General features: G+C 38.7%; 2 protein-coding genes across 2 annotated transcripts; both read left to right on the forward strand.

Moving 5' to 3' along the window:
• The first annotated feature begins 8,057 nt into the window (after positions 1 to 8,057).
• Positions 8,058 to 19,280, forward strand: CA3 (carbonic anhydrase 3). The gene is made up of 7 exons (XM_043601301.1): positions 8,058 to 8,997; positions 9,778 to 9,975; positions 12,282 to 12,400; positions 14,261 to 14,353; positions 15,385 to 15,447; positions 16,765 to 16,920; positions 18,302 to 19,280. Exons 1-7 carry the CDS (start codon positions 8,964 to 8,966, stop codon positions 18,419 to 18,421), a joined length of 783 nt encoding a protein of 260 aa, XP_043457236.1. The 5' UTR covers positions 8,058 to 8,963; the 3' UTR covers positions 18,422 to 19,280.
• A 12,633-nt stretch (positions 19,281 to 31,913) lies between these two features.
• On the forward strand, positions 31,914 to 49,709 carry LOC122495556 (carbonic anhydrase 2). Its single transcript, XM_043601302.1, has 7 exons — positions 31,914 to 32,058; positions 33,188 to 33,385; positions 42,798 to 42,916; positions 43,477 to 43,569; positions 44,891 to 44,953; positions 47,176 to 47,331; positions 48,904 to 49,709. Exons 1-7 carry the CDS (start codon positions 32,025 to 32,027, stop codon positions 49,018 to 49,020), a joined length of 780 nt encoding a protein of 259 aa, XP_043457237.1. The 5' UTR covers positions 31,914 to 32,024; the 3' UTR covers positions 49,021 to 49,709.
• The last annotated feature ends 22,380 nt before the right edge of the window (positions 49,710 to 72,089 follow it).

A 72,089-nucleotide genomic window follows, 5' to 3' on the forward strand; every position in this document is an offset into this window, starting at 1 on the left:
GTTGTTCCTGAATCAGAATTGACGAACTCAGTTTTTTTTAAGTTCACTTTGGAGCTCATGCCATTTTTTAATTATGGCAAGGGGAGAGTTTGTACAATATCAGACATGCTAAGCTGCCATGTGTTTCTCTCATCACCCTGTCCCCAACTAGGCAGTGCTGCTGGTTGCAATCTGAGTACGGAGACCCAGGCAACAATGCCCATTACTCACCCTCTCAATCAAACATCAATGTGGGAAGTTTGTGACTTAGGCCAAAGATGAAAAAATCTGACCAGCTGTTCCTCTCAGGCTCAGTTCTGATCCCTGTGTGAAAAAAGAATACCTTAGAAAAGTAATTGTGAGTCTGAATACAATGGTTGCCAAACAAAGAATCTAGTTCTGTTTATTTTGGAAGAGCCATGTGCATCAATCTGGCTGTGAGCAAGGTATTCATATGTGTGCTTCTGTCCAAGAGGGACAGCGAGGTTCATCCATCTCATTTGAATGGAGCTTTCTCGGCGTGAATTATTTGTCTTCTCTAACCCTTCCTTGGTATTTTCTGAAAAGAAGAATGTCTTTATGGTCAATAATAAGTGATTACTAACTGTGAAACTGAAAACCAAAAATCTGGTCAGAATGGCCACCCTTGAGGATTCAAACTCTGATAGTACAGAGGGATAAACTGTCCTAAGAGTTAATGTCAGTAGAACATCGGAGTTTAATGAGGGATTAACTGCAGAGGTGGCAAGATAGATCTTCTCCAAGCAGGAGCAGGACACTCCTGGTCCCCGATCATGTTATTCCCCAACCAACCCATTGTTTTCCCACTGGTTTTTGTCTGCGCTTATGTATCAAGCCTTGATTGAAACTTTCTTGGCCCTAAGTGTGGATATATGTTCCAATTTTTCCATGTTGTTGGCATTCATAAATATTAAGCAGCAATAATTAGGTTCTCTTTTCTAAAGAGTGAGACATGAAAAGCCTTCATTGCCCTGAGAAAGCAGCTTTGGCTCTTCTATACATTGCAATTCATTTTTACATGGCATACAAGTACTTTTCATTCAGTTATATTCCATTTTCAATAGGATATTGTGAACAATTAAAATTATAAAAACTAGTTCTGGTTTCTATTAGTAATATTTTGTTTCAAGGTTAAAATATATTGGATCTTACAAGGGAGTTTATTTTAGCGATGTAAATAAAGAATATAAATTCCTTAAAGCCTTTTGAATTCACATGATTCTTCTGATGCATGAAGAAAAGTGCATTTTACTACAGCTAATTCTGATAGGAAACTATAATTCCAGAAGTTTCAATTCTAGTTACACACTGAATTGGTCTAGAGTAAATAAAAATATTTGTTCTAGTATGGAAAAAACCACATTTGTTTTAGACATCAATATTTATATGGATCCTTTTCATCACTTTTTGGTTTATAGAATTTCACATGATTAGCTATTCATCTTGCATTCTGGTTTTCAAGGTCACAGAGAGACCACTTGGTGAGATGTTGAGCTAGCATTTCAGAGAGGATATGTTAAAGATTTTGTCATAAACATACCTCTACTAAAACAAGGTAGATAGCTTATGTACCAGAGCACGCAAAAACAATAGCTCAGTGCAGCAGTTTGCTCTCCATTTGGAATTTCCTCCTTCCTAATTTCTGTTTTACACAAATGTATTATAATCACCTTGAGGAGTGTGTGGCTGACCATTATGTTCCACAGGTGTGCTCTTCTCTACAGCAATAATAGATAACTAAGAATGTTTCTGTTTTGAGAAAATTTATGTCAAAATTTCATATTAGTTTTAAGTTATTTAAATACCAAAGGCCAAACTATATGCAGGGATTTCAGGTGATTGCAATTTATGAAATACATTAATATTATATCATAGCAAACAATCATTCCCCCCCCAAACATCACAAATCAAGAGGATGCATTAGAATGTAAAACCAAGTAAAAAACAACATTATAAAGCTGTATCTAAACAGAAATTACATCTCTTTTACAATGACAAGATAGTCCTTATCATTTAGAGGCAAAATCAGAAGCATCCAAAGAACTTTTTCTAGACAACAGATAACAATTAATCGCACCTTAGTCTTAGGGTATGAGGTGTGTCGAAACACTATTGACAGGACTTTTTGAAAAGCTGTGTGTGATGGCTTACTTGACAGCACTTTTTTTCTTAGTGGAACATAAAATAACAGTTCATCCTAGGGTCAATAGTATCTACATTGGAGGAAATGAAGATATTAAGTAGCCCTTTCCTATAGAAGGAAGTTTACTTTTAAAATACAAAAAAAAATAATAATAAGTGGAAATATAGAGAGATCGGTAGAAGGATACAAACTTTAAGCTGTAAGATGACTAAGTCCGAGGATCTAATGTGTAACATGGTACAACAGGAGATAAAACTATATTGTATAATTGAATTCGCTAGGAAAGTAGACTTAAATGTTCTCTCACACACACAAAAGATAAATAGGCGAGGTGATAGATGTGTTAATCAACTAGATGGGAGGAATCCTGTGTCACAATGTATACGTGCATCAAGTCATTATGATGGACACTTTAAACAGCGTACAATTTTATTTGCCAATTATCCAGCAATTAGAGCTGAAAACTACTGAAAATTGTGCACTTATGTCAACACAAAATATTTTAAGAGTAGGTTATTTAAATTTCATTATTTATTTGGAAGAAATATAATAAAATAGCTGTGTGGTATATGTTATTAATGCAAAAATTCCTATTAGTCTTGATTATTTATTTTTGGAAAAATAAATAACTAATGATATTAAATATTCAAACAATTGATGCAGATATTTTTTGGCTCTGTTATTCAGAAATTTCATGAAAAGCAGTCCCTAATGTCTTTAAGATGCCATGATTTTAGTTTTATCAAGTTTGTGCCTTATATTTTTTAAAATAATACTTTGCATTTCTTCCTGCATGAAAACCCCACAGCTCTTAAGCATTCATTCCATTAAATTTGTGAAGTGAGAATAATGATAAATGCAAAATGTTAGTTTCAAGTGTGTGTATGTCTATTACTTTGTTTGTTGCTAATAACCAAGTAAAGTGTCCAAGGCAGTTATTATTTTGAAAAGTTATCTGACCAGCCTAGGAGAGCAATGCTTTAAAGCCAGAAGTGGCTAACTAAACAGTATTAAACAGTACCCCGAAATCCACCCCCCTAAAATAAATAAAAATAATACCAAAAAAAATCAATACAAATCTAACAGCAGCATGGCCTTGAATTGCAGGGTGGATGAATTTGGAAGGAAAGGCTAGGCTAGAGCTAAAAAGTAGAGAGGGTAGACTTTTGAAGTCCCCTGAATATCATTTAAAGGAGTTTGAATTTTATTTTTAAAAACTTGTTTATCAAATAGTATACCAGAGAATTGTTAAGCCTTGTAGGAATTATATTTAGTTCTTATTACAGTATTTAGAATTTCAGTTAAATTTGTTATATTAGATTAATACTTTTTGCAAATAATTGGTCACAGGTGGTTAAAAAGATTTACTTCGACTCCCACCCTGGGAAGGGTGGCCATTAGACTGAGAGGCTCAGAGTAGTTCAAGGAGAAGGTGAATGCTGTGGGTATCAACTGTATCTTCCACCAGTTCATCCTAGTGATGTCTGCGGGTTAGCACCTGTGCTCTGCAATATGCACTGAAAGCACTGTTCATGACCAACAAGGAACAAGGGTTATTTAGAGCAGGTGTCTGCTCAAAGAGAAATTGGATAAAAAGAACAAGGCCAGAGAAGGGTACTAATTTTTCTGAGTCCTAAATACATTGGCCTACACTGTAATAAGTACTTTACTGTATTATCTCATTTAAGCCTCATCAGACTCCTGTAAGGCAGGCATTATTCTCTGTTTCACAGATAAGGTATCTGAGACCAAAAAAATTTGGGCAAACAGCCACCTAAGTGCTATGAAATGGCAAAGCAAAACACAATTCCACTTAAGTTTGCAAGCAAATACTAGATTAAGTTATTGAAAACTAAATTTGACCATCAAAACTTGATCCTAAGAAAGATATCATAAAGTGTAATGAATTTTCTTCTATTTAAGATACTATTATTGCATTTTATTTTTTTTTTATTTAAAAAATTTTTTTTATTGTTTATTTATTTTTGAGAGAGAGACAGAGAGACAGAACATGAGCAGGGCAGAGAGAGAGACACACACACAGAATCCGAAGCAGGCTCCAGGTTCTGAGCTATCAGCAATAGCCCCATGCCCGGCTTGAACTCACTAGCTGCGAGATCATGACCTGAGCCAAAGTCGGATGCTTAACCAACTCAGCTGCCCAGGAGCCCCGCTATTACTGCATTTTAAAAGAAAAAATTGTATTTAAAAGAAAATAAGTTTATAAACCCTGATCAAACCTCATTACATAGGTGTTGGGGGTCCTCGCCTTTGGATTCATGCTCCTCCCTTGCAGATAAAGTAACTATCTCAGATAGATACATTGTTAGTAAGGGACATCAGATGCGACAAGTCTTCCTACAAAGTTGCCATTAACAGCAACCAAAATTTAAGATCCAATCCAAGAGAGTTATTACTGGTGACAAACTCAGGAACTAAGTCTATCATGGTCCTATATAATGTGATGAGCCAAGTTTTCCAATTCTGTTTTTGGGGGAAAAACAAAACAAAAACAAAACCAAAACATTGTCAGGGAGGAAGGTAAAAGTTATATGTGAAAATTAAATACATTAATTTAAAATTTTGGTTTTTATTAGTCATTTTGGCTTAGTTGAAACTTCCACAATTCAGACACTCCACCCACCAAAAACTTTTGTTTACCCAAATGATCTTTCTTGGCGGCTCTATTGTCTATCTGCCTGTCACTCTGTTTCTCTTTCACTTTCTATCTCTGACCTTGCTCTTCCTTTCCTTGTATAAGCACATTTTTTGGGGGGGAAAAATCCTACAAGTTGCCCAATACATCAATAATAATGCTGGGAGAAATGCTGTCACTATGCTAGGAAAGAATTTGTAGTTAATCATTGCTGGCTTTTTTTCTGGCATTATTTATCTTTGTGTATTCCTAACAGTTTTCTTTTTAAAGCCATCTCCAGAAATCTCAAAGTCTTTGACACAATTTAAAATGGTTGCACTTGGGGTGTCTGGGTGGCTCAGTTGGTTAGGTGTCCAACTTTGGCTCAGGTCATGATCTTGCGGTTGGTGAGTTCGGTTGGTGAGCTTCAGTCCCGCGTCCCGCCTCAGGCTGCGTGCTGACAGCTTGGAGCCTGGAGCCTGCTTGGGATTGTGTCTCCCTCCCTCTCTGCCCTCCCCTCATTTGTGATGATCTCTTTTCTTCGAAAAATAAACATTAAAAAAAGTTAACAGAAATTTTTAAAAAAATGATCTCTTTGCACTGTTGACAGGGAATTTTGAAATTTACAGGCAAACGTGCTGAAGCAAATCATTTAAGATGAGAATGATTAGTTTGTGGTTTCTAGAAAAATACATTATTTTGACATGATTTGGTGTTAATTGCTTTAAAATTCCAATTTTTATTAACTTTCTTATAGGAAAATACAATGAAAACGCCAACCATCATTTTTTGAGACGATGACACCTAAACTATTAAATACTTCATTTTGCAAATTCTGCCTAGTGTTTATTTGAATTTATATGGCATTGTGTACAGTCTTTAATTTGTTATTTATTCATTGTGGAGAGTCTTTTATTTTTTTGATTAATGACAACCTATTTTTTTATTTTTAAAAATCTTTATTTTTCTTTCTTTTTTTATTTTAATTTTTTAATTTACACCCTAATTAGTTAGCATTAATGCAACGATGATTTCAGGAGTAGATTCCTTAGCGCCCCTTACCCATTTAGCCCATCCCCCCTCCCACAACCCCTCCAGTAACCCTCAGTTTGTTCTCCATATTTATGAGTCTCTTCTGTTTTGTCCCCCTCCCTGTTTTTATATTATTTTTGCTTCCCTTCCCTTACGTTCATCTGTTCTGTGTCTTAAAGTCCTCATACGAGTGAAGTCATATGATATTTGACTGACAACCCATTTTTAAAATTCTGTCTATACATAAACAATAACAATATGATGAATTCCTGGATTATTGGCCTTGCTTGGTATAAAGATTTTATTAAACATTTTATCTGGACCTGAGTAGATATTTATCCAACGAAGATGTTCAAATGGCCAACACACGCATGAAAAGATGCTCAACATCACTATTCCTCAGGGAAATGTAAATCAAAAATGAGCTATTGCTTCACACCAGTCAGAATGGTTAGTATCAAAGAGACAAGAAATAACAAGTGTTGGCGAGGATGTGGAGGAAAGGGAGCTCTTGTGCACTGTTGGTGGAAATGTGAATAGTGCTGACAATATGGAAAACAGTATGAAGGTTCCTCCAAAAATTTATGATCCAGCAATTCCACTCCTGGGTATTTACCAGAAGAAAAAGAAAACACTAGTTTGAAAAGATATATACCTCTATGTTTACTGAAGCATTATTTACAATGGCCAGGACATGGAAACAATCTAAGAGTCCATTGACAGATGAATGGATAAAGAAAATGTGGGGTATATACACAATGGAATATTACACAGCCATGAAAGAGAATGAAATCTTGCCATTTGTGACAGCATGATAGACGTAGAGGGTATTATACTAAGTGAAATAAGTCAGACAAAGAAAGACAAATACATACGATTTTACTTATGGTGGAATTTAAAAAACAAAACAAATGAACAGACAAAACCAAACAGAAATAGAAAATAAAGCAAATGAACAGACAAAACCAAACAGAAACAGACTCATTAATAGAGAGAACACACCAGTAATTGCTGGTGTGGAGGAAGAGGGGAATGGATGGCTGAAATAGGCTAAGGGGATTAAGAGGTATGCACTTCCAGTTATAAAATAAATAAATCACAGAATGTAAAGTATAGCATAGGGAATATAGTCACTAATATTGTAATAACTTTATATGGGGACAGTTGGTAACTAGACTCAGCAGGGTGATCATTTCATAGTGTATATAAATATCCAATCACTATGTTGTACACCTGAAACTAATATTATATCGTATGTCAACTATACTTCCATAAAAAAATCCACTTTATCTGTATTACCACTGTATCAAATAACATGAAATGTAGTTACCAACCTTTAACTACACATACCAGAAAAAGAGAGATTATGATTTAATGAATTGAAGCAAGATCATAGTTTACTGATACAAATAGTTATGTACTCAATAAGAAATATAAAACACCTCCATTAACTACAAACTATAGCACCACACTGTCACAGTAAAGCAGAAGGTTGACCCCAGACAACCCAAATCTGCAGGTTTTCTAATCTAACACTGACATATTTGAGTTCAGAGTCTAAGGGCATTTACTTTGCTGTTCGCTTAGATTTTCCGAACTATCTCAGTTCTTGATTCCACACTGCTATTGTGTGGATCAAATGATCCCTGGTCACAAAAATACGCCGGGGAGTGACTCCCCTGGCGTCCAGGTTATGAGTGTGGTCAGTCATTCCACATGCCTTGGGGATGAGCTATCTTTACCATGATGAGAGATTTCCTTTTCAAGGTTAGTAATCCCCAAATACAAAATGCTAGCATCAATAAAAGTCAAAGCAATTAAGGAAATGTATATTGCAACCTTGTTTGAGATAGCACTGAAATTAGTCTTACGTCTCTTTGCTGTCTTTTTTGTAAGTAGTATTATTACTGACCTAGAACAAAGAAGAAATTTGACCATATACTCTCAGACTTACAAATATGTAGTACATTGACTTCTTCAATGTAAACCATAACCAGACATTTAAAAATATATCTCTGTGCACATTGGACCTACCAGTTCCATCCTCCTTTCGCCTGGGTCATCATATTCTAAAACAACTTGGGAGGGACAGAGAAAAACACAAAGCAATTCTGGAAGCCTCTCCTCTTCCTTTTCTTCTAATCTTTCATTCTTTCTTGGAGAAGGAGGCTCTACATTTTAAACAATATGACTCACTTTATGTTTGTGGCCTTCCAACACTCCAGAATATTCTCGACTTTTCGTGAGCAGAGGTACGGCTCACGGAGTAGGGGTAAATCAGTCCCAGGCTCCTGCTCTGCGTGAACCTAGGATGCAGACCTCTCCCGGATTCCCGGAGCTCTCCGAGATCCAGCCCTCACCGTCCTGCAGACCAAAGGGACTCGCTAGGTTGGGAAATGCTGCCTGGGGCGGTTCCAAAGACAGGGCATTGTAAATATCTTTAAGGATAGCGGAGTTATAGAACCTTCCCTCCGGCCTCTTTCTTCCCATCCTCTGCTCCTAACATTTTACAAGTTGTCTGCAAGGGAGTCAAACACGGGTCAGGCAAACAAACGTGTTCTTTCCAGCCACCGTAACCGGATCGCTGGAACGAAACAAACTCCCAGAAGCGTCCACAGACCGCAGCCAGACAACCAGCCTGGGCTAAAAGCAACTTCGAAGTGAGGCTGCAAGCGCTGCTGGGGTGCACATTTTATTGGGTGGCTAAGCACAGTTAGGATACCCCACCTCCCGAAACAACAACAACAAAAAGCCTGCAGGAGGGAGGCAGGGAGGAGGAAACAAAAGTTGCCCGCATTTTTGCACCGCGGCAACACTAGTTAGAAAGCCCTGCAGCTTTGGGAGACGGAGGGAGAGTTAGCAGAGCCAGGAGCCGCGGTTTCAGGGAGAGGGTAGGGAGGGGGAGGGGGTGGGGGCCTTCGCCCATCTCCCCTCGGAGCCCAACAGCTGTCTAGCTCTTGGAATTCATTGGCTTCCCCCCACCGCGCCTCCCAAATACCACCCCAATCCAGTTTAGCCCCCCGCCCCACCCTCCCTGACCTAATAAGGCCATGCAGTGTGTGGGGGACCTATATAAAAGGCGCGCGCTCGCGGGGACTCTGCACGACGCCGGGGAGAGAAGTCAGCTGCGGTCCAGTGCCCACAAAGACGACCATGGCGAAGGAGTGGGGCTACGCCAGCCACAACGGTGAGTCCGAGCAGCCACCCACCCCCTCCCCCCTGTCCCGGGATAGTGCCAAAAGAGCCCCTGGCATTGCATAGAAAGTGGGCAAATCTAGGGAGTGCGTGGGAAACTATGGGAGGGGGGGTTGATGGAAACTAACATTTACTGAGCACTTACCAAGTGCCAAAAGCTGCTGACCCTTTTACCTTTATCTCATTTAGTTCTCCCTGGTATGGAGCCGTTATTACTTCCGTTGGAGGAAACTGAAGTGCAGAGAGAGGCTCCGTAACTTGCTCAAGATCACACTGCCTCTGACTGAGAAGTCAGCCCACGAGAGGTCCAGTTCTGATTGTCCCTTACTCCATGATACTGGGCAAGCACTTTAACCTCTCTTAGCCTGGTGTTGGTTTAAGATCCTTGCTCTGCCTGCTGGCTTCTGCCTAACCCATGGTAAAAGAAATATGGGTGTGCTTTGAAAACCACATGTGGTCAGTGTTATTTTATTCCAGCTACATGATAGAAGATGGCATTGGTAAGACGTGATGAAGTGCATCTCAAAAATAAGCCTTTGAGGCTGTATTCTTGAGCAAGCAGAGGGACTCCTCTGAGTTAAATAGTTTCTAGGTTCACTATTAACAAAACTATGAAAAGGTCTTAAATGCTAAGCCTTGTCTTGCCCAAACTGAAATCCAAGGCCTTTTCATAATCATTGACTAGTGTCCGTGTATTTTGCTGGTTTAGTCTATTAGAAAGGGCTCAGAATGTGCCACCAAATAAATCCGTGCCCTCAACTTGACTTCCTAGGTCCTGACCACTGGCATGAACTTTATCCAATTGCCAAGGGAGACAACCAGTCGCCCATCGAACTGCATACTAAAGACATCAGGCATGACCCTTCTCTGCTGCCATGGTCAGCATCTTATGATCCTGGCTCTTGCAAGACCATCTTGAACAACGGCAAGACCTGCAGGGTTGTGTTTGATGATACTTACGATAGGTCAAGTAAGTATGGCACTTAGGTAGAGGCACATGGGCATTTTCAATGTCCATATTGGCACAATGAGATTTATGACACAGTAACAGAGTTAGTGGGAAAAGGAATCACTTCATCTCTGAAAATGGAGATGATACTCTGTTTTTCTCTAGTCATGAAGAATTATATTTATGCATTGACTAGGAATGTCACACTCTCTAACCTTGGTCAACTTTGCTGCTGCAAAATGGCCCTTTGCCCAAGCTAAAAGTTGGCAATGCATTCTTGAAATGCAGCTTGATAGGGAGGTGATGGCAATGAGTCCAAATGAGTGTCCTTCAGGCTCTGATGGCCTACACCTAAGGGTTCTTGTGGTTTTTGACCACAGTCTAGAGAGCAAGGCACTCCTCCCCAAGTGTTGCCGAGATACCATCCTACAAAGCAAGGAACATAGCATTTTCTGCCTCTGGGGTGTGTGTGGGGTGGGGGGGGGCAATCCAGGGGAGAGAATAAGGTCATTAGATGAGTCTGGAACATTGCCTTCAATGCTTCAGTGGGGTTCATATAATTAATCCTTTTGGTGAGTGTCGGAGAAATAAGTCGGAGAAATAAAAGAAGGCTAATTAGAAATGCTTTATTTCACTGTAAATAAGGTAAGAAAGAATCTAATATTTTGATGATTGATGCACATAATACATTTTCCTACAACCACATTTGTAAAAAAAGTTAAAATTATCCTCACTGATTTACATAAATGAGTATTCTCAAAGATGTTATAAAAAGAGCATAGTGTCATAATTCCTACCTACCAGAAGGCTCCAAATAAGAAATATCATGGAAATTTGTATTTTCTTAAACAATAATTTCATGTTGCTGTTATTTCTTTCTCCCTTCTCCATTTAAATCAAGTTCCATTCTGAAGGAGAAACGACAAAACTAAACAGTATCTATTATGTTGAACCACATGAAAATACCAGTTTTGTAAGCAAAAATGGTGAAATACAGTTCCATATGAGTTATCCTAATAATTGGATTCATGTGCCCAAAAAATAACTGTTGTAGTGCTTGGGCAGGAAAAATGCTATGAATCAAACCACTTATTTCTACATGACCAAGCTCACACAAGTCTAGCTCTATTGTTTCAGATTTATATTATGTGGCTTTCAGTGTGCCATTTCATCACCAATAGTTGGTCAATCCTTTCTAGAATAGCTACTCTCTGAATTCTATTTTGATGTAGCTTATGTTGCTAAATCTTGATTTTAGGATTTTTGCATAGTTTCCAATGACCTGCAGAAAATATTTGAACCTGTAAATCACTCCCCAGGTGAATGAAGTGAGATCAAAGTTAAGAGAAGGGTTGAGGTATTTGGACAACAAACTCAAAAACTAATGTTACCCAGAACTGTCTAGTTTAGCCATCCACCATTGACTAATTCCCGAGAAATTTCTGAATTTTCCATTTTACCTCATTTGAGTAGACACAGTGTGAGTATGGATGAAAGCTCTTGCTTGTAGTCTTAAAGAAGAGTGGAGTTGGAGGCAAGACATGGAGAAGGAATTCACATTTGCTCAGTTATTGGTATACTTATGGGCACTGTGATGAGCACTTTAAAGTCCTTAATCTCATTTAATCCTCACGGCAGCTCTGAAAGGTTGATATTATTATCACCTTCATAGAGATGCGAAAACAGGTTCAGAGAAGTTTAGCCACTTGCCTGACATCACACAATTAGCTAGGATTTGAACCTACATCTGCCTGCCTCTCAACTGTCATGTTCTTCCCACTGCAATGCAGGACCAACTCATTTGTCTATAGTCTGCATCCTTATCTCCCATTGTTTGTTTTAATTTTACTGTCATAAATGTTAAATTGATGTTTTAAACATAATAAAACAAGCAAAAAAAATAAGACAGAAAAGAGAAATCATTTATTTTGATATATCCCAAGACTTTATTTTGCAAGAACAGACCAGGGTGCTTGAGAACAGTAGCAGACTGACTTTTGCCCAGTAAACTTTGTCTATAAGAACACTTGTTTAAAGTAAAACTCTGTAGGGGCGCCTGGGTGGCTCAGTCGTTTGGGCGTCCGACTTCGGCTCACTCAGGTCATGATCTCACGGTTTGTGAGTTCCAGCCCTGCGTCGGGCTCTGTGCTGACAGCTCAGAGCCTGGAGCCTGTTTCGGGTTCTGTCTCCCCCTCTCTGTGCCCCTCCCCTGCTCCTGCTCTGTCTCCGTCTCTCTCAAAAAATAAATAAACATTAAAAAAAATTTAAAGTAAAACTCTGTAAAAGAAGCATGAGTTCGCTGTTGACATAGCTTCTCTGAATCACAGTGCTGAGGGGTGGTCCTCTCACTGGACCCTACCGGCTTCGTCAATTTCATCTTCACTGGGGCACCTCGGATGACCATGGCTCCGAGCACTCTGTGGATGGAGTCAAGTATGCTGCGGAGGTAGGAGGAACTGCTATGGTCCACTCTGGTCACAAAGTGAAACCTGCTAAGTGAAAATTAACAACAAAATAGTATCCGCTACTCTTCCTTCAAGCCCGTAGTTGTGAAAAAGAGCTGTAGTAGTTTTAGCATAAGCTGAAGTCGCTACATATTCTAGGCTAGATGGTTAAGAGAAGATGGGTTATGTCATGCATGAAAATTTTCAAGGTTATATTAAGAAATTGGATAGCAGTTTAAAAAAAAAGCCAAGGTACTGAATGGAACAGAAAAGATAAGGATAGCTAGCATTTATTAAGTGCTTACAAGTATTTACTTATGTGATCCCCTCAGCAACTCTATGGGATAGGTTACAGATGAGGAAACTGAGGCACAGAAAAGCTACATAACAAAGTTACATGGCTGGTGAGTGTTAAACCTGGCACTCTACCTTATGTAGATTGGCAACAGAGTTTATCATCTTGTCCAGAGCCCTAAGCTGCCTCTTCTGTAAGAATGTAGTGCTCTAAAAATAGCATTTAGTAATTCTGGCTAATGTTAATGTTCTAGTCTCTTAATGAAGGGTGTGCATATATGTGTGTGTATATATATATACATATATATGTATATATATGTATATATATATGTATATATATGTATGTATATATATGTATATATGTATATATATGTATATATGTATATGTATATATGTATATATATGTATATATGTATATATATGTATATATATGTATATACACATATAGATAGATGAATAGATAGAAACACATACACATACAATTTAATATGAGCAAATACTACTTCTTGGTTAATCCATTAAGGAAAAGCCTGATTTGTAGTTCAGATCAAGGCATCAAATTACAAAGAAGAAGACAAAACTCCTGCATTTTGTTTTTATAAAGCTAAGCCTGGAAGGGGTAGTGACACATGCACTGGAGGTGAGGAGCATTCGGTTTTACTGCCGCACTCTTTTTTAGTGGTAGGTTCTGGTCAACACGGGAGCTGGGGCAGCAACCTTGGAGGCGCTTGTGGACACGGTCTTAGGCAGCATCATTAGTGCTTAATTGCTGGCTAAACTAAACTCTAGGAGACCCAAAGCACACTTCACTATGATCGTTACACTGCTCTACGGTCCGTCTAGAAAGCCATGACAAGATAAATAATTAAGGCTGCCTTCTAGACACCTTCCCCCTGAAAATGGGAAAGTTTAGTAAATTTCTTACAACCTTGGGCAAGGCTTGCAGTTTGGCCTTTATACATGGGTTTATCTCAACGCTTTTGATCTTGAATATAGTATCTTTAACTGCTGTGAACTGCTGTATTCTCTTTCCATTCTGTGTAACTCAATATGGGAAATTTGACTAATTTAATTGGTACCTATGTTCTAAATTAAGATAAGGTTACCACCAGGTTGTTGAGCACTGGATGCTAAAAGGAGGTAGATATAAAAATCCCCAAGAATTTTCCTACTGTTTGTCCCCTGCTACTTCCCTATTAATTCTAACTCTAGAATGTTAGCAGCTTCTTGCTTATAGTTGTATGTTTCACTGTTTCATTTGGTTAGAAAAAGGAGCAATTAAATGTTGTACAAAACTAAAATAAATATTTTGAATTAGTTTAACAAAAGTTCAACTTTCACTGATAGCTTATTACAAAGTTCTTGATCTACTTATAATAATTTTATACAGTTCTTCTTTAAACCATTAAAAATTTCACCAAAATGTTGCATGTCAATATTTAGAATTCTATCAACTTCTATAAGAGTGTTCAACAACTTTAGACTACAATTGGGTTTATTGTGAATAATTTTATACATATTTCTTTACTCTAGAAAAGTTCCTCCTAACCTATATTGTATCATTGCAGCTTCATTTGGTTCACTGGAATCCAAAGTATAACACTTTTGGAGAAGCTCTCAAGCAGCCTGATGGGATAGCTGTGGTTGGCATTTTTCTGAAGGTAAGGTAAAAATTGGCCACCTTTTTCTTCCAAAATTTAGTTCCTTACCAGTGGTTAAGGTAGCATGAGATCCACGCCTTCCTTTTATTTAGAGAGAGAGGAATGAATGTCATTATTCATTCAACTAATCAAGATATTTCTGCTAAGATCAGCTCAAATTATTTAGCTCTCCTTTAAACATGTTTCTTTTGCCATTCTTTAGTAACCCTAACACTTCTAAATTCTTTCAAGAATGAATGTGTGTGTGTGTGTGTGTGTGTGTGTGTGTAAGGGTAATGGAGACAGAGCCTTGGAAGGAGCTTATTATGGTGGTGGGGAGAGAAAAACAGTATTGTTCATTATCCTTTCCCGTTACTCTATTTCAATCACACTGGAAACCAGAAAAGCCAATGTTGGGAACCACTGTGATGCCAAGTCCCTGGCTGGACATCCCCTCGGCCCAGGGAAGCCACCACTCACATGATCCCAGGCTAAGATAGCACACGGAATGTGTGTGTTGTTGGGCCAACTTTGGTTTAAAGTGGACTTAGTGTCATTAACACTATGAATTTAGTAGTAACATAATCTAGATTTTAAGCCAGAGGTGAAAATCTAGCTTCTTTCTTTTTGAATGACCTAATTTGTTTTATGTCCTGAACTCATTGGGTCATTTTCAGTGATTGAATGCAACACAACAGGAAGTGGAGTAAGTCTGAATCAAAAGACAGTAAGTTTAGTTTTACATAGGTCAAGTCCATCCCAGCTCTAATTCTATATATATAAAAAAGAGAAGAATGACTTCAGAGAAGGTCAAGGACATCATGTGATTTTGTGGTTTTGTACTTCAGAGGCCTGGTGTCTAAGTTTAGTTCAAAAAATATATACCCTAACATCTTGGGGGAGAAATAAACTTATGTTTTTGCTTAGTACAAGATATTCTGGCAGATCTATAAACACTAGTTGCAGATGGATGGATCACAGTCAGTGTTCAAGACAATCATAGATTATGGAGAAGGGAAAAATATAATTATTGGTTTCCTATTTTCTTACAGATAGGACGTGAGAAAGGCGAATTCCAGCTGTTCCTTGACGCACTGGACAAAGTTAAGACAAAGGTGAAAATAAATCATATTCCCTCCTAGAACATAAAGCAGGGAATGTCAATTTTTATTTTTACATTTTCTTTATTTTTAAAAAATTAAAAAAAAGTTTTTTAACGTTTATTTATTTTTGAGACAGAGAGAGACAGAGCATGAACGGGGGTGGGTCAGAGAGAGGGAGACACAGAATCTGAAACCGTCTCCAGGCTCTGAGCTGTCAGCACAGACCCGATGCGGGGCTCAAACTCACAGACCGCGAGATCATGACCTGAGCCGAAGTTGGCTGCTTAACCGACTGAGCCACCCAGGCGCCCCTTAAAAATTTTTTTAATGTTTATTTATTTTTGAGAGAGAGATACACAGAGTGTGAGCAGGGGAGGGTCAGAGAGAGAGAGACACACAAAATCTAAAGCAGGCTCCAGTGTCTGAGTTGTCAGCACAGAGCCCGACGTAGGGCTTGAACTCACAAACAGTGAGATCAGACCTGAGCTGAAGTCAGACGCTTAACTGCTTAACTGACTGAGCCACCCAGGCGCCCCTATTTTTACATTTTCAAGTGTATTTGTTTCACTTAAAATCTGTTACTAAGTTTGATGAATATGCTAAGTATATGTATACAAACAAAAGCTATTGTATTCGTATGGTTTATAATTTTTAGAGCAATTTCACATATATCAGACTATTTAATTTTCATAGTCTGTCAGATGACATTTTTTAATGAAGTAAATGTAAGAGAAGTTGAATGGTCAACCCCTGCCCTCAACACACACACACACACACACACACACACACACACATAAATGCACACACTTAGAGAAGTACTAAATATTTGGGTTTTGGTTTTGCCCTTTCTCTCTTGGGCGACACCTATACATTTTAAATCTTAACAGTGGACTCTTCTAATTAACAGATTCATTTTAATTGCCTTTGGAATTGTTCTAAAAAAATGCTTTTAAGTTTTATCACCGCAGAAAGTATTCTGAGTGTATTCAAGGGAGCCTGGTTTTTATTTAGCATTGTGAACCTAAACATTAACTTATATGAAATATTTTTACTGCGGTTACATGTGAGTTTTCTTCCTTTTCTTGAGAAATGATAGAATTATGGTTCTACTGACAGTTAATAGGGAATAAAATGTTACAATGACTATGTCAAAGTCATAACATAAACCAGCTTCCCCCTCTTACCTTTATTTCTGAAAGTCATGAACTTTGCTTAACAGTACCATTTTTTCCATTGCATTTGAAATCCATTCTCACAAAATGGTGAAACCCTTGGGGTGGGCGGTGTGGGTGCACCTGCTCACTGAGCCTTCACCCTCCTCTCTCCCAGGGCAAGGAGGCTCCCTTCACAAATTTCGACCCGTCCTGCCTGTTCCCCGCCTGCCGGGACTACTGGACCTACCATGGCTCCTTCACCACGCCGCCCTGTGAGGAGTGCATTGTGTGGCTCCTGCTGAAGGAGCCTATGACCGTGAGCTCTGACCAGGTAAGCTGCCGCCACGAGTGGAGCCTTGAGGACACACGGACTTACAGAGCCACTTACATTAGCTGTATAAGATATAGATGCTAAATGGAAAATGTACAGCTGCTAAACGGATGCTTACAAACAGCTATACGACTAGAGACTTCATAGTTTGCCCTGGTTAATTACAGTCAGCTTCTTCAGCTTTCTAAAACTTGGCTTCCAAAAGTACCAGGATAAATGCCGATGATGTAAAGGTGGCTGTGATAATGAGCAATGACTGGATTCATGCTCTAGAAACTCTTTAGGGTTTAGATTATCAATATGAGTTAGCCTTTGTTAATTTGGAGGCCCCTCAAATACTAAGCACTGGTTAGGAGATTGTAAATACAGGCTTGGGGAAAAGGATACTAATGGAAGGGATTTAACATCCTTGTGACATGTATATGGTTTTTCCAGTTCTACAGACAAGTAAGTTGTGGCTCAGAAAGGTTAAATTGTTAGCCCAGGATCACACAGCCAAGTGCAAGAGCTGAGAGTCAGCTCTGGTCTGTCTGCTTCCAATACCCCTTGACCCCTTTCCACGGCCTTTCTTCTTAGTGTCCGTCTAATCAATGTCCTTGCCACATTTATCAGAGAGACTTTCAAGGAAAGATTGTTTAGGAAGAAATATGTAACCAGGGTTATGGAGAACAGATTAAAGCAAATGGGCAACACAGAAACTCACACCCTAGATCATGAATGTCTAATAGTAAAGTATTTACCAGTATGTCTCCCTTACTTAAGACAGTTTTTATAATTCTGCCAGTTACAGACTCAAGTATATATGATAATTTTTTAATGAAAAGATTAGATTTAATGGTCAGGTTCACTCATGTACATATTTTGAAAGAGGAATGAAATTTTCTTAAGGAGAAAGCTAAAAACATTTTTGGGTAGAAATGTAGCATACAGAAGATAATTTCCTAAATTTTTCTTCCTCTTATAAGAAAAAAATTAGTTTTAATTATAGTGTGACTAATTTTTTTCTGTTTTTAAAAAATATACTCCATAAACTTCTACCATGAAGGCCCATTAACTTCTTATTTGCACTGATATTGTCGTCCCCTCCTACATAAAGCATATGCTTCATACTGACCCCTTATATTTAAATAATTGTTTCTGAATTCGAAGGAAAACACTTTGACCAGAGGGCATGGTGATCTATACAAAATGAAGAAAAGTATTATTACAAATAGAGAAAGACCTTATATTACTCAGGAACTGGTAACCAAATAACTCTGGACCAACAGGTTTCGTGGTTTCCTTGTCTTGTTTGAAAAGCCAGACTTTGCCGCCTGTCACATGTGGAATGTGTGCACCTGGCCAGAATGTCGTGCTGACAGTCTCCCCTTGCCCCTTGCAGATGGCAAAGCTGAGGAGCCTCTTCTCCAGCGCTGAGAATGAGCCCCCAGTGCCCCTGGTGGGGAATTGGCGCCCTCCACAGCCTATCAAGGGCAGGGTGGTGAGAGCCTCCTTCAAATGAGGCTGCTGGAGCTTGCCCTCTTCAGGAAAGGAAACCTGCCATTGGAGAGCTTGGTTCCTTGTCTCCTTTTGGTGCTCCTTACTCCAAGTATATTTCAGTTTTCCACACTCATAGAGCAATGAATACAAGAGTGTAATACCAAGAAACCAGCTCCTTTGACAAGATGTAACATGAACGCATTTGGCCTTTGTAATAGTCATCTTTCCTATGAAAGTAGCATTTCTAATAAGGTTTCAAAGAAGAAGAAACAGGTGGAGGAGTAAAGATCTGGAAAAATGGGTATTTGACACTATTTTTCTGTCATCTTAAATTTCACAGAACTTCAGTTTTACTATTGTCATATTGTGAGTTGTCCATCTTAAAGAAGTAAGGAGTAATTCTATATGTAGGAGTAGATGTATATGAGGATCATATAGCAACTAAGCATAAGCCAGAAATTAAACTACTATGGACGCAAACAATTGAAATGATGCCTTTTAAACCTTAAATAAAACAAACAAGAGGTCCATCATTTATTACAGTTTTAGCTGCTGTAAAGATTATCTGGTTTTGAATATCAATGAAAGGAAAACACATTCAACTGGGCGTTTTAAAAAGTTTGATCTAGTATTTGAATTTCTTCTTCACAAAGGTGGCTGACTTTATCCTAATATTTTTCTTTACCTGAAGGAGGGCCATTTATTTTTAATTTTACTACTTTCTCTTTGCATGCTTATTAAAATAAAAATTGCCTCTGGTATCTTTCTAATTTGAGGGTGGAACAAGAATTCCTAGAACACAAAGGAGTGAATGACCGCACTTGAGGTAAAAGCAGTTGTACTGATCATCAAAACTAATAAAGATGTGAATGAAAAAGAAAGTGTGCTGTGTTTTTTAATGAAGAACGGGGTCATAAATGACAGAAACGGACTAAAACTAAGAATGGCAAACTTTGTAACTCTGTTTTTTATAATGGAAGGGTGATGACAGCAGAGTTAGGTTCTGATTTGAGTCGGATGTTACATCCCTCACAGAGTGGCTAAGAATCAGTGAGGGCCTTTGGAGAAAACTGCAGACCAGAAGAGGAATGTGTGACCATATATTTGAGAATGTGGAATAGTTTCCAGAAGCCTCAAAGTTGGTTTAGGATTCTGGGGTCCAGGCCAGTACCATGGTTGCTGCTAAGAGGAATGGAATCAAATGAGACAGTAGCTTTTATGTCCCTTTTTTTTTTAAATGCTTATTTCTTTTTGAGAGTGAGATAGAGTGCAAGGAGGGGAGGGGTAGAGAGGGGGGAGACACAGAATCTGAAGCAGGCTCCAGGCTCCAAGCTGTCAGCGCAGAGCCCAACGCGGGGCTTGAACCCACGAACTGTGAGATCATGACTTGAGCCAAAGTTGGATGCTTAACCGACTGAGCCACTCAAGTGCCCCTATGTCCTTATTTTTTTTTAATGGACACTGGGATGGCACTAATCTAATGCTACAAAAGTCCATACATTGAGATCTTCAAAGCATTTAATATATTTAGGCATAAAGTCTAGTCTTGCAGTTAGTGGCTTTGATATATCTTTCATCACATCACTGGCTAATATGTTGACTTACACTAGAAAATTATAGCAATAATTTAATAACCATAAGGAATGAAAATAGTATTGGATCAGGAGAGTCCTGTGATGTTGGAAGTCAAAGTCCCAGGAGACTAAAGTTATTTAATAGATTACCACTTGGGTGAAGCAAAACCAGGTTGGTCAGTGCAAACTGGATGTGTTAATTAAATCCCTTGAAATTAGGAGGTGTGGAGTTTTTATCAATTAGTGGTAATATGCAAGCTGATTCTCTCAGGATACTTAGTAATGTTTAAAGCACTGTAAAAATGTACCCAGAATACACTCTATGTAGGGGAGGAATATATAACTTCATACCAGCTACGGGGGTCCTTATTTAAGAACACAGGCTAAATAAGGCTGGAACTGTTCTAAGGGAAAATGTCCAATCAAGAGAGGCTATCTCCCTAGATGGTGAGTTCCATGGGGGCGCAGATGTGAGTCTTACAAACTGATGTTCCCCTTATTGCCTGGCAGTGTGCCTGGCACTTCACAAGCATTCAATAAATATTTGGTGAATAAATGATGTCATGAACCTAGATGACCCCAGGACAAACACTCATCTTCTTGAACAACCCATTACTGTACATGATTAAGACTAATGCAGGCTTTTGCTCATCTTTGTTGAGAGCTCCTTGGAAAATGATCTCTTTAGCTTCAGGTGACAACTTCCCAGTTGGAACATATTCCGCTCCCCTGTCCCCAATCTGAGTCGTTGCCAATGCTCACAATTATCATCCAACTTAAACCTTCAGCTTTCTCTCTGCACTCAAAATGCTAAGTTATACATGTTCATTAGAATATTGAAACCACACTTACGTCCTTATACAGCGTATGGATCATTTTCATGGTCACGCATAGGCTTCCAAACAATTGCATTTTAGGCACACACAACCTACAGAGGGGATGTGGCAGGAGCTGTAGTGAATATATCTCAGCATCTGCCAACTTTTGTTCTTCAGTGTGTAATCATAGATATTTTTAAACTTCAACAGAAACTAATTTGAATTAAGTGTGTCATAATATTCAGATAGTTATATCCTTAGAAGTCTGTGAATGGTGCATAATCAACAAGAAGTTAGTAAGTATAGGGACTGTTGAGAGTGAAAATATATTATATAATATATAATATAACATATGTTATATAAATTATAATCCTACCCCTTTAATTGGGAGACAATATACTTATGAAGAGGTAAATAACTACTCATGACCATTGATCCAAATCTATGTGCAATCAGTGAATATTTATGTAGATGAATGGGAAGTATTCTACATAGAACATATAAAACTTCAGGTTTCAGTGTCTAACTATCCTCATTTATGCAATTAAATAAATATGAGTGAAATTGATCAACTATAAACCGACTTGGTCACATGTGAAAAATTAGTGCCATTCATAAGAATTGGCATAAATAAAATTATTCCTTTAATGTTTACTTATTTATTTTTGAGAGCGAGAAGAGAGGAGACGGTAGAAAGAGAGAGAATCCCAACGAGGCACCACACTGTCAGCGCAGAGCCCCATATGGGGCTCAAACCCAGGAACCATGAGATTGTGACCTGAGCTGAAATCAAGAGTCAGATGTTTAACCAACTGAGCTACCCAGGAAGCCCACAAATAAAATTATTCTAGAAGAATACATATAGTCCCAAATCAAATCATAGACAGCACATAAACAAAATTAGATTTTAGTTTCTCTTCTCACTTCCTCTTATTTGATATTAAAGAGGAACTCTGGACATGAGCCAAAATATTATTTCAGTAGAGGAAGAAGAAGTGAGAAGAGGTAAGGAAGAAAATGAAAACTGTAATATTTTTGCCATTTAATACATAATAATTTAATGATTTTTATTTTTTTTAAGTTTATTTATTTTTGAGAGAGAGAGAGAGAGAAGGTGCTGACAGAGAGGGGGAGAGAATCCAAAGCAGGAGGCTTGGTGATGTCAGGGCAGAGACCAACAAGGGGTTCGATTTCACAAACTGTGAGATCATGACCTGAACCAAAATCAAGAGTCGGAGGCTTAACCGACTGAGCCACCCAGGCGTCCTTGAAAATTTAATGATTTTTAAAAAAACTACCCCTAAGGTAGCACTTACAGATTTAAAATGCAAATGAGAAGGCAAAATCGTGTTTGTATTTAATTCTCATTTGGGTCACTAGATGGCAGCAAAACAATGAACAAACACGACTATGAAATGAGAAGCCTTGCTGTTGGTTGCTGAGCAATGAGGGGTTTTGTTTGTTTGCTTGTTTTTGCTTTGTTTTGTTTTGTTTTAAATCCTGAACACTCCTTTTCCTTTTCTCAAATGTTTAATATGAACCATTCGTATCTATCTACAAAAGATGGTGAGGGATTCTTATTTTTGAGAATTTTAATAGTCACAAGTGAGGCCTAAGAGATTAAAGGCTGTAGCTGTTGAATCAAAACTTAAACACAAACATTTTACAGCCCTGTTCAGTCTTCTGGAGGCCTCGGTGCACGTCATATAACACTTGCTGGATATGTGTTCTCAGGCAAGTTCATTTCTCTGGCCTCAGTCTCCTCATCTATAAGTAGGAATGATAATGGTACTTATTCAGAGAGTTTTTTAAGGAATTAAGTGAGTTAGTACCTATAACTTGTTAGAATAATAATTGTAGCATGTAATAAAAACCCTCAGTAGGGGCTAATTATTCTCTTCTATAAATTAATTTTGTTTCAACCAGGAAAAAGAAATATGGCTTATTCAATACCTAAAATAATGTTTTTCTTTATGTATCTATTAATAACATCATGAATCCACATCTTAATTCAGATAGTGGTAAAGGAGTTATTATAAAGGGATCCCCTAATGGATTCCCCTCTGTGCTTGGCATTGACAATGATAATGACTCTTGCACGATACCAAGTAGCAGAAGAACAAGATGTGGCCACGTTAAAAACCAGTACGATGCTATAAGGGGTGATTTGGAGGAGGACCGGAGAATTTTTCCTGAGGAAGGTTCTGTCCCAGAAACTCTGTATCTTACCTGAGGAAGGGTATGATTGGCAAGACATCAGGAAAATAAGCCAAAGAGGAGAGGTGGGAAAACTATAGCATTTGTTTTGTTTTACTGACTTTCAAAAGGATAGAGTCCCTTGGAGCGCTGCATGAAGTGGAAAATCTATCCTAATTACAAATACAGAAAGTCTCCTGCCATGAAATTAATTTGGGTCTTGTTGGGGCATGTCATAAACTCAAAGTCCTGAACGAGATGCATTAAGTCATCCTGGGAGAAGAGTTTATCCATTTGGGGGTGACTCGACTCCAATTACACAAAAGGAAATACAACAGTGTAGGCATAAAATCTAGGATCAAGAGAATGAATGACTAGAGAGCTAATGAACTACTTTAGATTTGAAGGTGTTTAATAGCAGCCACCTGATAACTTGACCAGGTAGATAATATCACAGGTAATCAGCAGGAGTAAGCGCGAGTCTAACTGTACAGTCACAGGGGACCAACTGCACTGCAGAGGCGTAAAACCCAGTGATTTAAAAGCTAATTTTAGCCAGGTGAGAATCAACTCTGTGCAGTAAACAGAAAATCAAATTCTCCCTTGTATTTAAATCTTTCCAGGTAGAGAAGCCTGGAAACTCAGGGAAAACATTTTGGCCATTAAATGCACATATTCTTTGTTTCAACATGTCCATACATTTCTATCATACTCATTCAACTCATTTGAAATTTGAATGGTTCCAACTACATTTGTTCAAGGGAAATCATCCCCCAAGGGCACTTGACTCCCATGAAAGTATATTACAAATGGAAGTATTTGAAAATACTATGCAACTTTGGCTTTTAGAATTCACACTTTTGCTCCTGTGTATGATTGGTTTAATGGAGGACCTAAGGCAGTCACTGGAGACCCCAAAGAGAGGGACTGGCAAGGGTAGGAAGATTATACAAGCCAAGCAGAGCAGGCGCAAGGCAGGGTACAGTCCCGGGAAGAATTGAGAACTAAGCGGGAAAGGGGCAGGCAGAAAGTTAGCAATAAGGAAGCTCCTACTCAGTGATGATTTAGGGGTCAGGTTCTTACATCAGGAACCAATCGTAGGAATAACAATACTTTTATATTCTGTCTGTAATGTATTTTGATGTATAGCATCACATGTGCATGTGGGGGACAGGGAGAGACAGAGAAAAAGTAAGAGAGAGAGAGAGAGAGAGGAACAGAGATAAGCAATTGGGGTTGGGAGATTTTAAGAGGATAAGGACTTTATCTGTCTTGTTATACTACTAAAGCCACAGTGTTAACATTGTACCTGGAACCCAGTCAGTACTCAAAAAGTATTTGTGGACAAAGGGAGAAACAGACAGATGGATGGAAAGAAGGATGAAAGGATGGATGGATGGGACAATAAGAATCTTAAAATACTGAATGTCAGTTTAAGACCTTGAGTTGATGGGACCTACATTCTCATCCCGGGAATGTCAGAGACTGGCATCTTAAAGAGTTCTTGGAGGAATGCAGGAGTTTCTTTAGTGTAACCCAGACTTCTCGATAAAGAGAATATTCATGGGAGAGGAGAAGCAGTTGCATATCACATATATTCAAAACTTACCATTTGAAAATTTAAATTTTAAAAACGAGCTTAACTTCTTGTAGAAGAAACGTGTTTTAAGAGATATAAAAGGAGAACCTCCACCCGGATATTTATCTTGTTTAGCACTCGTGCTTCTAATGTGCAAATTGAAGAGGTGAAGGTTGGCAATGAGCCTGTGGCATTGGTCTCTGGTGATACTGATTGGCATTATTCATACTTTTATGAGTTCATGCTTGAACTTTTATGTGTTTGCCTTAATTTTCTCATCAGTGACTTTAGCCCTCCATTTCATTCAGCTTTGTGTGAAGATGCTCATAGTAATGGTACATACATAAAGATAACTCTTCCTAACTCAAATCCTTGTGGCATGGCCAGAGATAAGCAACGTGTGATACTTTTGAAAATTCAATAAACATTTTTAATCAACACATTCTGCCCCACCCCAACCAATAATAGATGGTCAATGCAAGTAAATTTCCTGCCCTATTCAAACAACACAGACATCCACACCACATACGTACTCATGTACTTGTAATTACTTCCTAGAACTTACGTTATAACATAGATGAGAGTTCTTTGAGGAAATCTTTTATGCAGATGGCTTATTTACCAGAAATCAGACTCAGGGTCTATTTTGTTTGTTGGTGGTGGTTGGGGGGGGGGGGGCAGAGAGGGGTATTTTGTGGCTCAATTCATAACTTGATATGTAAATCCCTGAGACTGCCTATTATAAATTTTTTTTTATTTAAAGGATTTTTAAAATAATATTTCACCAGAGAAGGTCTCATTTCTTCCTTTTCATTTGGTTTTTCTTCAAAGGGGCCCGTTGTCAAGATTGTGAGGTATACTAAGCCTCTTGTTCTTAGCAGCTTCATTGGTATGAAAGATTGATTAGGCCCTCAGAGGAGCAGGGAATTTCAGAGGAATCATGAAATTACCACAAGGAGTGAAGAACAAAGTCTGCAACTTGTTAAGAGGATGGTGCTTTTAGCTGGGCAAAAATACTCAGTATCTGATATATAATTTTAAAAGTATATACAAGTGTCTAAAGAAACCCTCCTTTTGAAAGGATTTCATGCTTTACAAAGGTGTGTCCAGTAAGAAAGAAAGAAAAGTAAGTCAAAGAACTACCTAGAAGCATCAAGGAGAAGAAAAAAATAGAATAGAAAAGGGCAATGTCTAGGAGTGCCTGGGTGGCTCAGTCAGTTAAGTACCAGACTTTAGCTCAGTCACCATCTCACAGTTCATGAGTTCGAGCCCCGCGTCAGGCTCTGTGCTGACAGCTCAGAGGCTGGAGCCTGCTTCAGATTCTGTGACCTTCTCTCTCTGACCCTCCCCAACTCTCTCTCTCTCTCTCAAAAAAAATAAATAAATAAAATAAAATAAAATAAAATAAACATTAAAAAATTAAAAAAAAAAGAAAAAGGCAATGTCTAAACATTATTGAAAATAAATTGTACTAAACATGGCTGTGACCACGGAAGGGAAGGGCTTATCAGGCATGACCACGGTACCCAGTACCCTGGGCACGAAATACATGTTCAATAATGATATCCGTGCCATTTGAAAGAAGGAACAGATAACAGAGCCAAGAGTACAGTCCACCCACAAAATGAGGCTATGGGTCACCTGGGCCTTTAGGCCAACAATGGACTTCACACTCCTTTTGAGTGATTCAGGTCACTAGGGTACAGTTTTAGAGCATGAACCACCAACATAGGATTTTTTTAAAGTGAATTATATACACATATTGTGCTATTATACATATTATAAAATATAACAAAGTAGACATTTTTAGAAGGTGAAAAAATAACTGCAGATATTAGTGCCCACATTGTCTTCCTGCCATGGAGTCGCCTATCATGTGCACCCCAGGGTGTATGCATTGCAGTATATAGATAGCTGGTTTGAAACCTTCTGCTAACAAGATCGGGCTATACTGTCTCTGCACAGCTGGTCAACTTTGTTCTGTTCTATGGTTCCACACTGACCTGGGTCCGTGTTTCATCCACTGTTTCACCAAGTGGGGATTAGCTGAAGGTGGAGGTAGGATAATTTGGGGAGGGGAAGTATGCTTTGCCTCCAATTATGACACTGGGGAATCCCGACTCTTGCCCTTGATCAGGAGGAAAAACTTGCTTGTGATGCCTACAATTCCCCTTGCATGGAAAATGTTCAGTTGTTCTTGTTTCTAAAAGGAAGTAAAAATTTTCCCATACAAGATGGTGATTTATAAGCAAAAGAGAAGTTCAACCATGTGACAAAGCTACTATGAACAAAATCAAGCTATCATGATTTTGGTAGGAAAGCCATCATTGGAAATATGCTGAAGCTAAGAGAATAAACAATACTCTTAAGGTGCAATAGTCTAACCGACACAAAATCAGTGAGGGCACATTATGGGCAAAGCACTGCTAGGGCTCACGTGTTGCTAAACACACGTATAACCCTTTTTCAGACCTTCCACAAAAGCATAACCGTAAAGATACTCTTAAGACAGAGTTTCATGATCTTGGTACTATTAACATTTTACATTGAATAATTCTTTGTTATAAGGGGCTGTATTGTGCATTGTGAGATGTTTAGCAGGATTCCTGGATGTCAGGAGCACATACCCCCTTGTTATGACAATCAAATGTTTCCAGACATTGTCCGTATCCTCTGTGGGGCAAAATTGCCCTCAGCTGAGAACTAATGCTTTGCGATGAGATAGACTTTTATTCTTATTAAATTGAATATTTCTTGGTGCTGCATGTGGTAGTTATCACAGAACATAAAATATTTAAAATGTTTAATTTGTGTTTTTTAGTGTAATTGTCCCACTTAATATTTCCCTTCTATTTCTGGTTGAAATGGAAGCTTGGTAGCAATGTTTGAAATCCCCAACTACTCTTAAAAATTTTAATTACTTAGAGAAAAGTTCAAATGCTACTATTTATCAAAGACACATTAAGGAGCTAACGTTTTAAATCTGAGAAGCAATTTACTTAGGGAAGTGAACGTATCTGTTTATTAGATGTAGAGTTAGTGCCATTTCCTGTGACTTTATTGGTGAGAGGGGGTTTGGTAGAAAACCCTAGAAATGACCAGTATGTTGATGTAACTTTGCTTTACAGAGCAGTATTGCAGACATTATCTTAATGCGTTTTTACTACAACACCTCGAGGAAGGAGCCTTTTATACACTCGGAAAAGGAGCTTAGCAGGTCCTCAGTGAGGCCTCGTAGCAGATGGCTAAGAGCTCAGACTCTGCAGTAAGACTTCTTGGTTTCACACCTGGATCCATCACTTCCTGGTGGATACCTGGGGCAAAATGACTTACATCTATGCCTCAGTGTCCTTGCTGTAAAGTAGGACTATGTGAGACATTTAGAACCATGCTTGAAGTGTAATCAGTTTTCGGTGTTATTTTTATGAGTAGGAACTCCAAAAATGTTCACTAAATGAATGTGATTTTTTTCTTCATGTAAGCTAGAGAAACAGAAAAGCCAATCTATTACTTTACAAAGGGAAGTACTATCATGATAATTATATTACTTATTCAATTTTTTAAAAGTGCCAGAGCCATAAGTAGTACCTTCCAGACATCAGTTCTCGTCATAAAGCTCCAGAGCTAGAATTCCCCCACAAATTTACAAAAAAGTAAGTGAAACTCAGAGGAATTACTTAGCTTGCTAACAGTGATACAAGAAGTGAGTGTTGCAGCCCGAATCTGAACTCAGGTCTGTCTTCTTACAAAGCCGATTCCCATAGCACAATTCTATGTCTCTGCTGCAAGAACAAGAATCCTAATGCAGCAGCTAATGGCTAACCAGGCATCATGCTAATTTGCATGACTAAATCGCACGAGTTAGTCCATTTACCATTTCAACAGCCCAGGGTACTCTTTTTACATTTCAGATGTGGAAACTGAGGCTTGGGGAGGTGACATAAATCATCCAAGATTACAGAGAGGGTAAGTCCTGGAAGCCAAATCCCAACTCACAAAACTGGGCCCTGGGCTACTGTGTGACACTTCCTCCCATCCCACCGCAGAAGAATGTCAAGAAACTCAGAGGCCAAGAGGAAAGCCAGAGCCTGGATTACAGTGAAGTGGCTTACTTTAGTAAGTGTGGATCTTTTTGTGAAAGGTCATTGTCAGAGGGTCGAAGGCAAGGAAGGTGGGGGGACAGCAAGCAGCATTCTGGGAACTAATGCCGATTTCCTTATCTATAAAGAATTGGACCACATAAGCTCTGAACTCCTTTTCCTTCTGAAATATGATATTGCTACAGTTTTTATCATTCCCTTTCTTACAACTTCCTAGTGACTTCCCCATGCAATGAGTACAAAGTCCTTCCCTGGAACACGGTCTTCAAGGTTTTGCAGGCTGCAGCCCCTGCCCGCCTCTAACTTCACCTACTTGTCTGTTCCTCATTCACAGTGCTCTAAGCACAAGTTTTCTGTTCTAGAAATGTCCTCAGCAGGGTCTTTACACTTACTGTTGGCTCTTCCTGAAATACATTTCCCTAGGTCTTTCCTTAATGGTTCCTGAAATGGCACTTCTTTCAACAGGTTTTCCATGAGCACTGACTGCATCTACAGTAACAACCCTTCCCTCATAATTTTCTACCTCATTCCTGTTTTATTTTCTTCATAGTCATTACCACTGTTGGAAATTCACTTTTTTAAAAATTTGTTTATTGTATACTATCCCTATCCATCCCCATGTAAGCTCCAGGAGGTCAGGGATCCTGTTGATCTGGGGCTGTACCCCTCTACTGATTCTTGGCACATAATAGTACTGGATAGATTTGATGAATGAATGAATGGATAGATGACCAAAGCTTTTACAGCCTAAATAGTACCTAAAAACATTAAGCATGTAATAGGAGCTCAAAAACTTGTGATAGTAATAATGATAACTAACATTTATTAAGCTCTAATTTTTGGCACTATGCTAAATCCTATATATGAATGATCTCCCCACAACTCTGTGAGGTAGGCATTATTAATATCCTAGCTTTACAGATGCAAAAATGGAACTTTTGCAAGAGGAAGCAATTTGTCCAAGGGTAGAGGGCTGGTGAATTAGCCCAGACTCAAAAGCAAGTCTAACTTCAGCACAACGTTACGTGTTAGGTGATTGATTTCTATAAAGAGAAACTGAGGTTACCTCCATTTGAATTAGTGACCACATAATTTCAAAGAGAATTCTTGGGTAGTTGGTAGTGTCCTAGGGCTCAGGTTACAAAAACGTGGTAGCTACGTAGGATACAGAGGTGAATAATGTGATACAGTTCTCAACCTCAGGGGACTCATTCTCTTTTGCCCAAGAATTCTCCATGACAGCAACCAAAAGACCCCTCCCTCCCCAGAACCAGAGGTACACACTTTTCTAGATTCTTAGGACAAGAACAAATAAACATAAACATGAATCATATTGGGTTGTGTGGAATTAAGTGAAATATATAGTAAATAAGAATTTTTAAAAGTTCATTTATTTATCTTGAGAGAAAGAGACTCAGAGAGAGAGGGAGAGGGAGAATCCCAAGCAGGCTCCTTGCTATCAGTGCACAGCCCAAGGCAGGGCTCAATCTTAGCAACTGTGAGATCATGACATGAGCTGAAATCAAGATTCTGATGCTTAACGGACTGAGCCACCCAGACACCCCTATAGTAAACAAAGATTTTGAGATCAACACTACAAAAACTTATACTGATATTATAATTTATTCCTTTATCTGTAAAAGTAATATGATGCCAGGGCTGATAAAATTGTGTAAAACTCTTCCTGCTTCTTCAGTTTTTAACATTTATTTATTTTTGAGAAACAGACAGAGACAGAGTATGAGCAGGGGAGGGGCAGAGAGAGAGGGAGACACAGAATTCCAAGCAGGCTCCGGGCTCTGAGCTGTCAGCACAGAGCCCGACGCGGGGCCCGAACCCACACACTGCGAGATCGTGACCTGAGCTGAAGTCGGACACTTAACTGACCGAGCCACCCAGGTGCCCCATCTTCAGTTTTAACTTTAATATGATCTCCCAAAGATCACAGAGACCCACAAGACAGAAAATCCTCCTCCCATCTCTGTGGCCAAGTCTCCTGAAGGAAATTAATTTTGTCCCCGCCTAAAAACAGTTCCTTATCTTTAAGTACAGTAAGGACAAGTGCTTCAAGCGCACAACACTTTTACATGTCCACAAAAATGTTTTCTTTTCAAGTAGGAGAAATAAAAAGGAACACTTAGGTGGAAGAAAATGTTGAAATACATAATGTTAAGATATTACTCTTCATATCAATACAGCCATAACTATGTATGTGTGTATGTATGTTTATGAAGAAGGGGGCCCACCAAGTCATAATGCTGCCTTGCCTCAAAAATGTCCTCTCAGGTTTTTTTTTAATTATTTCTTAGGTATCCCAGATGCCAAGTTTCCTTTTTCAACCAGGGAAATTGCCTCTTTGCAAGGAATACTTTGTTTTACCTAATTTCTCTTAGAAAAGTGATTTGTTTTAGAAGTTTTTGGGGAAAATGTTTTAAACTAATGTGTACTCAGCTAGGAAGTCTCTCCTCCAAAGTTAATTTTTTAAAGAGGAGGAGGAAGGTAGGAGATGAGCACTTCATATGATACCCTCACCGGTTGCAGGGAAATGCAATCTCCTGGGCTCTCCTCAGTGTGGACTAAGGGCACAAGAGACTCTCGCTCATCTTTCTTACTTTATTCCACAGTCGTCCAGTAGGGGGCGCGTGGCTCTCAGCACCCGAAGCTGCTGGCTCCCAGCGCCTCAAGGATCGTATCCCTATTTGCCCCAAGGTCATAGCTCCTAACCTGGCCTGCTAGTCTAGAGCCGGGAACACCGGGGAGTAAGCCCTCGGGGCTGAAGTCCCCGGCGCGGGTGCAGCCGATGGGGCGGGGCGGGAGCACTCGGAGGCGAGGGCTACGATCACAATGGGGACTGGGGATGAAAGGCACCAGGGGCCCGTGTCCGGAGCAGTCCGCGGGGTCGCCAGACTTCGCGCCCAGGAGGGGGGGTGGGGTGCGCGTAGTCCCACCCGGGAGCCCGGGAGCCGCCGCCGCCGCCGCCGCCACGCGTGCGGAGAGCTCGGAGCCTTGTTGCCAGCCCAGGGACCCGGGGCCCGGGCCGCGGGCCGAGGGGAGCCGGGAGGCAAGAGAGGAGGTCCTGAGCCAGCAGAGCCCGCCGAGAGGGCGTTCTCCCCGCCCCTGGTGCCTCGCCCGCCTGGTCCGCCCCGAGCACGGGGAGATCACCTCCACCCGTCACCTCCTCCTCCCCTCGTCCAGGTCCACCCGGGGCTCCCTCCCCCGGGCCGCCCCCGAACACGAAGTTGGCGGGAGCCTATAAAAGCCGGTGACGGCGCGACCCGCGGACACACCGTGCAGGCGCCCGAGCAGCCACTGCTAGACCCGCGCCAACTCCTGCCCTGCCCAGACCAGCGGCGCGACCATGGCCCATCACTGGGGATACGGCAAGCACAACGGTGAGTGCCGGCGGAGGGCGGCGCGGCGGCGGCGCCTGGGGCCCCGATCTTGGCCCGGATCTTGGCCCCGGCCCCGCAGCGCCCGCACCTGCTGTTTACCGCGGCCAGTGGGAACACCCGAGGCACGATGTGCCCCCCGTGCCCGCCCCGCCCTCTGCTTCCCGGCGCTGGGATGCCCGGTTGCCCCAGCCCCGAGGCCACTGTCGAGGAATCCCCGCGTACGGCGGTGGCGCGCAGGGCCCGAGGGAGGGGGAGCACAGCCTCAGCCTCGGGACTCGAGTTCAGTTGCCCCCGGGTCCCGAACCGGAGGCTATCCTAACCGGCCCTAGGAGGTAGCGAGGAAGGTTTTTTAAGGGGGAGGGAAATGTTAATTGTTGATTGCAGAAAAATTAGGGGACCCCCTTCCCTGCACACACTTCACTCTTAGCACCTGTGGCTAAGGCGCTCAACACGAACTGTCCCGGGGCATTTTCGTGGGCTGGTTTGAATCCATTGCGGTGATTTCTGGGTTCTCTCATCATGTCTCCTCTCCTAAGGTTAGAGGGTCACCAGGAACTCGGTTTTATCATGGCCACTGACCTGGGCTCTCCAGAGCCAGCAGATGCAAGAGAAAGATGTGTCTGGCGCACCTTTCGCATCTAGAGGTGGGATAGGACTTCCCAGGTAGGGGGAATCCTGACCATTAAAAGAGAGGTGCCAGGCCTGAGCAATGACCCTGCCTTTACGTTCAGTAGGAGGACACTAGGGAGGAATCCCGACCTGCCCGAATGTCTTAAATGAGCTTGAATATCCTAAATGCTAACCATGAGCCCCGATGATAGTGTTTGCCCAATTTCAGTTGCCGAATTCAATAAAATGAGCATAAAAATAGCTAATATTTATATGGCCCTCACTCTTTGTTCTATGACCTTTCCATGTATTGATTCCAATTCTCACAAACTCTAGGACGTAGATGTCATTACCCCATAATACAGATGAGGAGACTGAGGCACAAAATAAGTTATTCAGCCGAATGGTGCCACCAAAATTGGAACGGAGCAGATTGGTTCCAGAATCTTTGCCCTTTTCTAGGGATCTGATTGTGCCCTTCCCCACACTGGGGGATTCACACATCTCTCCTCAATGCTAGGACCGGAGCACTGGCATAAGGACTTCCCCATTGCCAACGGAGAGCGCCAGTCTCCTATTGACATCGACACCAAAGCAGCCATTCACGATCCTGGCCTGAAGTCTTTGTTTCCTTCCTACGAGCAAGCGGTTTCTCGGAGGATCATCAACAACGGTCACTCTTTCAACGTGGAATTTGATGACTCCCAGGACAAAGCAGGTCAGTGTTTAAAAAATAACTTGTGTCTCTTACCCAGTAGCTATTTTCCCAGCTTAATGGGAGGAATCAGGAGCAGTGGCTTAATACTCCTGTTTGTCTCCATACTGTAAGATGCCACTCTGCTAATCTTCATTAGGTCCCAGGCTCTGAGAAGTAGGCTAATTACTTTGAAGTGGCCTGGGGCTGTGGCTCCCCTATAAAATTCCTGGTTTCTATGTAGGGCATTGTATAACTGTAATCTGCTTGTGAAAAGTCACAAAAGGCAAGGCCCCCTGGCAGTAAAGATCAGCAACAATGCGATTTGCAAAAACTGAACTTTGGAGATTTTTTCTAAAATATTTTTTTCCAGAATTGATGCCTATTCAATAAAAAAGTACATCTTAGTGCTATCTTGAAGGTAGCAGTGAGAAGAGTGGAGAAAGCCTCGCTATTTAAAATACTGAAATGAAAAAAAATTAAAAAAATAAATAAAATACTGAAATTTGGAAGCATTGTATTTATGAATGCAAATGTGATAAAGGTGGCAGTGTATCTTGGTATCCACCCAGAAATTCATTCCACAAATGAAGAGGTTTTAGACTTGGTGGGCGGACCTGGCCCATTGCTGACAAAACCAATGACCATAATTTATCTGTAGTAGAGCTGTTTACAGGATGCACTTTGAATGCTTCTTTTTTCTTATTTAGAAATGGGAGAACAATCCCATTCAGACATGGTAGCAGCTTTCTTTGCCCATTGGTTGATTTAATTGCCAGTGCCCTATTTTCCTGAGTGCTTTCCTCTGAAGGTCGTTGAATGAATGGTGCTGCAGACACATGACGTGCGATGGTGGTGTGGGAGCAGGGAGAGCGCAGGGGCAAAAAGAGAAAACAGGAAAACCAAGAAGACATCCCGTAACGCTGTCAAATTTTTGCAGTAATGACCGAGAGTACTAATATAGTGTGTGTAATTATAGCCATTATAGTCCAGTTGACCATTTTTTTTTTCAGTAGCTAGCAAATTATTCAGTCCAGTTTGGAAAAAAAAAAATTCGCTCCTACCTTCTTTAAATTATTTTTTGATGCTTGGATTTCTGAAATAGTGACTCTGGAAGACAATTTGATGGAGGATAATGTGGAGATCATCTGAGAAATGTTTTCAACTTACCTGTTCCTTTTGTGCACCTCCCCCCAGTACACACACACACACACACACACATACACACACACATGCAAACACATATTCTGGCATAATATAATGGCTAATTAGACTTTGATTATTAGATTTAGTAGAGGATGTTCATTGAAGACACTTCAATGGTTCTACCTTCCCAAGTAAGCCTTCCACTTCAAAGAAATAATGCTCAAGTGATTAAGCTAAAAATAAGGGAAATTTCTTTCCTTCCTGTAAAGGATACTGCATATTTTGATTATAATATGACTAGGCCATAGTCTTGGTGTTATTGTACATATACAAAGGATGCTACAAAACTCCGTGTTTATTTATTTAAAAAAAACACTTGAGCTATTTTACTTTAAAAAATTTATTTTAATCTTTATTTATTTTTGAGAGAGAGACAGAGTGTGAGCAGGGGAGGGGCAGAGAGAGAGGGAGACGCAGAATCCGAAGCAGGCTCCAGGCTCTGAGCTGTCAGCGCAGAGCCCGACGCCGGGCTCAAACTCATGAACTGTGAGGTCATGACCTGAGCTGAAGTCAGAAGCTCAACCCACAGAGCCACCTACAGGCGCCCCCGAGCTAGTTCAGTCTTTAGCTATCAACTGTTAAAAAAAGAGACACAGTGACTATATGTTTCAATGTTGCCAGTGAAGTCAGTTTTCAGTGACCCTACTGGCCACCAGTCATATACCTCATTGGATGCCACATAGAAATTGGGTGCTTATTTGGAGTGACGGGGAAACAAATGTCTAGCAAATAGAACCGGATGAGATAATTCCTTACAAATTTGATCATGAAATAATTATTTCAGTAATATATTATTACTGGAAAGTGGATTTTGACATTGAGTCTAGCAACTGTGAACATACAAATGGGTCAGGTAGCCGTGGATTCAAGTTCCAGCTCTTCCACTAACTAGCTCAGTGGCGCTGGGAACAATAGCAACTTAGTGTCTCTAATTTTTAGTTTCCTTAACTGCAAAATTGGAGAAGCAGTAGTATCTACCACAAAGGAAAGATTAAATGGGACGGTAGATAGAAAGCACCTTAGCCCAGCACTTGGCACGTTACGATTCTCCAAGTGACCATTGCTGTTTTCATGTCGACACACCGGTCGACTGCTTTTATTAGGCAATTGCTGTAGCGATCACCTGTGGTAAGATTACTGAAGAAAGTTTTTAATGAACTGGAAGATTACCTGCCACCACCTGATGGGATTTAAAATTTTTATTTTTATATTTTCCTCAACATTCCATTTATCATATTAAAGTATGTACTGATTTTATATGTGATATTATTATATAGTTACATGTTTTAGCACGAAAATGACAAGTTCTGATGGATTTCTAAATAAGCAGTAACTGATTAGAGAGCTGTTTAAAACTACTTCTCCTGGTGAGTAACACATATATTATTAAAGCCATGTTTAGATTGTGAGAACGGTGGTTTTGATAGGGTCTTAAACCCATGCCTTTAGAGACACATGCATTATTCACTTAGTTCTTATGAAAACAAAACAAAACAAACAAAACAAAACAACAACAAAAACCCATTCCTAACACCAGTTAAATGCATGAAGGCAGGTAGAGGTCTAGTCTCCTTCCTGTATCCCTAGATTTCACGCTGGTTATACCTGAAGTGTAAAGACACAGAAACAGCAGTGACAGCTGACAGCGATTTTGGTAAGTGCAACAAGGACATATAATCCAAGGAACTATGGAAATGTGAAAGAGACTTAGGAGTCGTTCTGTGTAAGTCAGGAAATACTTTCCAGGGTAAATAAAACTTATGCTGAGGCTTGAACTTGGAGGAGACTCCAGGCAAAGAGAAGTAGGAGAGACCAGGGGATTTGAGAGAGAACAGTATGTGCTCTGACGGGCAAGGAGGTGCCATAAAAACAAGGAAGAGTTAATGTTAGAAAGGCTTGCTCTCCTTTATGTATGAATGATCCCTTTGTAACTTTGCCCATACCTCTTCAACACTGTCAGTTGTTTGGGTTAAACCAGGAAGCAAATTTTTTTCCAGGATGTAGAATATATTAAAATGTTGGCATTAAGGAAAAACAGAATAAATCAAACAATCATACCATGCAGAGAAGCACCCTTTAGATTTTTTAAAAAAAGAATCCTAGACTCTCAAGTTAGAACGAATGATGGAGATACTCTAGTCAAATTCACTTAAAATAATTATGAGAAAACAGAATGCTAAGGAGTTTAACTTGCTAGTCCCTTCTAATTTGTTGGGATGAGTCTAAATGACCATCACTTAAAAATAAAAGTTGAGTAAGAATCTTTGAATGATAACCACAATTAATATTTAGTGTATATGTACCATGTTTTAAAAAATTGATATGCTTTTCTATACACTGAAGTCTAAAAACAATTCATTCATTTTGGTCACTCAATATTTTATTTTATTTTTTGGTCATTCAATATTTTGAATCAACAACTTAACATCTCTTTTTGTTAAGAGTTATTTTCATGGTATTAACATTTTTAGATATCTTTTACCTCTTGTTTTCTACATCTATATGCTTCAGTTCCTTTTACTGATTTGTTTATTTTTTTCTACCTCAGTGAGATTTCAGCCTTCTAGAACTTCTCATAGATTTAAGTTTTCAAATATCCTGAATATTATCTTATCTGATACTAGAGTATCACTAACTGAGCTGGTTGAGTTTATTATGTTTATGTTTAGTATGTTTAGTATGTTTAAGCTTGAAAGAATTCTTTTTAATGTTTATTTATTTTTGAGAGAGACAGAGACAGAATGCGAGCGGGTTAGGGGCAGAGAGAGGGAGACACCGAATCCGAAGCAGGCTCTGAGCCGTCAGCACAGAGCCCGACATGGGGCTCGAACTCACGAGCTGTGAGATCATGACCTGAGCCGAAGTCAGTTGCTCAACCGACTGAGCCACCCAGCTGCCCTGAGAGAATTCTTTTTAGGTGTGGAGTTAATAAAATAAAAATATGGAGTTAATAGCTTTAACTAAAAGTTCTCATCAATCTTCTAAATTCCTTTAACAATAAACCACCTTAAATTAATGAAAAATTGCTAATCCTGTTGGTCTTTTAAAAAACTTATTAAAAAATAACTCTCCCTGCTTGCATTCTTTTATTACTAGCTTTATCTGGGAGAAAAGAATACTAGTCAAATTATTAACTTCTGCTAACTCATTAACTTTTATTAATGAGTTTAAAACTCTCCTGCTTTCTTGCAATGTTAGATGCAAATATTGAAAAACCAATGCCTGAAATTATTGAGCCAATCCATATACAACTGTCATATAATTTCTCTTCTTTAGAAATTGATATATTTTTATCTGTCTATATTATTTCAAGAAAAAAGGAAGGAAATGAACAATTTATCTGTGCTCATTTCAGGCAGACCACTGTCTCTATGACAATAGAACTCCATACATGAGTCTTGCTTGATTTTCAAGGACTTGCTTTTGAAGCTTTAATATTGTCCTTCCGTGAATAATTTTAAATTAAAAGGAATCAGAGCAGCAACAAGTGAAAGGGTTCGTTGTGCATACTGTTAATGGTGTAAGAGAAACCTAAGTATTTATAAAACTGACCAAAACATTCTAAATACTGTATTTTTTTTTAACGTTTATTTATTTTTGAGACAGAGAGAGTCAGAGCATGAACGGGGGAGGGTCAGAGAGAGAGGGAGATACAGAATCTGAAACAGGCTCCAGGCTCTGAGCGGTCAGCACAGAGCCCGACACGGGGCTGGAACTCACGGACCGCGAGATCGTGACCTGAGCCGAAGTCGGACGCTTAACCGACTGAGCCACCCAGGCACCCCTAAATACTATATTTAATTATATTCATGTCAAAAGAGTTTCCTTTGTTTTGTTTTTTTTTTTTACTCTCCTATAATTTCCATATACACAAAACTAAAAAATCCTGTCCTTTTGATTTTTTTTTTCCAGTTGTTTGGTTCATCTTTTTATTGCCAACAGGTATTTCTTAGTGGATTATATTTAGTGGGGTCTTCAAAAAGCATTTATTAAATGAACACACACACATACCTAACATCAAATTTTCAAAAAATACCCTATTGCTATATATATTTTTTAAGTTGATTTATTTTGAGAGAGAGAGAGAGAATGAACAGGGGAGGGGCAGAGAGAGAAAGAGAGAGAAACCGAAGCAGGCTCCACGCTGTCAGTGCAGCGCTCTACTCAGGACTTGAACCTGAGCCGAAATCAAGAGTCAGATGCTTAACTGACTGAGCCACCCAGGTACAACCCCCCCCCCCCCACCATTGCTGTATTATATGTTCTAGTACAACTTCCATTTTCCATAGTTCATACAGTAGAAGGGAAAACTGAAGTGGTGCTTTACCCTTTTAAAATCCAGAGCCTTTTCCCTGTTGCCTGACAAAAACTGTGGAGCATCTATTCTTAGACTTTGATCTGTACCAGAATCATCTCACCGTTCCTTCTGAAAATATCGGTCATTAAAGTCAGCATCTGGCTTGGGCATCTGCATTTTAACAGATGATCCCGATTCACATAGAAATCTGAGGACCAGAGATATGGAAGGTGCCTTGAATATTTTCTATTTGTTTTACAGCATTTAAGAGGTCTTAAAGAGAAATAAAATGCTGTTCCATGTTTACTGGCTCATGTTTTCTATTCTTTGGGGCTATCATCTTGTCTACTTTCTTTGTCTTTGAAATCAATACATTCTTAACTTGATGCTCCTAAAAATCCACCCCCCTCCCCTTAATACCTCCCTCCATCCATTTTAGTTAAACCACAGATCCTAGGTATTGTTTTTACTCTCATATAATTTCCATGTACCAGAAACTAAAAACTTCTGTTCCCTTGATTTTTAGTTGTTGTTTACTTTAGTGTAAGTGACAGCTAAACATCTCACTATTTTAAAAGAAATAAAGTGTGGGGACTTTTTCTTCATTCATTTTCTTCATTTTAGTTGTAAACTCCAGGATTATTGACTACTGCTTCAAAAGCAAAATAGTAATGCGTAATTTAATGAAGATTGTTTATCTCCTGGAAATGCTGCATTTTTAGTAGACTTAGTCATGTACTTCATTAGTAAGAGATCCCTTAAATTTGCATTTTAAAGATTATTAGAAATGGTTTATTTGTATTTTTGATTTAAGAGAGATTATTGATATTCGTTAAGATGTTTACTTTGTTATTTGGATACATTTTATGTTAAGTAATAATAAAGGGAGTAGGAAGAAAAAAATTAAAAATGTTAAATTTTCAGTTTTTAATTTGTATAGTCTTGTATATTATTGGACTGGATGTCTTAATTTTCACAAATAACATAGTTTACGTAATTTCTCTAAGTAATATGTATAGGAAGACAGATTAGAATGTATTTAGTACTTATTTTGTGTTTTATATATGTAGTATGTATAACTGATGGCTGATCATGAAAATTAAAATTGGCTAGAGCCCTTGGTGTTGAGATTTGGATTTAAATTAAGTTTTGGGAATTTTGAAAAGATATTGTGGTAGAAAATTTATGTCTCTCTGTCCCTTGTGGAATACATTTCCGTGATACAATAAATCATGGACTCTTCAGAGCCCTCACTAACATGGCTGGATTTTAAAGAGGAAAAATATACGCAGTCAGCAGTTTCTGCTACTTTTAAAAATTATTTTTGCATCAGACAGACTTCGTTTTAAACTTGGATCGTTCAGAAAATGGTATGTAGCAATCAAAATAAGTAAATAAATAAGTAGATCTGGAAAAAGTGCAAGCTCCCTATTTTTCAACCAAATGTCTTTTTTATGTTGCACATAAGATATATGCTGCCTTTATTAGAGTTTGTGGCAATTTATTACTGTAACCATGTTTTGGGGACGACTTCATTAACTAAATTCTGCGCTAAGGATTTGTTGAAATAACCAACTCCCGAAGTAGACCAGAAATGTTTCTTTTTGTAGCAACTAAATTTTAAGAATTTAATAACCTCTCCTAGGTACAAGGGCTTCTAATCTACATGGCAACATAGTTTTATTTTAACAGGAGCTAAAACAGGTGTCTGGTAATAACAGGTTAGCACTGAGTATGTTTAATCATTGAACCAAGAATCTTTTTCTCTTTCTTTCTTTCTTTCTTTCCTTCTTTTGTTCTTTTCTTTCTTTCTTTCTTCCTTTCTTCCTTCCTTTCTTTCTTTCTTTCTTTCTTTCTTCATTTCTTTCTTCATTTCTTTCTTTCTGTAGTATTAGCAAAGCTTGTTTAATAAAAGCTCATATACATTCTTGACTAATTCTAAATCTTCTCTGAAATAAGTAAATTAAGATGGAATGTTAAGATCTGCAAGGGAGTGAATAAGAATATGAAACAGCAATAAGTTTTATTATTTTTAAAATTGAAGATTCTGATATTGTTCACAAGGGGAAAGAGATACATTTAGGAAGATAAGTTATCTTGATGCTTAATATGGTTTTATTTAATTTATTTTGCTACTCGGTAGAACTAGTGATGTTTCAGAGGGCATTTGCTTTTTATGATCAGCCAGTTGGTAGCTTTAAAAAGTTATTATGAAGGAATTATTTCAGTACCAGCTTATTTCATGAACAAATATTTTGTCTTAAGAATATATTATTATGAAAAATGGAATTTTTTATTTTGAAAAAGTCTTGTGGGGGGTGCGGATAAGGCTAATTATTTCTTTACAGAATTATCAGATAAAAAAAAAACTTTAACAATAATTCATTAAATTTCAAGAGATGTGATTTTATCAGAGTGTACCCAAATTGATGTTTCTTAGCAGATCTGTGATGTAACATCGTTGACATAATTGGTTCTTCCCCCTCCCCCGCCCCTTGGCCTATTGTAAGGCAGTGCTGGGGACCAGAGGTTGTATCAGGAGCTAAGAAGGGCCTAAATATCTTCCAGCCAGCTCTGTTTTTTACTTTGGATAGATGGATGGCTGTTGCTACCATTTATGCATACTTAGGTGAAATTAAGCAAACTTGACTCTACAGACTTTGTTGCTTTGTTTTGCAAAGCCAGAGTAAGTTTGGGCTCATTGTTGTATAGAATTATAATCCAAAGCTAATAAAATGCACTTATAGCAACAGATGTTTTAATCCTAGTTCTAGAGAAATAAAATTTGAAGTTGGAGAACGAATCTAATTTTAAAAGCTTTTAAATATATTGGTAAGTTTCATGAATATATACAAGTTAACAAGGTTTTATGGAGAGGCTGGGGGAAACTGATTTCCTACTATTTTAATTCTCTCTAATACACAATTCCGTATCTACAGATAGACTGTACTGGAGATGACATCCAGTCATATTCTTCTGTCTCGTGCTTTACTCTAACAAAGTTATATTAATACCAGAATAATAGAATCATAAGACAGTTATTAAAGTTAGAATTTTAAGTTTTTGGAGGCAACAGAGTACTATGTGCTCTGTTAGGTGATCAATAAATTTTTAGTGAAGTGATAAACAATTGAATGGATCCACTTTACAGATGAGGAAATTAAGATCAGAAAGGTTCGATGAAACATTTTAATGGGATAAAGCTAGTTAGTAGCAGTGAAAGTCCAAATTCTGAAGAATTTGGGAAGCCAGGGTAAGGAAAATTGGGTTTTATACTAAGATCAATGGAATGCTGATTCACAAATTCTGGCATCTGGGGTTAGCAAAGCAGATGGTAGGGCAGTCATGGGGCTGTGGAGAAGAGAGCTTCCCATGTTTTCTGGAGTGTGCCACAGACCTGCATCGACAAGCAGATACAAGGGCACCTCCCCAGTCATTCACAGAGGACTTAATAATTCCACTTAAGACTTCCTCTCTCTGAACCAGAACCTGTGAGTCCAAACAAACCCAGAAGAGAAGTTATCACTGTGCTCAGAAAACAGATGGGAAAAGTACCCACCTTCAAGCCAACACAAGTGAGGAGAAAAGCCAGTTGAGATGATTTTGTTCAGCCCTGTAGACTAAACTTGAGTCTGGATTTAATTTTCACAAGTGAAAATGTTGCTACAGGCATAAATTTAGAATTATGCAACAGGATTGAATTACATTATAATATTTAGTAGTGTGTGTTTCATGTGCATATGTACATATACGTGTGTATATACATGTGATTTTGTGTATGTTGTGTGTATGTATATACATTCATACACTGATACTCATATACACATATAATATACATATATCATACATATATGTATATACATTCATACACTGATACTCATATACACATATAATATACATATATCATACATATACATATTTTTTACATTTTAGTGCTGAAAGGAGGACCCCTCACTGGCACATACAGATTGATTCAGTTTCACTTTCACTGGGGTTCGTCTGATGGGCAAGGATCTGAGCATACTGTGGATAAAAAGAAATATGCTGCAGAGGTAAGATACGCTTTTTTGCCTTCCAGGGAAAAATGTAAATTGATTTTCAGCATTAATTTCAAAAACATAGTTTTGTAAATTCGACTCAAACTAAGCGAACCACTTTTTTTCTTTTTACAAAGGACCTTCACATCTGCTTCTTATAACTTTTCTTTGTGATATTACAACTAATGCTGCAAAACATTCTCTGCTACACTCAAGGACATCGTTTGCAAAAACTTAAATGAATTCAAATTGGAGGATCCTGTTTTAACATAAATCTAAAAATAGCATTTGTGTCTTTCCTCAAAAATATGTAACTCTTTGTCTGAGAGTTGACGAAGTCACTTGCTGTTATGTCAAATAGTGGATAATTAGGATGAAAATGAAAGAAAAGCTTATATTTTAAATTACCCACATTTTCCCTTTCTTCAGTAACCTTTAGTTGTAAAGAAAGGATCACTGGGTACAATCGGCAGATTTTATGATGTATATCATTTCTTGTGGTTTTGTCTCCAGATAACATTTGGAGGATTAATGATGTATATCATTCATTATGGTTTTGTCTCCGACTGCTTTAGCTTCACTTGGTTCATTGGAACACCAAATATGGGGATTTTGGAAAAGCTGTGCAGCAACCTGATGGACTGGCTGTTTTGGGTATTTTTTTAAAGGTTAGTTGATGGCCCAATTCTTTTTTTCCCTGTTTTTGAGAAAGGTTAACCAGACAGAACATTCATAATAAACAGGACATTCTGCAAAGAGCCCAAGGAATGCCTTTGGCGCCAAAATATTTTCAGGCTTATGTCCCCCTTCATATCTGCTAGTAGCTCTAGAGATGGAGGGCAAAAATCAAAACAAAAACAAAACAAACAATCCAAGAGGTATTAATTAGGTGCTATTTAGATGTAAATGTGAAGGATGTATACATGCGAAATGTAAAATGAGAAAGAGGTATACTTCAGATGACTGCTGGCTTTTATTTATTTTTATTTATTTATTTTTTAAATTGTCTTTTAACGTTTATTTATTTTTGAGACAGAGAGAGACAGAGCATGAATGGGGGAGGGTCAGAGAGAGGGAGACACAGAATCTGAAACGGGCTCCAGGCTCTGAGCCGTCAGCACAGAGCCCGCCCGACGCGGGGCTCGAACTCACGGACCGCGAGATCATAACCTGAGCCGAAGTGGGCCGCTTAACCGACTGAGCCACCCAGGCGCCCCTGGTTTTTATTTTAAAATTCACCCTTAACTAGACAGTAGTGTTTCATGACAGGTAAAGCTAAATTTAGATCAAGTTTTGGAGGGCTCAAGGGCAGTGACTCAATATTGGAGAATTTCAGGCAACAGTGGGGCATACAGTTTGAGCTGACCTCTAGACAGCCGTAAAGCAAGTTGAGAAAAGTCTGGGCTGGAGATTCATGGGGCCTGACATCATATGTCAAGGTAGAAGCTACAAGTGAATATGAAATCATCCAAGGAAAGCACCAAGAGGGAGATGATAAAGCTGCTAATCACGCAGTCCTGAGAAACTGCAGAATGTAAGACGTTTAAGGCAGTGGGAAAAATGGTATTAAAAGACTAAAAAGGAATACAGAAGTCAAGGGAGATTGCTGAGGCTGGAGGGCAGAGGGAAAGCCAAAGGAGGAGAGAATTTCAAAAAGGAGAGAAGTCAATAGTATAAAATCCTGCAAGATTAAGGTTGAACAGTGTTCCTTGCTTTGGCAGTTAGAGGTCAGTTGGAGGTCACTAGTGACATTTGAGAGAGTACATTCAGGGGACTGGGCAGTGGGGGGGGGGGAAGCAGAAAGAAGTTGTCAGTGACAGTAGGGAAGTTCATGGTGCCAATGTGATCAAAGTAAGATGGATGGGTGGCATGTACCAGTGGTAGACTTTGGTTCATCGTTTGGAAACCTTTTATGGTAGAGCTGCCCAAATCAAAACTGATGTAATACCAACCAGATTATGGTGCCTTGTACATTATGTTTTCCTATAGATTGGTGATGCCAACCCGGGCCTACAAAAAGTCCTTGATGCACTGGACTCCATTAAAACAAAGGTACAGTTGCATTTTCTGCCACCTCGATAGAGTACCTATGTTTTATATCCCACTGGTTTTAGGAAATTCTTTTGATCAAATTGAATAGTCTCAGTTTGACATGTGGTGTTTGGATGAACGGTTAATGAAGGTAAAATGTTGCTTATATATTCATGTAACTTTTCTTTATCCAAAAGTTGATCCTAATTCTAGTATAATTTTAATCTTGCCTTTATTTAATCTTGTTTCCCCATCATTTGAACATTCATATATAAGAGTCAGAGAATCTCATGACTGAAAGGAAACTGAAAGATCATCTGGTCAAATTATTGACTCATTCACACAGCAGGTATTTGTTAAGTACTTGCTCCATTTCAGTCACTTGGTTGATATAGGAGATACAATGCTGAGCATGAAGACTAATCCATCCCAAGTTTAAATTCTACAGCACAGCCATGTTTAGGTCATTGAACATCTGCTAAATACAATCCCCAAGGGCAGGCCTGGCTTCAGAAAGCTCATCTTCACTGAAGTCATGTTTATCTTCTGAAATGCTCACTTGTTACTCCTATCTGACCCCTTTGAATGATGGAGAATAAACCTGATTCAAAAACACTAATTGGAAAAGATATGTACCTTCACATTAACTGCAGCATTATTTATAATAGCCAAGATACAGAAATAGCCCAGTGTCCAACAATGGATGAATGGATAAAGAAATGTAGATTATATGTACACAGTGGAATATTTCCAGTCCTAAAAAAGAAGGAAATCTTGCTGTTTACGACAGTATGGATGGACCTTGAGGGCATTAAGTTAAGTGAAATTAGTCAGATAGTGAAAGACAAATATCATATGATCTCACTTATATGCGGAATCTGAAAAATAAACAAATAAACAAACTAAAAACCAATGAGTGCATAGACACAAAACAGATTGGGCGTTATCAGAGGTTGGGGGAAGTGGTTGAAGGGGGTCAAAAGGTACAAACTTCCAGTTATAAAATAAATAAGTTTTGGAGATAAAATGTACAGCATAGCAACTGTTGTTACTACTACTGCATTGCATATTTGAAAGTTGCTAAGAGAGTAGATCTTCAAAGTTCTCATCATAAGAGAAAAAAATTAGTAACCAGGCATAGTAATGGATGTTAACTAGACTTATTGTGTTGATCATTTTGCAATATATGCAAATATCAAATCATTATGTTGTGCACCTGAAGCTAATATAATATTATGTATTAATTATACCTCACAAAATGAAAAACCTGATCCTCTTTTTTTTTTTTTTTTTTGAGAAAGAATCTTAAGCAGGCTCCACACTCAGCTCAGAGCCCAACACTGAGCTCCATCCCACAATCCTGGGATCATGACCTGAGCTGAAATCAAGAGCGGGTTGCTCAACTGAGCTGCCCAGGAGCCCGGATCTTTCTTTCTTTTGAACCCATTTTCTCTAATAGGGTTTTGCCTACTGAGGCTAGTTATCTTTTGTTCGCTTTATTCTCTTAGGACAGTTTTCTCTCTTTGTAACAACTTTGTCCCTCTGCTTGTAACTCATTGCTGTTTGCATCTGTTGCTTTAAAAGTGTAGTGTCCAGAAAAGAAAGCAGTTATTCAGTTCTGATCCAGCCATCAGGTATGATAGCAAGGCAATTACCTCCTCGTTAAGGATACTCTATTTTGGTGACTGCAGCCTCAAATTTGCATTATTTTAGTGGCAGCAATTTCACTTTAAATACTGGATGTGATCAGTTAATAACTTGAAGGAAATTATAAGGGATAATTATGGAGGACAAGATGAGAATGGACATGTGAAAATAGTATCGTCAGGTTCCCTTGCTCATATTTGCTCGTCTGTATTTCCAAGTCAAATGTCATCTGTTAATTTCTTTTTATTTCGTTTTCTGATGAATATGGGACCTCTCTTAAAAGAGGGGGGCGGAGGGGCGCCTGGGTGACTCAGCTGGTTAAGCGTCCAACTTGAACTCAGGTCTTGATCTCATGGTTTATGAGTTCGAGCCCCGCATCAGGCTGTGTGCTGACAGCTCAGAGCCTGGAGCCTGCTTCAGATTCTGTGTCTCCCTCTCTGCCCCTCCCTTACTCATTCTCTCTCTCTCTCTGTCTGTCTCTCTCTCTCAAAAAACACATTAAAAAAAGTTTTCTGGCAACCAGAAGGGAGTATTTGTTTCCTGCCTTCCTCCCACTCTGATCACGACACATAACCTGTGTGTTTGCCTAATTCCAGGGTAAGAGTGCTGACTTCGCTAACTTTGACCCTCGTGTCCTCCTTCCGGAAAGCTTGGACTACTGGACCTACCCAGGCTCCTTGACCACTCCTCCTCTTCTGGAATGTGTGACCTGGATCCTGCTCAAGGAGCCCATCAGCGTTAGCAGTGAGCAGGTCGGTTTCCTAAAGTGAGGGAGAGCATTTCATCCAGACAGAGGAGCTTGGCTTTTGGATTTGGACAGACCCAGGGTTTACGGGCTTAATCCTGCTCTTGATGCTTCTAGCTGTGGAACTAGTGTCTACAGCAGTGTGTAGCTGATAAACAGCTTTTGAGAAATATTTGCTGTTATTAGCCATAACTTTAGGCAGTGTTTACTCTGTGAAGTTGGGTGATCCTGGGGATTAAATGAGAAGGGTATCTGTCACTTAATAAATGCTTTTATGGAAACTGCGAGGAAACTGAGGCCCAGGACAATGAGATTTCATACTCAAGGTTACACAGATATCAGTGGTAACTCCCCGCCGATTACTCACGTAAGAGCTTGCTGCAGTTCTTTTTGTATCAGAATACCTTTCTGAATTCTGACAAAGGTAAAAGCCATGCTTTGCAGAAAAAAGTATCAAAAACTCACTCCAGGTTGCTTTAACAACCTTTAACACAGACTCTTACTTCTCCCATACAATATAGTTTATGCAATTCAAGTTATTAATGCAGCTTCGAAGTCGCCAATAGTACCCACTGTCTGTCTCTATTCCCACACAGCTGAAATGTAGAAAATGGACATTCCTCAGTAGGATCCACAAGGACTTGGATCCTGAGTAATTTAACTGATGTTACAGTAGCTGAGGGATAATTACTGGACCAAAGAGATCAGGTTACAGGCTGTTGATTTGTGGGCTGTTTTATTACTGCCCAAACAATCCTTCTTCATTTAGATCAAGACTTAGGAAAAGGGAAGTACCCCTTTGCACAAGTAACCTCAAAGAAGTAGGAGGCTGGTTGAGGCCTGCCTGTTTCACATCGTTGGGCCAGGGAGCTAAAGGTTAAAAGGGAATAAAGATCAGTCAATGTCAAGGATTTCCCAGATTGGGAAAATTCATTTCTGTGTTTCTATACATTTAAGCAAAGATACCAGCCCTCACTTATCCCCTGGGGCTTGCAGATCCTGGGTCACTTTAGGTCACCTTCCCTGGGGCAGAAAACAGAACTCTAATTGGGATCTAAAATTTCTGTTAGTATTTTACATCTCAGAAGTGTTTTATAGGCTTTTGATGTTTGATTTTAAAATTTAAAGAGGGAAAAAACAAGCTCACTGAAAATTTCCTTCCAAATGACACCAACAATCTTGTGTGCGTTTTCTAGAAATTGATTTGTTATCTAAAAGCATAGGGATATAGGAGCACCTGAATGGGTCAGTCACTTGAGCATCCAACTTGGGCTCAGGTGGTGATCTCATGGTTCGTGAGTTCAAGCCCACATCAGGCTTGCTGCTCTCTGCACAGAGCTCGCTTCAGATCCTCTGCCCCCCTTTCTGTGCCCCTCCCCCACTTGCACTCTCTCAAAAATAAATACAACATTTAAAGTAAAATAAAAGTATACACGTATGTTTGTGTGATTATACATTTATTGAGAATCAAAGTGAAGTTTAATATTGGAAAATGCATTTCAGGGTATAACGCAAGCACATAAATGAATATTGTGAAACTTGGACTTTTAGTTTTTTAATATTTTATTTTGCCTTTTAGATGCTGAAATTCCGTAAGCTTAATTGCAATAAGGAGGGCGAACCAGAAGAACTGATGGTTGACAACTGGCGCCCAGCTCAGCCGCTGAACAACAGAAAAATTGCTTCCTTCAAATAAGATGATCCCGGAGCCCAGGACCAAAGAATGGACCTCTGGGTTTCCCTTTAGCTAAGCACAAATCTACCTTGTTGAATTGGACCTTGGCTGCTTTGCATCTGGTTTTCTAGACCTTTCATTTCTCACCTGATGTGCTTATTAGTAAAATGTGAAGAACCTGACCAGGTGTCATCCTTGACAGAATTGCTGTGACGGGTGCTTTGCTTATGGTAGTAGCCTTTCTGTAGTGGAGAATATAGTTCAAGGAATAGGGGAAAAAATACCTTGACTTTGTTCATAGAACAGAGGGTGATGAGCATTGACAATTGTTCACAAAAATGCTAGTTTTAAAGCATAGGAAAATAGAATGAGTGCAAATCCCTATCATGAGATAAATTGAGCTATGTAATGTAAATCAGGTAAAATAGTCATGATTCTGTGTAATGTGAATCAGATAAAATAAATGTTCATGATTCCAAGATGTTATATTAATGAGCAAATTTTAAATTCTTATATATTTGTAGCAATGTTAAATATGAATTATGTTGTAATTTAGTGACTTTTGAATTACAGAGATATAAATGAAGTATTATCTGTAAAATTGGTATAATTATAGTTGTGATACAGAGTATATTTCCATTCAAATAATATATCATAACTTAATAAATATTGTATTTTAGATATATTCTCTAATAAAATCTGGACTTTAATTTGGAGCTATTTTATTTCCTGCTGGGCAATATGTAATAATGGAAAAGCAAATGTGTACTTTTTTAAAGGTTTATTTATTTTTTGAGAGAGAGAGCGCATGAGCAAGGGGAGGGGCAAAAGAATCTGTGCTGTTAACCCAGAGCCCAACGTAGGGTTCGAACCCACAAACCGTGAGATCATGACCTAAGCCGAAACCAAGAGCTGGACACTTAACTGAGCCACCCAGGTGTGCAGAGCAAATGTGTACTTTTATAACTTATATTAATTCATTAATAATAAGCTACTCATAACTGTAGGAGTTTTCATAAAAGAAAAAACCTGGAAGGTCTTTTACTATTTGCCAAGTGCTGTTTTAAGTGCTTTCTGAACACTCATGTAATCTTCATGAGTGATGAAGAATGAATGAATCTCATTCTCATATGAGAATGAATCCTGCAAGGGAGAGAAGAACTGGTTACACTAAAAGCAGCAAGGCGGAGAAAGGTGTACATGCTGAATCAATATATACTCCTTGGGAATAAAACAAAAGTCCATTTTATCTTTTAAAAAACGGAATTCAAGTGGTACCCACAAGTAAAAGAGTAATTTCAATCTTAGAAAGGTAAATTATACCTTACAGATAAGAAGAAAAGTAAATATATGAAATCAAAATCTTCCACTCCTATGGCAGTTCTGGATTTAGCTTGTGTGCCTGGACTATGCAATGGATTTTTGGCTGATGAGTTATTCTGGAAAGCCACATTTAACACGAACCTCAAGTTCTACACTGCATGGAATATAACTTCTATGTTACTTGAGTTAGAAAAGTCTCTAAACTCATTTACACCCCTCACCTGCTTTACTAAAGAAACACGCTGAGTTTTATGTAGCAGAAAGATCACAAGCTTTGGAGTCTGATTTGTTTCAAGGCCCCGCACTTCTCATCTCTCTGATCCTGGCTATCAAAAGAGGGTAATACTCAGGATTGTGATTATTATATGAGGTAATGTCTGGTGTATAGGAGGTGCTCAAAAATACTTTTTAAATTTTGTGTGTGTTACTCTGTTAACTGTGCCATCAATTTTTCTTAGTTTTCTGGAATGAGGCTTCTCCTCTAACTCACTGTTTATTGATTTGGGTATAGAACCCCTAGAGCTAATCTTAACTAGAATTGTGTTTGTAAATTAAAAGTAAACCTACCCCAGGTCAATTGCTGAGTGGACCTCTTCTACATATAAAATGAAGAGTTTAATTTGTGCATATTTTTACATATTGGTTTTCAGTTATATACTGAATCAGAAACTTATCCACAACTGAATTCTATATATAGGTGAATTATTATGTGCCTGGTACATAACAGATGATCTCTCCAAATACTGCAATGAAAACATTTATTTCACTCTCAGCTAAAATTAAATTTAACCAGGAGATACTGTTCTCTTGATTTTTTTTTTTTTTTTTTAAATTTTTTTTTTTTTTTTTTACAACGTTTATTCATTTTTGGGACAGAGAGATACAGAGCATGAACGGGCGAGGGGCAGAGAGAGAGGGAGACACAGATTCGGAAACAGGCTCCAGGCTCTGAGCCATCAGCCCAGAGCCTGACGCGGGGCTCGAACTCACGGACCGCAAGATCGTGACCTGGCTGAAGTCGGACGCTTAACCGACTGCGCCACCCAGGCGCCCCTGTTCTCTTGATTTTTTTGAGAAAGTTTTTGTCATATTTGTAATGTGCCACAAGTTATCCTAATTTATACAAGTGCTTTTCAAATGTTCCATCAAAATAGTCCTTAAAGCAGAGAAGTATATCTGCAGTACTCAGGCACACTTTGAAACATACTATTGCTTCTTTAAAGTCTCATTTTTTATTAAATGTTTTCAAATTCTACATTCTCCTCTGCATTATACTCACATTTCGTCTTTAATTATAAAATATTTTAACTGGCTTATAATTAGTAAATTAGCACTCTCGGAATGTTTATCTTGCAACTTATCACCTCTGGTCATCAGGTGTACCTCCTGGGATCCTGGTAGCCCCAGTTTGAGAAGTATAATTTCATATCAAATATTGAGAATTCTGATTGTATTTATTCTTTGAGGATGATCATTAGTTTTAAATAAAGTCTGTATCACCTTAATGGATATCATAACCGGTATTAGCATGTTTACATTTTAAAAAATATATTCAAATTCCTCTTTTGCATTTTACTAAAAAAGTCCTATGTCAGTTATCATACTCCATTAGAAGAAGGGAGGAAACATACATGATATTATAGCAGGCAGAATGATAGCCCTCCAAAGATGCCTGCCTCCTTGTCCCCAGAACTTGTGAATACATTACCTTACATGGTAAAATAAACGTTACATATGTGATGGTATTAAAGATCTTGAGGCGAAGAGATTATCCTGTGGGTCCAATGTAATCACAAGGGTTCTTATAGGAGGGAGGCATGAAGGTCAAAAGCAGAAGGAGATGGGACCACAGAAGCAGAGTTTAGAGTACTGTGGAGGGATGCTGACAGCTTCTAGAAGCTGGAAGAGACAAAAATCAGAATCTCCCCTTGAGCATCTAGATAGAACCAGCCCCACTGACACCTTAATTTTAGTCTAAGACTCATTTTGGACTTCTGACCTCTGGAAAGTTAAAACAACAAACCTGTGTTATTCGAAGCCCCTACATTTGTGACAATTTGTTACAGCAGCAATGGGAAAATAATACAGATACTGTACTTAACATGGGAAACCCAGATGAGAATAAACTGTGGACAGCCAAAAGTTTACTGGCCCAGCCTCTGGGCCCTGGTGATTATTCCCCTTGCCCAGAATGTCCTTTCTTTCCATCCCTAATTGTGAAATCTGAACCGTTCTTGGATGCCGGGCTCTAACATCAGCTCTTATCACTGACTCCAATCTCTCATCCAGGAGAGTTTTGCTTTGGTGGTTTCTGACATCAATGACCTCCTTCACTTGGTGCCATAACTGTGATGGTGTCTGTTTCCTTAACAGTACTGGAAGCTTCTGGAGGGCAGCCTGTGTTCGACCACAGGGCACTGTGTATGTAGCTGGTGTTTGGTACAAGTGTGTTGGGTGGAAGGTGAGTAAACTTTGTCTTAGATCTGAAATAAGTGGAGTAGGTGGAGGGTGATAAGAAGCCTTGTTTCCTACATGCCTCCATACCTGGTGGGCAAAGACAACATAGTTCTATTTGCTACGGCCCATCTCATCTTCCTTGGGACCATGCTCATCACCAATCCTACGTGGAATGGTGGCAGGGTGGTTGAAAACTCAAACCTGTCACTAAATGGCATTGCAATATACTCTGGTTTAAGCAGGTTTTTAAGATTTTTTATCTCTTCCTCCACATCAGCCCACACAGAGAGTGCCCAGGTATGGGGAAGTAGGCCAGGATGGGTAAGATGTCCCCTAGATTACCTTGTTGGTCTCTGCTGTGGAGTGGCTGGCCCTGCACCAATCTGTGTCTGCTGACATGTTTCACCTGGTTTTTGGAGATGCCTATAGCTGAACTGCTCCCACCATTGCCTCTGGTTGCAAAGTCTTATACTCTCCTGTTACACAGGAGGAATCACCCAGGGACAGCCTACCTCCTCTGATCCTAGGTCCCGGAGTCCTTGCTTTCCCTCATCACCCAGATTTCACCCTGAAAGACTGTGTGTGTGTGTGGAGAGAGCAGGAAACGGGGACATCGGTACCTGCATCTTTGCTCCCTTTCCCCTCACCACTTTATGTTGGTCAGAAACGAGCTTCCCTTATACTGTGTTCCTTCTGGAAGCAACATTCATCTGGACCCTTTTCCAGGGTCACAATAGCAGACAAAATGCACAGAAAGAATATTGGTTTCACAATTGGGGAAGGTCCGTCGGAAAATATTTTAAAATTTCTGTACACTTTCCACCTAACAATGTGCTGCCTTTGAAGGCTTCAGGAGGTTTCTTTAGCTCTCTTGGTAAAATCTAATATAAAAGAAGTATTTTATGTATTTATTTATTTAAACTTTATTTATTTATTTTGAGGGACCCAGAGGGAGAGAGAGTGGGAGAGAAAGAATCCCAAGCAGGCTCCACACTGACAGCACAGAGCCCAACACGGGGCTTGATCATGACCTAAAAAGAAATAAGAATCCAATGCTCGATAGACTGAACCACCCAGGCTCCCCAAAAGAGGAAATTTAATTTGTGTTTCTTCCCTTTTCTCTTTTTCCTCTCTCTGTCCCTGATCCCTACCTTTATTACAAGGGAATATAGAGCTTAAATATGTTAATGAAGATAGTATCATTACCTCTCATCTAGTATTTTTAACTATTGGTTTGGTGGAATGAAACAAAAGAGAACCCTGAAAACTCTGATGCTAAAAGCTTCATGGTCCTCCAATAATCATTCAATTTCCTTTATGTGTGTGTGACTCTAGGGTCAGGATGGTCCTTGTATGGGATTTGGGGAGAGAACCACACCATATTGGCTTGAAGTCACATCCAGCCTATCTGATGGAATTTTCTATTCTGCAGATCAGCCTGATGGCCCCACTATCAAGGACTTCTTTTGTAAATAGAGATGCCTGGAAAGGGTTTGGGAACAAACTTTCAGCTCTCAGCTGACAGGAGTCTATGGTTACCTATGGAGAGAGTGGGTCCAGTGTAGCATTCACCTCCTGCATACTCACCTTTATGGTGGCTGGAACCTCTAGCCTCTGGTGTCCAAACTGGTGGCCCCAGGCGTCTGAAGATTTTCTCCACACGCCTTTGTCTTTGGGAGCAGAAATGTCCCCAGTGTTTTTAGAGAAGGTGTAGTTCTTGGTCCTCCTCTTAGAAGGATGATTCTGGCTTATTTGGCAGAGGTCAACATGCCCACCCAGGACAGGTCTCTCCTACGCTCAGTCACCAGTCCTTTCTATCCCTCCCTTCACTGCACCTGGGTTTCTACGTTCTAAAAGGTTTCAAGTCTGCATGCTTTGTCTGGAGTCTATTCTCAGAAAGTTCTGGCAGGAAGAATAATGCCTTTCAACACTGAGATCTGTACATGGAACACATATATGTAGAGCTCCAAAACAATTTTTTGTTACACACACACACACACACACACGCATGCACACTGGCTGGCAATACGTGTGTTTATGATGTATAAGATACTTTATTTATAGCCATTTTGGTGAGCTACCTGGTTCTTTCAGGAGCCAATAATGAAGTAGAATTTAGTGCTACATCTTTTCAACGTCACTCCCCTTGCATATAATCTCAAAAATAAAGAGAAAATACAAGTATTTAAAGCTATCAAAGAGAGAACAGAAGTGAAATTTTTTTATCCTATAGTGCATAGCAAGAAAAAAGGGACTCACCAACTCTATCCTTTTTCTCCTCAAGGGCTCTGAATCTCCCTGGACTGTGGTCCCCTATCCCTGAAGCCTCCCTGGGGCCTCATTTTCTCCTCTCTTTCTAACCAGTAATTTAGTTCTATCTTCCACCCCCCCCCAATTCACACATGTACACACTCGTATGTATATGCACGCACACATACACATGTGAACACGAACACACACTTGCACACAAGTGCACACAAAACCATCTCTTGATAGTGTACTACACTTAAGCATGCAAAAAGCCAGCAAAGGAAAGTGCCTCCAGTTTCAAGATCTCCTTTTTCATAAAGGTGGTGGGAGAATTATAAACGTTTATTTTCCTTGTCACACTAGTTATTTTTAAAGCTTCTCCCATACATGTGTTATCTCTCTTGTTCTCAATGCAATAAAGTAAAAATCATTTCCATGTTACAAATGAAGCCTTGGGGACTCAGAGGAACTAGGAAACATATCTAAGTGCCCACAAATGTGGCAAAAAGGGGATGCAAATACAAGTTTTGTGTTCATGCTCTCCACTCTATAATGTGAAGAATGATACTTGATGGTGCATGGCCATCTCTGACTGTATCAACTCCCTATCCCCAGCTCTGTTCTTTCTCTGAACTGCTGGGTTTGGGGTCCAAGCAGCAAGGAAAAGGACTCACCAGGCTTGGCTGGCCAGCCTTGTGGGAGAATGTGAGAATATGAAGTGGGCCGGGCTTTGTCTAATACAGTGTCTGGCTCAGAGCAGAGGTTCAGCTAGACTTTGAATAGCTATTACTGAATGAATGAATGAATGAATGTATGTATTTTAAAGTCATATGTAATGAAGAGTTCTAGAGATGGATGCTGATGACAGTCACGACAATGTGAATGTCTGAACTGTAAATTTGAAAGTGATTAAAATGGTAAATTTTATCACATTAAACAAATTCAAATGTAAATTATTTTTACATTCTCTACTATTTTATTATTCATTTCTTCCCTGTCAGTTGAATAGAGGCATATTTTGCACAAATAAATATTTGCAAATCTCACTTAAAAGTTGGATAGGGCCTTAAACAAGATTTTGGCACCAGCATGAGCCAGAAAGAAGTATGGCAAATGTGGTTGATCGTAACAGGGTGTGGAGTTAGATTGTCTACATCCATTGCCTGGCTTTTTGTCTCTTAGCTGTATGAATTGGGGCAAGTTATTTAATCTCTTTAAATCTCTATTTCCTCATCTATAAAATGAGGATTATAATGCTAGCCTTCACATAAGATTCTTGTGAGCTAATCTATGTAAGATAAATACTACTATGCTTAGTAAGCACTCAAAAAATATCAGCTACGATTAGAAGAACTATGGACCCCAAAAGAGACCAAAAATGAAAAGTCTTTAGTATGAGTCCAAATCAGAGCAGGCTACTGTTCTCAAACAGCTATGACTGACTTCATCTGTCGCCTTTCCTCTCTTTCTGATACCCGATGCCGAGGATACCATCTATATCGCATTCTTGGATAATGCCCCCAAGAATTTATGCTGTGATCATTCTGTGAAGTCATTTTTAAGTACAGAAACCAATAAAGACTAGATGGATGAAGAGCAAGCCTTTGACCCATTTGCTTCAAAGTCTAGAAAAACCCTTATGTAACCATAAAATAAAATCCAATTGCTTCCTTACTGCATTACCTTCTGCAAAATGCACTGAAAGGTATATTTTAAAAGTGATTATTGGTCAAATAAGTCACACTCATGGTCTTCCCATTGGAACCAGCAGAATGTTTCCACAGCTCCTAGGCAAGGTGATATTGGAGACAAGCTCCAAACACTCAGGATTTCTTCCCCTTTTCTCTCGTTTTTCCCTTCATTTTTTTTCAAAAAGGGAGATGATATATCTGTTTCAGAATGACAGTTTTTACTTGTTTTACTTATTGACCATTCTGTGGGAAATTACTACTGAGCACACTTTCTTAGCTTATCTTAGTCTTGATATGACATGAAAACATAAATATCAGCTTTGAGGAAAAAGGCATTTCATAGGCATCATTATTACCAGCAGGGATTAATAGAAAAAGTACCAAACAAATAAAAATAAAATTCTTTGAATAAAAGAAGAAAGTTTAGAGCAGGTAGTATATAGCCTTTAGAGTTGGCCTGAGAGACTTCTATTCCAACTGTGTGACTTTGAAAAAAGTGCTTAGTGATTCAGTCCCGTTCCTTTGTGTATAAAATGTGTAATACTACATGGTAGAGGGTTGAGGTCAGAAGTAAACGGGATATGTACAAAGAGCATTCGTGTAGTCTGGCTCATAGTAAGCAATCAATAGATGGTTGCTCTTATAAAAATACTCAAAATAAGATCTATTTTCCCATCAAACAAAACTGAAGCCGCGACCTTACTTGAGGATCAGCTTCCATCTGGCTGACTCAGATAGCGTAAGATGGAGCTAAGAGTGTAAGGTTGGCCCGGTTGCCAGTGTGACCACCAGCTCTGCTATCACTCCCTGTGAGATGATAGTTAAGGTACTTGGCTGCCATGGGCTTTAGTTTCCTCATGCATTTGATGGAGATAACAAGGGTACCTATTTGTTAAAGTTATTTTTAGGATTGAAACAAATAATCTAGGAGACACCTGGGTGGCTCAGTTGGTTAAGCATCTGACTTCTGTTCAGGTCATGATCATGGTTCGTGAGTTAAAGCCCCACATCAGGCTCTGCACCGATAGTGCGGAGCCTGCCTGGGATTGTCTCTCTCTCTCTCCCTCTCTCTCTGTCTCTGTCTCTCTTTCAAAATAAATTTTAAAAATCTAAAAAAAAAAGATAATCTAGGCAAAATTCTTAACACTATTCCTTGCTCATGGCAAGTGCTCAATAAATGTTACTTAAGGCTATTAAAAATTCAGTGATTGAACCATGCAGCAATCCATTTCATGATGTAACAATTGGATTTTTTCCAGGCTTATGGAAATGTGGAACCACATAGGTAAATATATGGCTACTTCCAACAACCACGTTGAGGCTTTTCACTTCAGAACAAACATTGGTCATGCTGCAAGCCCAGTGGAATATCTGATTCTTCCAGGTATAGCTCAAGGAACACCCACAGTGACATCTCCAAGATGGACACTATCCAGCAGATAAATGGTCCTTTAACTGTGGAATGACAGTCGTGGAATGAGTTTGTGAAGACATGAGTCTCTGACGCTTCCTTCTAATAGAGAAAGCTGTCAGAGCTTGGCAGACTCCACCATTTTTTTTTCTAGCTGATCTAATAGAGCTCAAGCAACACTTTGTGGGGAGCATTCTCAAGCGTTTCCATAGCCTTTCCATTATGCCAGTGAGGAAGCCTTTAGTGTATTTGCTTCGTTTCGTTTTCATTTGCCTGCCTTTCGGCCTAATTTACTGAGTAAATAAAATAGTTGCTATAGCCATTAGGTTGTAACATGTTTTTTTTTGATGTTACTTTCCTTCAAATAATTAATTTTATATCTGTATAAAAGATAATAAATTGACTTTAAACATATAGTAGTAAGATTGCTATATCCAAATTTGTACATAAATCAGGAAACATATATATTAAAGTTTAAATTTTTTGATGCTCCAATCTTAACTGACAGACATGCAGAAAGTTTGGTCTGAGATAGATTCTTTCTCTCCAAGTATTTCTGCAGATATGAGGAGTACCTAAATGTATTTGAAAAAAAAATTCCTTAGGCATAATTTACTATTACTGTTTGTTAGTGGAACGGGAAACCAGAAATCCCTTCTGGGAACCTCCATAGGTTGTGAATGGAGCCCTGGGGTCTCTGACTGTGTCCTTCTATCACCCTGCTACCAGTGAGGAAATGGGACAGCTGCCACTGCACCTGGGGCTGGGAACCACTCACATAACTGGAGAATTGTCAACCTTGCCGGGACTTTCAGTTTAAGCTCTGATAGTTGCATGGCCTTAATGTGGGCCTCCTTCAACCCATACAGGTTGTGATGCTGTCAGGAAAAAAGGTGCTCACTTTCTCTTACACACTATTGCAATGTCCCACCCACTAAAGAGCTGTCTGTGCTCCAAAACGATGAGAGGCACAGGTTTTCACCACACACACACACACACACACACACACACACACGTTTCTAGAATGCTTCCACAGCACCGGGGCCATTTGGCCTTCAAGCAATGGGCAGCTCAGGATCCAGACTCTGTTTTACCTTGTGGTGCCTTCCCTTTCATGATTCAGTCTGTTTTTAGTCATGTGCCACTCAGTTTACATGTTTTTATAGACTTGAATCCCAGTGAAGTCAGTGTTCCTGTGTCTTTTTCAACAGCAGATTTTCAGCTTTTATATAAATGAGTTCATTCTAACAGACGTGTTGGGTATTGTCCAACTCTGCTCCTTCACAGCATGCAAGCTTAACATTCTTGTGGATTCTTTGAATGTAACGCAGTACCACAAACTGAAGGGCTTAAACAACACTTCATCGCCTCACAGCCCCAGAGCCTGGAAGTCTAAGGTCAAGGTGTTGTCTGGGTCTCTGAAGGAGCTAATGAAGAATCTGTTCTAGGCCCCTCTCTTAGCTTCCGGTAGTTCCTTGACTTGAGGTGGTATAACTCCAATCTCCATGGGGGTTCTCCCTGTGTGTCTGTGTCCAAATTTCTCCCTTTTATAAGGACATCAGTCATATTGGATTAGGGGCCCACACTACTCCAGTATGACTTCATCCTAACTAATTATATCTGCACCTACCTTATTTTCCAATAAGATCACATTCTGAGTAATGGAGGTTTAAGACTCCAACATATCTTTTGTTGAGGGGGAGGAGACACAATTTAATCCATAACACCATTCCAATATCCTTTTACATAAGATGTGTGTTATATGGGAAAGTGAAATTATATTCTTCAGGATTTCCTGAATATTTCCTATTTATGGGTCTATACTTTATTTATTATTACTTCCTGCTGAAGGATTTTATGGAATATATATAGCAAGTTTTTATCACTTTAAAAGAAGGGAGAGGAGTGTCTGAGTGGCTCAGTCATTTAAGTGTCTGACTTTCGATTTTGGCTCAGGTCATGATCTCACAGTTTGTGAGATTGAGCCTCAGTGATGACAGCATGGAGCCTGCTTGGGATTCTCTCTCTCCCTTTCTCTCTCTGCCACTCCCCTGCTCACATGCACACACGTGCTCACTCTCTCTCTCTCAAAATAAATAAACATTTTAAGGTGGGGGGAATGCGCAATCTAGATTCTCTATGTGCTTAGATTGTATGTAAATTTGCCTTTGAAAAGAAGTCAAAATTTTTACAGCATATATGTAGGTGCCAAAGTGAAAAACCAATATAAACACTTATCAAGCTATACTCATATCCCTGATGTCTTAAAATGTATCTTATTAACAGCTTCATTTTTGGGGGGAAACAATGAATTTCTTGCCCATATTCTGTCTTTCACTGGCATGTTTGTTATTCTGGAGTCTAATCACAAGGCACATTCTTTTACCACGAGGGCAAAGCTATTCCTATATGTCTCAGAATGTAACCTACTACTACCAGTGTACCAAATTTCTATAATCTTTAAAGTTTATAAGTCCTAACTTATAAAATAACTAACTTTAAAAATAAAGTCCTAACCACTTTGTTAGCTGTCAAAAATATTTTTCATACAAAGTAAGTGGTGCATGAATTTGGTTTGTGTCAACTCTAATCTTTGAGGAGAAACAACTCACTTTCAAACTACTTTCTTTTTTTTTTTTAATTTAAGTATAGTTGACATACAACATTATATTAACTTCAGGTGTACCAGGTAGTGATTCAACAATTCTATATATTATGAAATGCTCACCACAGTAAGTGCAAAGTTATTATAATACCATTGTGCAAAGTTATTATAATATTATTGACTATATTCCCTGTGCTATACTTTTCATCCCTGTGATTGACTTATTTTATGACTAGAAGTTTGTACAAAATTCCCTTCACCTATTTCATCCATCCCCTCACCGCTACCTCACCACTCTGGCAACCACAAGTAGGTTCTCTGTATTCATGAGTCTATTTCCATTCTCTTTGTTTTGTTATTTATTTATTTATTTATTTATATTTTCAAATTTTTATTTAAATTCTAGTTAGTTAAGGGGTGCCCAGTTTGTTGAGCATCCAACTCTTGATTTTGGCTCAGGTCATGATCTCACAGTTCATGGGTTTGAGCCCCATGTTGGGCTCTGCGCTGACAGTGCAGAGCCTGCTTGGAATTCTCTCTTCCTCTCTCTCTCTCTCTCTCTCTCTCTCTCTCTCTGCTCCTCCTCCACTCAGGCTCTCAATCTCTGCCTCTCACTCTCTCAAAAATAAAGAAATAAACATTTAAATAAACATTGCCTCATAAATAAATAAACATTTAAAAGAATTTTAGTTAGTTAACATACAATGCAATATTAGTTTCAGGAGTAGAATTCAGTGATTCATCACTTTCATACAATACTCAGTGCTCATCACAAGTTGTTTTGTTTTTTAGATTCTACATATAAGTGAAATCATATGGTAATTGTCTTTTCTGTTTGACTTATTTCACTTAACATGCTCTCTGGGTCCATACATGTTGCAAGTGGCAAGAGATTTCATTCTTTTTTATGGCTGAGTAATATTGCATTGTATATATATGCTGCATCTTCTTTGTCCATTTATTTATCAATGGACACTTAGGTTGCTTCCATTATCTTGGTGATTGTAAATAACACTGCAATAAACATAGTAGTGTATATATCTTTTTGAATTAGTGTTTTTGTTTTCTTTGTTACATACCCATAAGTAGAATTACTGTGTTGTATGATATTTCCATCTTTAATTTCTTGAATAACCAACTTCTACCCTGTTTTCTAAGTGACTGCACCAATTCACATTGCTACCAATAGTGCACCAGGATTCCCTTTTCATCATTGCCAATGTTTATTATTTCTTGACTTTTTGATACAAACCGTGCTGACTGGCATAAGGTGAGATCTTATTATGGTTTTGACTTGTATTTCTCTAATGATTAGTGATGTTGAACATTTTTTTATGTGTCTGTTGGCCATCTCTATGTCTTTTTTTAAATTTTTTTTTTCTTCAACATTTATTTATTTTTGGGACAGAGAGAGACAGAGCATGAACGGGGGAGGGGCAGAGAGAGAGGGAGACACAGAATCAGAAACAGGCTCCAGGCTCTGAGCCATCAGCCCAGAGCCTGACGCGGGGCTCGAACTCCCAGACCGCGAGATCGTGACCTGGCTGAAGTCGGACACTCAACCGACTGCGCCACCCAGGCGCCCCTCTATGTCTTTTTTTGAAAAATGTCTATTCAGGTCCTCTGCCCATTTTTAATTGGATTATTTCATTTTTTTTGGTGTTGATCAAACTTCTTTCTTCAGTGTTTGATATTCTGGCACATTTGGATTTCTGTTATATTTCTTTTAAAAAGATTCTCAATGAAAGGTACTGACTGGCTCAGTCATTAGAGCATGTGACTCTTATTCTTGGGGTTGTAAGTTCGAGCCCCACACTGGGTATAGAGATTACTCAAAAATAAAATCTTAAAAAAAATTCTGTCAATATTTCATATAATTTTTCTTTGCTCTTCAAGGACAGGAAGCAAAGTGTTAGACTTGTTCTGAAATGACCTAGGCAGAGATATAGCCAAAGTCTATGCTATTGATACAAGTCAAATTAGATCCTTAAGTAAAAGATCATAGGAACTAATGCATTGGTCAAAAAAGCAGCACTTCATTGTATTTTGAGTTACCAACGAGCACTTATTGGATGGATCAGGGAACACACTCAAATTTGGAGCAAGAAATGGCCTAGAATATAAATTTCTGCCCAAAAGAGATAATAATGAGTAGGTGAGTCTATCAGGCAGACTTCCTTACAAACTAAACTAAAGAACTACAAAGAGGATTGTCTAATAGTCAGAGAAAAAGGAAGAAAACAGCACACAGGATCTATGAGACAAAGACCTTGAAGGCCAGAAGAAAGGAGGGAGAAATTGATCCCCAGAGCTGTTTGCATCTCTGGGTCTCTCTGTCTCTGTCCCTTTGTGTGAATTCTTACCTTCCCTTTGCTTCAGGCAGCCTAAGTTTTTACTTTCCTTCTTATAATCCAAAGTGCCTGACATACACAGAGGTTGATTTATCTGTGAATATTTATTGAGCCCCTCCTATTAGGTGCTGGACTCTCAGTTAAAGGCTTCCAGTCTTCCAGGAGTGCACAGGAGAAATCTTTTATGGATTTAAAAATCTAAACAAGAGACCACTTATATGTGTCTCTTCCACTAATATAGCAGCAAAACTATGTAGTTTTTATTTCTGTATTCCTGAAAGACTTTGTAAATGGATCACAAATACATTTTGAACCAGAGGTGCAGGGATTTCTTCCCCCATGTGTCAAGCTCATATGAATGACATGTGACATACAGTCATAGCTAAGATGGAATGGAATGGTATGTAGCAGAATTCTAAGAATTCCTACATAATTCCATTATTTCTCTTCTTCAAAATAAACCTAAGAAATAAAGTGATATGTTATAGTTATGTGATGAAGTTTTTGCTAGCACAGATGATGGTATTATATTTAATTGCTGGAGCTGGAATTTAGTTAGAGCATGCATTGGTTCCCTGATATGTTATACTAGGGAACTAGCTTTCCTGAGCCTCAATTTTTGCCATCCAGATAATAACCATAAAAGACCTTTTGTTAAAACTAAAAAATGCAAAATGAATGCATTTTAAAGTACTTAGCATTAGTGCTAAGCACATGACTGATCAATAATTGTTCATTTCTTTGGTTTTCTTCCTCCCTTCCCTTCCAATTTTTATTATCTATAAGATCACATGCAGTCTTTAAAAGCTTACTTTCAAATTTTGCCTCAGGAACCACATCCCCACACTTAAATGGCAATGGATATAATTATGCTGAGTCAGTCCTACTTCATGTGACATTCATTTCCTATATTATACATACTGGCTGACTTAAATACCAACCAAAGTGAAATCATTTTCTTGATGTGTCATAGATAAGCTTTCAGATGAAGCATGATGAAATCACTTTTGGCTCTACTCTTTCTATACAATAATGCAGTTGGAAAATAGGAACTATTTCTCTTCTGAAATGGGACCCCAAAAGTATACAATGTACAGTTACTTCTTGTTTGTGACAGGTGTGGATCTCTTCAGTGACAAAATCTGCGCCATACTTCAGTATTCGTTGGGCCCCTGACAGCTATCTAGTATTCTCAGACCTCTTATTTAAGAATCAGCTCTCACAGCATCTCAGTATTAGGCAGCTGCCTAATTGACTATAGCAATATTTAGTTAAAGATGAAAATAAAAGAAAAAATATTAAGAAAATACTTTTAAAATGGTCTTTTGGTACTAATTAAGACCTACTATATTTGGTTCAGAGTCAGAACATCTGAGGTCCAAAGCAAGGATGTGCTTGCTTACTATCTGTTCACACATAGCAAGTTATGTCAACCAGTTCAGCTACAGATCTGTGTCTTTGTTCACAACAAATCTCCTCAAAGGGCTCTCTACTTGCTATCTCCACTTCTTCATTCCCTTGGCTCCTTTGGTGTCTCCAATCAGCTTTTTGTCTCCATTGAAATGATACTATTTAAGACTACAAAGCACCTGATATAACCAAAGCAAACTCTCTCTCCTTTTTCTCATCTTACTTGGCATTTTGATACATTTTATGCAATTGATCGCTCCCTCTTTTTGCCGTTTTTTGTTTTGTTTGATTCAATGCTTACTTCAGTTGGCTTCAATGATACAACACTGCGTTTTCTTCCCAGTTCACTGCCTATCCCATATTTGCCTCATTGCTGGCTATTTTTTCTCTATCAGACCTCCTACTGGGTTCCGCACAGACTTAATTATTGTCCATTTCTCCTCTAGCTACACTTTCTACCTAAGTGGTCTCATTTAGGCAGCTGTAAAGGCTACCCACATGATGAACACTCCCAATTTTTTATCCCTACTCCAGACATCTACCCTGAAGCACAGCCTCTACTGTCTATTCAATTTTGCCAGTTGGATGTCCAAGCGGTGCCTTAAACTTTAATATGATCAGCAAGCCCAATTAAGCTTATCTCTTCAATCTTCTCTTTGCTCAGCTTTCTCAAGAACAGCAAATGGCATCACCTCCCATCCAGTTACTCGCTCAAATCAAACACTTAGAAATCTCATCAGATTCTTCTATCTCCAATACTTTCAATGCAACCCTTGTCCAAGTCATTATTCTGTCTTTCCTGAACTACTGTAATAACACCTCAACTTGTCTTCCTGCCTCTGTTCTGGCTACTTTGTTGCTTATTGTTCACACAGACACCAGAGTTTTCAACCTAAAGCATAAATCAGACCCTGTTACTCCCTTCCCTGAAACTCTCAGATGACGTCCCATGGAATTGCCAAGGAAATCCAAATTCTTTACCCTCTTCTTAAGGCCCTTTGTAGTCTGGTTTTGGCCTGCCCTTTTGAACTCATTGCCCTTTTCCTACTTTACAATGCATCCTAACATTCTGCAAATCTATAACTTTATGAGTAGATGGATTAAGAGCATATAACATCTAGAGGTGCCTGGGTGGCTCAGTCGGTTAAGAGTCCAACTCTTGATCTTGGCTCAGGTCAGGATCTTGCAGTTTGTGAGATGGAGCCCCTGATCAGCCTCTGTGCTGACAGTGTGGAACCTACTTGGGATTGTCTCTCTGTCTCTCTCTTTCTCTCTCTGCCCCTTCCCTGCTCATGCTCTCTCTCTCTCTTTCAAAATAAATAAATGAACTTAAAAAAGAAAAAAAAGGTCAGTTATTGGTACTTGAGGTTGTGCCAGAGATGGAATATTAAAAAACAAAAAAGAGCATATAACATCTAATTCAATGCACATTTATCTAGGACAAATCTAGAAGGATAAGAATTCTAAATATCCATTCTGAAACAGTAGCCTGACATAAGAATACTGAGTAGTTACTACATAGTTATCATCCAACCTCCAGAAAATATAGTTTTATATTAAAAAGTAAAATTAAAGATATTCTTTAATTAAGGGCATTCTGGTTGTAATGGAGCACGCTTTTTATTTTTTACCCATACACTCCAGTATCACACTTATTTATATTCCAACAGTTTTTGATTGATGCAAGTTGGTAACCTCAGAAAGAGCTGATTTATATTTGTGCAGGATTCAGCAAAGTTCTTTTCCAGTGGTACTTAAATGTCCTCATCCCAGAGGGAAATAAAGCGATACACCAGTATGGAAGCATTTTCAGCTGCAGAATTTAGAAATGTGTCCTCCAAATCATTAGGTCAGTAAGGTGTTCATTGAAAACCACAAAAGGACTCCAATATCAAAATGTGAACAAGTCTTCATTGTTTTTGCCTGAATATATTTAGCACACAATTTTCTGGGAAGGTAGCCAGGGTGGAGTTGCCATAACTAACAACACATTTCCTTTAAATGTAAAAGTGGAAGTGATTACAACAACTATTTGTGAGGCTCCAAAGACATATTGGATATTGCTGCATAATGCATTTGTCCCATGGAACTTGAAATGTTTTCTACCATGCTCTCATTAAGCCCCAGTTGATTATTTTGTTCATCAATTAAAGTTTTAGGACTATATTCAACTTCAGAATGTACTTTCTTGATACTAATTATCCCATTCACTCGTGGTAAATGGAAGAATAATGTCTATTTAACATGTTAATCATGTATTGTTTCTTATATGATTTTTCTCATCAGGTTAATGGCTTGAAGTCATCAGGGACAGGATTTCTCTCAAAGAAAAAGCCTTAGCAGTCTGTGGAGATGTGAGGAAGAACTACGGACATCTACAGAACTGCAAGCGGAGGTTGGGTTAGTGGCCTCAAGAACTGCTGTACTTTCTACTACGTAGAGCTTCCCGGAGAAACTGTGAGGGTAGATGAGGAAACTGCAAAGACATTTCTCTTGTATTAAAACAATAGAAAATATAAAATGCTATACTATGAATTAGATTTTAAATTTTCATTAGCCAAACTGACTAACTAGCCATATTGACTCAATCCACAGAAACATTTCAGAGAAGAATAACTGGTTTTATACGTGTGTGGCATTCAATACAAAAATTATTCATCCATTATTTCATCCATCTGGTATTTACTGAGTATCTGTGATGTACAAGGCACTATGTGAGGTGCTGGAGGAAATGATCAAGAAAGCATAAAGCTTGACTTTAAAGCAATTTGTCATTTGCAAAGCCCAAATTTCAATGTCAATGAGCACCGACTAAACATAGAAGATGGTTTTCTAGATTGACTAAAAGACTCTCAAACTGCTTCCGCTGAAAAAAAATTTCTCTTAGATACCTCAGTAAAATAATAAGGGAGAGAAATGTGTTGAGCTAATAATACAATAGGATTTGAGAAGCTTGGCCTCAATCATGCTTGAAAAGTTTTAAAAACCGGCAGACAGTTCAATATTCTGTTCAGATAAAATAACAGATTACTTACAAAAAATAAAGACATAAATAAGCCAGACTACTTGCCAAGCCTCATGTTTACTCATTTTGTATAGTTTAAGATCTAAGAATGCTGAAAAGAAACAGTATTTGTCTTAAGAGGCAGTGCTGTTTCAGGTTCAGCAAGCATTTACTGAATGCCTACCATGTGTCGCACTGTTTCCAAGACATTTTCCTTTCTATTTGTGTAATGTAAGTAATTTACTCAATTTCCATGAGTCTCAGTTACCATCTGTAAAATAGAGATACTAATAATACCTTCCTCATCAAATTGTTACAGAGATCAAATGAAATATCATGATAAAACACTTGGCAGAATGGTTGGCATATAGGAGCTTTTCAGTAAATGTTTGTTGAATCTGAATCTGAATCACATAATTTCCCATATTATTCTTAATAAGACTGGAGGACCTTTACAAAATCTTACGTGTTTTAAAGCTGAAAATTCTTCTATAGCTTTATTTTTATATTTTTTTAATTTTAAAAAAATATTTATTCATTTTTGAGAGAGAGAAAGAGTGCGAGCAGAGAAGAAGCAGAGAGAGAGGGAGACACAGGATCCAAAATAGGCTGCAGGCCCTGAGCTGTCAGCACAGAGCCTGATGCAAGGCTCAACCCACAAACTGCCAGATCATGACCTGAGCAGAAGTTGGACGCTCAACCCACTGAGCCACTCAGGTGCCCTTCCATAGCCTTGTTAAAAATACATATTGTTAGAGATGCAATTTTTTTTTTGGCAGAAGAACCAATATAAAGAAAATGATAGCAAAAATCTGGAAGTAAAAATAAATTATAGCTTGAATTACAACCTTTAGACAAATTATTCTTAACTGTACTTGGAAGGATTGTATATTCCCCCAGGCACTTAAAAGGGGCATAATTTTTCATATCTTTTCTCTAATATGCACTGCATTAAGCTCAGAGCTATTTAAATGGAGCAGTCAGGCACATTCTCCATTTAGGTAATAAGGTTTAAGTCTCTTATAAATAGATCTCTTATAAATATATTTATCCTGTAGGTGACAAAATCGATCAATTTCATATCATAAACATGAAACAAATATACCAACATATTATGTGGCATAAGTGTTGACAATTCTGTGGCTATATACAGATCAAATTGCACTTTTATTTATTTTAAATTTATGTTCCATCTGTTTCTGAAAGGCTTGAGTGTATGGAACACAAATAGCTTAAAATTGCATAAGACACTGAAACATAACACAAATAAATCAATAAATCCCATCAAAAACCTAAGTAACCTGTGTTTATCAGGTTTGGGGGGAATGTCTGCTTGTTTTCTTGAGGGGAAAAATAGACTCAACTTCCTCTCATCCATTCTCATTTTCTTGGAGTCTCTTAGGGAACATAGAGTTATTCAGGCTGCTGCTAACAAAGTACAGTAATCCATTTGGGGAGAGAAGGTGGAGGACCCACATTTGGCTCACAGCAAAGATGTGCCATTGAAACCCCACTGAGGTGTATTGTTAATGTGGATTTGATAACAATGAATAATAATATTTTAAAATTATAGATCTAGGGGCACCTGGGTGGCTCAGTCAGTTAAGCATCCGACTTCGGCTCAGGTCATGACCTTGCAGTTCAAGAGTTCAAGCCCCGCATTAGGCTCTGTGCTGACAGCTCAGAGCCTGGAGCCTGCTTCGGATTCTGCGTCTCCCTCTCCCTCTGCCCCTTCCCCACTCATGTTCCGTCTCTCTCCCTCTCTCTCAAAAATAAAAATAAACATTAAAAGAAATCAAATTACATATCTAGAATTATAAATATATTTAAGAAAATAGGTAAAAATATTAAGAATATAGTAAGAATATTAATATATTTATGAAAATAGCTCTAGAATTTTATACTTGACTAGACAAAATTTTCTACCATGGTTTATTATATAGCAAACTACACTCCAAATGATGATTCTTTCCTTTTCTTTCTGGCAGAATTATTTTACTAAAAAAAGCAGAATTGCATATTTTTCATTCATTCAGTCAGCCATTTCTAAAACCAATATTTAGTTTTTTTTGTTTTTAAGTGTTTATTCATTTTTGAAAGAGAGAGAGAGAGAGAGCCCCAGGGGAGGGGAAGAGAGAGAGGGGACAGAGAGAGGGTCTGAAGCAGGCTCTGTGCTGAGAGCAGACAGTCTCATGCGGAGCTCAAACTGACAAACCACAAGACCATGACCTAAGCCATGACCTAAGACGCTTAACTGACTGAGCTACCAGGCACCCTTACAGCCAACATTTATTGAACACATACTGAGCAATAGCAAACACACTGAGGATGCAATGAGGAGCAAAACATGGTAGGTGGCCTCAGGGAGTTTTTGTCTAGTTGGGAAATGAAGATGTCAACAGACTTTACAACACAACCTGGTTGGTGCTATGGGAGGAGGGGAGGAGCACTTCATACAGATGAAGTTCAGGACTCTAAATGAGAGGATACTTTGAGGAATAGATGGTGTGAAGTTAGTTTTCACCAGGAAGGGATACCTATAGCAGTCATCTTAGTTCATGCAACAAGTTCAAAATACTATGGTGGCAAAGAGGTAAGCTGGAGTTGGGTTTAAAATGTTCACCTAATTCATACTAAAGAATCAGCCTCATCCTAAAGTCAGTGAAGAACCACTGGAGAATTCCGACATGCTCATACCTGAGTTTTAGAAATATTTCTTCGACTGCAGGTAGATAAAATGGAAAATGTAATGGAGTTAGGAAAGGAAGAGGCAGTCACAGAAATGCATGGGGGAAATAAAAACCTTAAATAAAAGAATGGTTGTAGAAATGGAGATGTATAAGACTGGATTCTACAGTAGGGGAAACAAGTCTAAGATTCATTAGGCACAGGCCCAGGAAGAAATTTATTCTTTTACAGTGATTCCCAGATCCCGATTCCTCTCCTATCATTAACATTCAGTCTAAACTCATCAAGTATCATCAAGCAAAAAAGTAGTTCCTGTTTTGTCCTTATCAGCTATTATCTCACTCCTTTGCTCATTTGCCAGCCCCTCTCCATTACCACTATGGTTCTGAAACAGAAAATCTGGAAACATCTAAACAACTAGTACTTATCTCTTATTGAATTCCCACAGGCACTCAGAGATGTGATGCTGTGAAAAAAAATATGATAGATTTTTACTTAAATTTACCTAAATTTTTACTAAAGAAAACTAGACCTAATACTCGTGATAAAAATAAGAAAATATAAAAAGGTACATAGTGTTAGAAACAAGAATGATCTTGCAGTTAACATCAGAATAACTACCAGTTTATGCATATAATTTTTTTCAGCTCTTAAAAATGTCAGAAGTAGGGCTAGATAATAAAGCAGAATGGAAAAAATGTTGATAATTAGTGAAGCTGAGTGGCTGACTATCTTATTTTCTCTTTTGGGTATGTTTGAAATTTCCATAATATAACATTTTTTGAAAACATTATGGCAGTTTTATGTGTGATGAGTACTCATAACTGGAAAATCACATTTTAATTTCATCATATTACTTGATCAATTTGGATTTGTGGGTCTGTGGTATTCACCTGGTAAGCCATTTTACATTTATATATTTATCTAAGTCCTAAATTTGTTTCAAATTATTGATGAAGCCCATGACATATACTAGAGTGATCTCTTCATCCTAAAAAACAAGATATGTTTCCCCAAATAAAATAACTGGTTATTTTCACAAATTACTAAATATATAATTGCTTTTCACATGTTGCTTCCCAGTGAAATTTTCAAAGTGGTGATGATTTATTATTATTGCTTTGTAAGTCAAAAGGGTTTATGAAAAAATTCAAGGCAAAAGTCATCTAATTAAAACTAAAGAGAAGATGGTATCAATTAATTTTTTTTCTTTTTGTCAGAAAACATTTTAAAACAAATTAAGAAGACTTAATGTAAATGACTACTCTCAAATGTATTCTGCCAGTAGCCAGATTCTATGCACGTTGGAAAAGAGAGAAATGATAAACTAGATTCTTCTTGAGGCCTAGGAGATTCAAATAGTCTATGGTTGTCCCCTTTCCCAATTTTTAATGAAGAATACAAGTAAACAGTGATGCAATATTGGGACAATGCCCAAGCCAAGGGAAGATCCCCACCCAGGTTACAAATGAATCAGATCTGAAGAGATTGTTCTGGAATTCAGAAAGCATTTTCTCATGGACATAATCTTTCTCACGATGGTTTGGATCCCAGAAAAGTTCACAAATTTATTTAGCATGTAATAGATTTGCAATGTGTTCTGATGATGCTAGCAGCATATAATGTCGGTGTATTGTAATATTCTGACTCAAAAATAACTTCCTCTTACCCCAGGAGTAAAACTTAAACCCAAAATTACTCTCCCACAATGCCTTTTGTGCTGTGCCCTCAGCTTTCTATCACCCCTTTCCCCTCAGCCTCTGTGCTCCAGTCACACTGGTTTTACTTGAGATCCTTGAATAAGTCAGATATGTTTCCACCTTAGGGCATTGACACTCATTTCCTCACTTAGATGCTATTTTTTCTGATTTTAGCAAAACCGTTCCTTCTTGTTCTTTGG

The sequence above is a fragment of the Prionailurus bengalensis genome, chromosome F2 (assembly GCF_016509475.1).
Source record: "Prionailurus bengalensis isolate Pbe53 chromosome F2, Fcat_Pben_1.1_paternal_pri, whole genome shotgun sequence".
NCBI classification, from domain to species: Eukaryota; Metazoa; Chordata; class Mammalia; order Carnivora; family Felidae; genus Prionailurus; species Prionailurus bengalensis.

Excerpts from the sequence above, each read along its gene's own strand:
- LOC122495556 (XM_043601302.1), top strand. The coding sequence starts at position 32,025 with ATGGCCCATCACTGGGGATACGGCAAGCACAACG. Across the intron at positions 42,917-43,476 it reads AAAAGAAATATGCTGCAGAG|CTTCACTTGGTTCATTGGAA; the intron begins GTAAGATACGCT and ends CGACTGCTTTAG. Across the intron at positions 47,332-48,903 it reads TCAGCGTTAGCAGTGAGCAG|ATGCTGAAATTCCGTAAGCT; the intron begins GTCGGTTTCCTA and ends TTTGCCTTTTAG.
- CA3 (XM_043601301.1), top strand. The coding sequence starts at position 8,964 with ATGGCGAAGGAGTGGGGCTACGCCAGCCACAACG. Across the intron at positions 15,448-16,764 it reads TGGACAAAGTTAAGACAAAG|GGCAAGGAGGCTCCCTTCAC; the intron begins GTGAAAATAAAT and ends CCTCTCTCCCAG. Across the intron at positions 16,921-18,301 it reads TGACCGTGAGCTCTGACCAG|ATGGCAAAGCTGAGGAGCCT; the intron begins GTAAGCTGCCGC and ends TGCCCCTTGCAG.